This window comes from Cydia strobilella, chromosome 26 (genome assembly GCF_947568885.1).
Source record: "Cydia strobilella chromosome 26, ilCydStro3.1, whole genome shotgun sequence".
Taxonomy (NCBI): Eukaryota; Metazoa; Arthropoda; class Insecta; order Lepidoptera; family Tortricidae; genus Cydia; species Cydia strobilella.
Window position 1 is genome coordinate 3672477 of NC_086066.1, and position 72089 is coordinate 3744565.

Genomic DNA, 72089 nt, shown 5'->3' on the forward strand with positions numbered 1-72089 from the left:
TATTCCAATTTATAATGGAGCTATAGTAAAGTAATACTCATAATTAAAAAAACGATCCAACAATCTTCCAAAATCACCTTTGTATGAAAACCCATCTCATCCCAATTACGAGGGACTCCGGGGTACGGGGTGAGGTGGGATTTCCTGTTTATCGTCAAAGTTATGAAATGGAACTACCCAAAATAAAATAAAAACTAAAATACAAACGTCCGGAACACTTATTATATTCACCATGCAGTTTGCATATGTAATAGTTTAAAAAAAAAAAAACCGACTTCAATGGGGGATGCCGTTGAAAGGTTACTTATTGTTGATGGTGCACTCCAGACAATGAAATGAAAAAGACAGCATCTTTTGCCTAACTAAAATGAGGTAAAACCACCCACGTTTCTAGTAGCATTTCGTTTCTGTAAGGGTCATAGTTCTAACCTAACCTAACCCAATGTTCTAATAGCATTTCGTTTCTGTAAGGGTCACAGTTCTAACCTAACCTAACCCACTTTTCTGATAGCAGTTCGGTTCTGTGAGGATCGCAGTTCAAAAAAAAGTCCAGGTCCAAGTTTGGGTCTGGGTCCATAACGAAGAGAAGAAATCGCCAAACGTGAACTATGTGTCGTTGAAGAGTTCCATTCTGATCATCATCAGCAGTTCCACTTCATCAAATGTCACTTTTTTATGTAAAAGCTGGATTTGTTGATGAAAATACAAAAATCACTATATGTATGCCTTTCTCATTTGAGGAGTTCCCTCGATTCCTCATGAATCCCATCATCAGAACTCGAGCTTGACAAAAATGTGTCTTGAAAACCTAACTTGCTTACCAATCATAACGAAGAGGACAAATCGCCAAACGTGAACTATGCGTCGTTAAAGAGTTCCATTCTGATATTTCTGATCATCATCATCAGCAGCTGCACTTTATCAAATGTCACTTTTTTAAATGGAAATGCTGGATTTGTTGATAAAAAAAAATCCCTATATGTATGCCCTTCACATTTGAGGAGTTCCCTCAATTCCTCATGGATCCCATGATCAGAACTCGAGCTTGAAAAAAATGTGTCTTGAAAACCTAACTTGCTTACCAATCATAACGAAGAGGACAAATCGCCAAACGTGAACTATGCGTCGTTAAAGAGTTCCATTCTGATATTTCTGATCATCATCAGCAGCTGCACTTCATCAAATGTCACTTTTTTAGATGGAAATGCTGGATTTGTTGATGAAAATACAAAAATCACTATATGCCCTTCTACTTACCTAATATGCGCAATAGAATAGAATAAATAAAATAGAATCGGTATGAATATCGCGTGCTTTACAAGGCCGCAACATTTCCCCTCTTTGGATTTACTTAAGTCTAGTAAAAGAAGTTGTTTTTGTTAAAACCCCGCCATTACTCAGAAACCGTTGTGGTAAACATACAAAGTATGTTATGTTTACAATATGAGGTTCAGACGTGGTTCAAACACATCAAATCAGTTGCGAATGACCCCTATGGGAGCGCGTACGTGTTTGAACTATTATTTATAATTATTACGTGATTATATTGTTATAAAAATAAACACAATTTTTACTAATAAACCTATTAAAACATCATTATAAAATCATAAGTGACTCGATCATTGTATTTTAAGTGAATTCAACTGGAAAACGTAAGTATCTTCGTTTGTTTGTCTTCTATTTGGTAAAGTGTGTACGGGTAAGTTCAGTCAGCAAAATAATGCTTGCGTCGTTACAGAGGGAGGGGCTACCGCGAAAACCGAATTACGCAAATTGCGGGGATCATTCTCTTTTACTCCAATGAAGGTGTAATTAGTGACAGGGAAAAATGCCCGCAATTTGCGAACTTCGATTTTCGCGGTTATAGCCCGGCGTTAAGGTCTGTAGATAAATGATTTGTTTTATAAAATTTTTAAGACTTTTGGTAATGTATAATGACCTTTTTAACTGAAAGTACTTATCTTTTTTTGAATTCACGGATATTGATAAAATTATACTAAGTGTAACATTTACAAGCTAGATACATGAACATCCCTGGCTATACTGTATCAATGCAAAATTATAATTTCTTATTCTAAAAATTTATAAATTTTAAAAGCTTTTTTGCAATGCTTTCATGTTTATCTAAATATAGAAAACAGTTCCTTTAATAAATACATATCTACCCCCATACTGGAAAAAAATATTCCTTCACTTAGACAATAAATTCTAGGGGGATAGCCATATTTAATACAGGCTACTACCCGCAACTTCATTTGCGTGAAATGTGGTGATGATTGATAAAAACCGGCCAAGTGCGAGTCGGACTCGCGCACCGAGGGTTCCGTACTTTTTAGTATTTGTTGTTATAGCGGCAACAGAAATACAACGTCTGTGAACATTTTAACTGTCTAGCTATCACGGTTCATGAGATACAGCCTGGTGACAGACAGACAGACGGACAGCGGAGTCTTAGTAATAGGGTCCCGTTTTTACCCTTTGGGTACGGAACCCTAAAAAGTATCCTCTTTTCTTCACCGGGCCTCAAACTATCTCCGTACTAAATTTCATCTAAATCGGTTCAGTCGAGTAAACGTGAAGAGGTAACAGACAGACAGGGTTACTTTCGCATTTATAATTTACTAGCTTTTGCCCGCGACTTCGTCTGAGTGGAGTTAGTAATTTGGGTAGCTTAGTTTTTATCCAATCTGCTTTTTATTGATTTCTCACACAAAGTTCTACCCCCCTTTTCACCCCTTTAAAGGATGATTTTTGGGATAAAAACTACCCTATGTCTTCCCGGGCCTCAAACTATCTCTGTTCCAAATTACAACTAAATCTGTTCAGCGGTTTTAGCGTGAAGAGGTAACATACAGACAGACACACTTGCATTTATAATATTAGTATGGACTAGCTTTTGCCCGCGACTTTGTCTGCGTGGACTTAGTAACGGCACTTAAAGTAAGTATAGCGCCTGGAAAAATTCTCATAGCAATTATTCAATTTGAGCATATTATATATAAGATAAGGTAAGGTAAGATAAGATAAGGTAAGGTAAAATAACATAAGATAAGGAGAGGAGAAGAGAAGAGAAGAGAAGAGAGGAGAAGAGAAGAGAAGAGAAGAGAAGAGAAGAGAAGAGAAGATAAGAGAAGAGAAGAGAAGAGAAGAGAAGAGAAGAGAAGAGAAGAGAAGAGAAGAGAAGAGAAGAGAAGAGAAGAGAAGAGAAGAGAAGAGAAGAGAAGATAAGAGAAGAGAAGAGAAGAGAAGAGAAGAGAAGAGAAGATAATAGAAGAGAAGATAATAGAAGAGAAGAGAATAGAAGAGAAATTTTTGGGATCTCCGGGACTCAAACTACCTCCATACCCAATTTCATGTAAATCGGTTTAGTGCTTATTGATTCCCCATACATATTCCCACCCCCCTTTTCAACCCCCTAAAGGGCGATTTCTGGAATAATCACTACCCTATGTCCTTCCCCGGGACTCGAACTATCTCTACGTCAAATTTCAACTCAATCGGTTCAGCGGTTTAAGCGTGAAGAGGTAACAGACAGACAGGCAGACACACTTTCGCATTTATAATATTAGTATGGATAGTACGGATGGTTTATTGTGTTTTGCATACTCGATAAGCGGCTTTATTGACATGTTATGTAATATTAAATCATGTCTATTTTAAGAATGCATCCTGGTAGATTAAAGGTTACGTTCGAATTCAGACTGCACCAGCATTAGGTACTGCAGTATTGTAGCGCGTCCTTACTGCCGACTGCATAACTGCCGCAAATGTCAAATGCTTTCAGCATTAACGCAGTTGACAGTAGCAGTATTACGGCGCGCTAATACTGCCCACTGCATAAATGTCGCAAATGTCAAAATCGATGTTTCAGCCTGGATTTTTGACATTTGCGGCAGTAACACTGCAGCAGTAATACTGCAGCAGTAATGTTGGTGCAGTCTGAATCCGAACCGTCTTTAGAGGTAAGGTTAACGTCATAGTGTATAAAGCATAACTCCAATAGTTTACAGCCCGTTCGTCTCCTCTATTGCTAGGAATTGTCAATAAGGCTGCCTTTCCACTGAGGCGGAGATGATTGTAGATGAGAATCCACATTTCTTCCCCGCTTTGCTGGATTACAACCAATGCAGTAGAAATTCAGCCTAATTCCAGCTATACCTATAGACAGATGTGATCAGTGATTGACACTTAGGAATTGTTTCGTGTATTAGAAAAACGTGTAAAAACCTTTTCCAGATTCAGCCATAAACCATGCATGCGGCAATCTTGCTTGCGTGCGCGGCGCTCGCGGCGTACGGTGCGCACGCGCAGGTTGAACGCCGGCTCGGCAACTTCAGAGAAGTGTTCGCTTGGAAACAGATGACATTTAACATTAACGGACAGACACGTGAGTTTTTTCATATATATCATATAACTAAAAAAAGTTTTATAATAGTAATTTGGGTAACTTTTTTTTTATCCAATCTGCTTTTTATCGATTTCCCTTACAAACTTCCACTCCCCTTTTCACCCCCTTAAAGGATGATTTCTGGGATAAAAACTACCTTTGTTCTTCCCCGGGACTCAAACTATCTCTATACCAAATTTCAACTAAATCGGTTAAGCGTGAAGAGGTAACAGACAGACAGACACACTTCGCATTTATAATATTAGTATGGATATGGATGATAATAATAACTATAGTTTTCGTCCGCGATTCTTTTGCGTAGAATTAATACTACCGTAGACTTTTCCTACTTCCATAGTAAAGTGCACCCTATTCACCCTCTTTTGGGATGATTTCCATAATAGAAACTTTCTTTTGTCCTTCTCCAGGATTCAAACTATCTCCATACCAAATATCATCTAAATCGGTTCAGCGGTTTAGATGAAATTTAGGTATGGATATACCTAGTTCGAGACCGAGCAACAGACAGAGTTTTTATATACTTGATTTGGTATTAAAGAAACTGGCCTTTACAAAACGCTAGCGGCTTCAAATACGTTGGCCTCTTATCAAACGGTAAAACCAGATGGGTCCTTTTGAATGTATTTACAATGCATTTGCTCGAAAAGTGCGTTTCCTACGGAGCCATATCATTCGGAAAGTACTACTTTTCCGCACTAGTGCTTTTTGTTTTCAATTTTTTTACAGTACTACTACTTTCTCGCACTAGTGCGCAAAAGAGCACTTTTCGTGCATATGTCGAAAGTTTAAAGGGCCATATGTACTGTAAAACGTTGTACGATACACGTGCGAATAGGTAATTCGCAACTCGTGTCGATTTAAAACACTCCTTTTAATAATTAAACTTATTTGCCATGATATGTTTTTTTATTTACTCGCACAATGCATAGTAAAAACATTGTATGATACACGTGCGTAAAGATGATTTCCGCACTTGTTGCATAAATTGCTATACTGGGGGAACTGGGGCTTTGACCTTTGTTCAAACTTGATTATTTGAAGATTGCCGTGAATTCGTGTTTTACTGTTTTGCTTACTTAGCAACAAAGGGTTGGATCAACTATTTTTTTTTGTTATTCTGTCCTGTCAGCCAGGGGATACTTAGTAGTACAGTTTGTTAGAAGAAATTGTATATAACCTTCTACTAACTAACACGCTTCGTAGCCTTCGTAGCTACTTGAGTTCGTGACCCTTTATGGCAGTTTATTTAAATTGTTTACCTACATATAGGGTGGGCAATGATAATTTTTTTTTAAAAAAAAAAAAAATGATAAATGCATTTTAACGAAAGACGTCAATACGAAAAAAAGAGAATTTATCACTGGCCCACTCTATGTAACTATCCTCGTTTTGTTTGGCGTTAGAAAAATGGTCCCAAACAATTTTGATGTGTATTTTTATTGAAAAATAAGTCACAGCAAGTAATGTAACGGTTATATAGTAAGGATATATATTTACATTATTTTAGTCTCATAAGTTATAGGTAGTTACTATTTTTTTAAAGCGTTTTTTGATAAAAAAGACTCGTCAAGATTGTTTAGGTACCCCTTTTTCCAATGCTAAAAAAACGAGGTAAAAAAGCTTGTTTGTTGAATTCAAATTGCCTTAAAATCAGGTTTTAAAGAGTGACCCAGGATAACATACCTACCCATGCCAACGAGTGTCAAGAAAAAGTTAAAACCTAAATGATAAAAGAGCGAAGTTATTATCGGAACGAATTAACTTTATCTAAGATTTAACACTTAGGTATCATATGGTCATCGTTTGGTATAAAACGATCGCCTAATAGTAGTTTATGTGACTGCTTCATAATGACAGGCATTAAAATACGAGTGTGGGTTTATGAAATGAACGAAATGAGTTTCATAATAGGATCACACAAGTGTTTAATGCCTGATTATGCACACTTATTTACTCAGTTTTGTTGCAACTTGGATGTATATTTATGTATTAAGTATTGTTTCCATGACATTTGACACCTAGTACTTATCAGTAAAATAAATAAGTAGGTTATCCGTTTGCAATGCTCGCGTTATATCCCGGCATTTTGCCACGGCTCATGGGAGCCTGGGATCAGCTTGACAACTAATCCTAAGAATTGACGTAGGCACTAGTTTTTACGAAAGCGACGGCCATCTGAACTTCCAACCCGCAGGGGAAACTAGGCCTTATCGGGATTAGTCCGGTTTCCTCGCCGGGATGTTTTTCTTCACCGAAATGCAACTGGTAAATATCAATTAATATTTCTTACATAAGTTCCGAAAAACTCATTGGTACGAGCCGGGGTTTGAACCCGCGACCTCCGGATTGAAAGTCGCACGCTCTTACCGCTAGGCCTTTTGCAATGATTTCAATAACTTATCTATAGATTATAATTCGTATTTTTGATGTTTTTAATAGGTAACGCCAACAAAATATAATTTGCTAATTCACTATACAAGTTGTTTGAGCGATAATTCCACATTGTATTCAGGTCAGGTGCACAAGCGGTTTTGTATTAAATAGGTTCGTGGTAACCTTACAGTTGTGACCAAGGTTACGGTCAGTCATGACTAGTGCATCTCGGTAATGTTTACGATATTTTCAATGTTTTCCTCATTATAGATAAGTATGTATGTATTGCACACGCACAGTGGCGTAGACAAATAAGTAATCTCAGATTGCCCACTCCATACATCAGTTTCCTTTTGAATTGTTTAATTCTTTATTTACATACAAGATATATACAGTGGTATTACGTAAACAAATTTAAAAAAACCGGCCAAGTGCGAGTCGGACTCGCGCCCGAGGGTTCCGTACTTTTTAGTATTTGTTGTTATAGAGGCAACAGAAATACATCATCTGTGAAAATTTCAACTGTCTAGCTATCACGGTTCATGAGATACAGCCTGGTGACAGACAAACGGACAGACCGACAGCTGTCTTTGTAATAGGGTCCCGTTTTTACTTTTACTTTGGGTACGGAACCCTTAGCTTAAATCTAAAATAGGTCCTTGAGGCATTGTACTTGGATGCTGGCGGCATTTCCTCGCTGTATCGCAATGCTGATAGTGATACGTCAGTTTCCTTACTATATAAGTTGTAGGTGAGGTATTGATGCTCGTGGGTCGCTAGTACCTATACAAGCTGATGACGAAATTGTAGGTATAATGTAAAGCATAACTTTGTATTGCAGTTCTCCGCGACCGTTTCGGCAGCGATGGTTTAGAAGAGGATAGCAGACAGAAGAGACAGACCGATGAGGTCATCTTCAACAACCACGAGGAAGAACCCGAGAGGCACTGGAACCAGAGTAAGTATAGGTCTGGGAAACCAGTTGTGTAGGTAACTTTTAAAATAATAAAAAAATGTTAGACCGCGAGCCAGGCGCAAATTTCGTCAGTCATCGCCTCCCGGGCGAAAACTCGTATAGCGGTTAACGGCTATGTATAATGAACCCTCGTGAACGTCAGCTGCCACTCCGTTGGTGGGTTGAGGAATGGCAGCCGCCGAAAGACGATTTCAAAACTATCTTACGTTCTTATCTTTTATCTTATATTATCTATCTAACCTATCTCGCTATCCCTAATTTAGCTTTTTATTTTATTTCTTATTCTTCCTCTGTTTCATATTCTCTAGATACAGGTTCATCTTGGAATCGGCCACAAAGACCAAACAACTTAAACCCATTCACTTCAAGTAAGTAATACTTAGTTAACACATTTATGCCAGTAATTTTTTTATTTAATTTAATACTTATTGTCTTCGGTTACCGCGATAGTTACTCATGAAATAAAACCATGAACCCCCGTCACCCGTTGGCCACGAACGCTGTAAAGGGTTCGAAACGTCGGGATGTATTATAAATTCAATATACACGACATAATCCGTTTTCATAGTTTTATTTTATTTTATTTTATTTACAAAACGGAACAAATATTTGTGTGCTTACAAATATTTGTTCCGATTTGTTAATAACGCAAATAAATGCCCTTACCATTATTCGTTCCTTCGTATTATGTTTATTTATTGTGTGCTCACATTTGCAGCAAACGCCCAAACCATTTTTCACAGCAAATGTTTAGTTATTAAGTTACAGACATTAGGTTGAGATTATAGATTATAGGTATAATGTTTATAGGTTAAGTAACTTTTTTGATATTGTGTTTTCTGTATTCGCTGTTGTGGCAATAAATACATATTCTTTCTTTATTCTTTCTTTCATTTGGCTCACATAGAAACTAATTACGTTTGCTAATTGTTTCACCTCTTAGTAACATAACTAAGCCAATAATAAGCTAACTGTATAAAAAGGGACCTTAGGGCAATTAGCACTTACGTCATTATTGATAAATAAATAAATATTATATGACATTCTTACATAGATTGACTAAGTCCCACGGTAAGCCCAAGGAGGTTTGTGTTATGGGTACTCAGGCAACGATATATATAATATATAAATTCTTAAATACATAGAAAACACCCATGACTCAGGAACAAATATCTGTGCTCATCACACAAATAAATGCCCTTACCGGGATTCGAACCCAGGACCATCGGCTTCACAGGCAGGGTCACTACCCACTATAAGACCGGTCGTCAAATATTTATGCTAATAAAATTGATATAGATGTGTGAATGAGGTGTTTTATTATAACTACATTTACAAATGTGTCATTTTCAAGTAAAAGGTACCACATTGTAGTTTGCCATAAGGACGCTCTGACAGGTTTTTCGTCTAAAGATACAAGCAATTTTCGTCTTATGGTAGGTAAGCGACAATGTGGTACCTTTTGTTTGAAAACGTCACAAATACTTAGTTTATTTTTTCAGGGCCGAATACAAACACTAGACCAACATCTACAACTAGCAGACCGACTTCACCAAATGGTACGTTATAGTGTGCTAATGTTAAGGATCACGTTAGACCGGGCCGTGTCCGAGCCGGAGCTTCCGGCGCTTACTTTACTATGACATGACAGGTGATCACGTGATGCTTTCCATAGAAAACGAAGCGCCGGAAGCTCCGGCCCGGACACGGCCCGGTCTAACGTGAGTCATCCTTTATCATCATCATATCATATCGTTTATTTTCATAATAGGATTTTACAATCTCTTTATGACGTCAAACAATTGTATTTACTTAAAAATTAAATATTAAATAACATTATCTATGTTACACTATGCACATACTTATTAACTCCAAGGGTTAACGTCTTCTAAATAGTCTGATATTTTATAATATCCATTTTTGCACAACTTTCGTTTAATGACCGATTTAAATTCATTTAATGGCAACTTTAAGGTGCAGGTTAAGAAAACTGAGCTTTTTTTGATCCCAATACGGCTGCTATAAATTTAATTAGCAATCTTGAGACCTTTCTCGAGGGACTGTATCGATTCGAATCCTGAGTTTTTGACTTTCGCTCCATAGAGAAAAAATCACGAACATAGGCCAGGTAGCAGTGACGTCAGCGACGTCATAGTGACGGAATATTGACGTAATTATGGCGTCGTAATGACGTCACTGACCCTTAACGTCCCACACTTTACTATGAAATTTGGCAAGTAATATCATCATACACTACAAGTACAGGAAAAAATCTCGATTTTTTTTTTTGTAAAATAAGTTTTTTTTTTTTTTCAGATGAAGCCGGTCAGTTCTTTATTCAGTACAACAACGTGCCAATGGGGATGGAGAAGGTTGGCAACAGACTCTTCATTGCCTTGCCTAGAAGGAGACATGGTAAGTACCTAGTGTTTGGCCGTTCCGACACTGTCACTGCAAAATCAGGGTGCCTAGCCAAGGCGACAATCGCTTTCGCTACGGCTTTGTGAACTCTTTCATATTAGTGCGACGGTGACAGGTGCGTTTCGTTCGCCACGGAGCGTAAACGAATGGCATGTTGGCTACGCACCCTGTACAGAGTTAAAATGAAAATGGACGTCGGCACTTGATCGTTTCTTCACACAAACGTAGTTTCCATTTTCCTCTCCGGATATCAACATTATAAAAAATATTTTGACACCATTAGATGTACCCATATGAACTACAGTTTTGCCACTTCGTTTGTTTTAGTTTTCGACAAAAAATATATTAAATAATTATAGTCTATCAATCCATTTTCGCCAGTACAAAAAAGCGGCAAATTTTAAAAAATGTAGGCGCGAAGGGTTATCATCCACAAAGTTGTTTGACAGACTATATGTCCAAAAAAACAATTATTATACAAGTTTGCAGCGTTCTAAAACATTGTATAATTTTCGCTCCTAACTTTTATAACAGCATTTTACTTTTACTTGGGTTCATAATATATAATATATATATATATACTAATATATATAATATAATATATATATTTACTTATTTATAATTAGTGCAGGAAATTTGTAATTACTGCAGGATTGGACCCATGCATGGGTTAATGTACGCATGTTTGTATATATGTAGGTATATATTGCTATTATACTTATACCTGTAAGTGTATAAATAGAATATTGTTTTGAATAACTTGATTTGAGTTTTATATTTCCTCTCGCTGTCTACAATCCTGCACTAACTACACGTTTCTGTTTTACCCAATGGTTGACTTGTAGATAATGCCGTAAAGCATTAAGTCCGCCATTTGTACAATTTTATATCGTACAATAAAGTTTAAATAAATAAAATAACAATAAAAAAAATCGGAAAAAGTCAAACTAAGGCTAATATACTCATCCATCCAATTGTGTAAAAATAATTTCCATAATGTCAAAATTGAGAGAGTAAAATAGAGACTACGTTTGCACCGAAAACCGGTCGTCTACTATGAGAGTACCTACTTCGACAGACTCTGGTTTTACTGACCTTAAATTATAATTTGGTACTTTTTCAGGAATCCCAACGACACTGAACTACATAAACCTGGACCGGGAATCGAACACGCGCTCCCCCGCGCTGTCCCCCTATCCTGACCTAAGGCAAGGCCGGCGCCTGACCTCTGTTTATCGGACGCGCGCTGACCAGTGCGGGAGGCTATGGATGGTGGATACAGGACTCATGGAGATACCTGGTTAGTATCACATATGTGGTATTTTCTATAAAAAGGGACCTTATTGTCGATGGCGCTTACGCCATTATAAACGATGCTCCGATATAAATACAATGCCGCGCGACGCTGTGCGGCGTAAGCGCCATCGACAATAAGGTCCCTTTTCATAGAAAATGCCCCATATTTTCACAGAGAAGTTGTACACTATACTTTTTTTCAGATTTGGGAATATTCATGTTATTTCTATTCGATACGAGTATCACGTGATTTTTCGATACCAATAGAAGAAAAAAGAAGTCCCAGAATTTCCATCCTTTTTGCGTTCCTTCCATTCCATTATTATACAAAGTCTTTGAAAACTGTTAACGGAATGGAAATATAAATCTATTAGGATCGAAATCGCTCATGATTCTGAGTAAAAAAAACATAAAAATTAGGAGTAGTTACTCGTAGTGTGCAACTTTAAAAAATATAACTATTAAATTTAAAATTTAAAAAACCCTTTAAGGATGACTCACGTTAGACCGGGCCGGAGCTTCCGGCGCTTTCGTTTTCTATGGAAAGCATCACGTGATCACTTATTGTCATGTCATAGAAAAGTAAGCGCCGGAAGCTCCGGCCCGGTCACGGCCCGGTCTAACGTGAGTCATCCTTTAGGCATTATGCCAAAAAAGCAATTTTATGCCAAAAATGCCTTCCCAGGTAGCAAAGTGACGTCAGCGACGTCATAATGACGTAATTATGGCTTCATAATGATGTCGCTGACGTCATAATGACGTATAAATGCTGTTAGGGTTACATCATTTTGGAAAAGAGCTGATACTCTTCAAACTGCTGGATCGATTTTTATCAAACATAGCTATTAAGTACCACCGCAAGAAAACCGCATCGAAATCGGTCCATCCGTTTGAGAGCTACAATGCCACAGAAGATATTGGCGTCAAACATTGCGCTGGAGATTAAAGTCCCTTTTAAAATACGCGAACTAAGTAGGTACCTTCTGTAGTACGTTTTCTTAATGGTTACATCCCCGTAGTAATTGTTTATTCTCTCTTACTTTCAGATAATCCTCAGCAAGTTCAGCCTCCAGCGATCGTCGTATTCGATCTGGCCACAGACACCCAGATCCTCAGATACCCGTTCAAGAGTTCAGATCTGCCGGCAGCCAACACTCCTACTGGTAACCACTTTAAAATTTATAATAATTAAAAGTCACATGAACCTAACCGACCCCTATTCGAACTTGATTCGAACATACAAGTTTGACATTTGACATGAACATTCAAGTAACATATGTATATCTATGTCTTTTATTCATTTTCGTTGTCCTACTACGAGTAGGTACCAGACATACTTAGATAAATGTTACGTAAATGTTCAGGCCACATTTCACGTAACTTCAGAATGTCATTTTAAAATGAGAGCGTATTTTTACGGCCCGGCCATGAAATCGCGCGGCGGCGGTAGCGGCGAGCGGCTGCCATAGGTGGGAACGAAAGGTCCGATCGCTGTGTCTCGCTCCAACCTATGGCCGCCGCTCGCCGCTGCCGCCGCCGCGCCTCACGCCGCGCGATGTCGTGGCCGGGCCGTTAGGGTTACGTACCCAAAGGGTAAAAACGGGACCCTATTACTGAGACTCCACTGTCCGTCTGTTCGTCTGTCCGTCACCAGGCTGTATCTCATGAACCGTGATAGCTAGATAACTGAAATTTTCAAAGATGATGTATTTCTGTTGCCGCTATAACAACAAATACTAAAAACAGAATAATATATTCATATTCATATTTTTATTTGTATTAATCATAAATAAATATTAAAATAAATAAATAAATAAATATTTATTTATATAAATATTTAAATGGGGCTCCCATACAACAAACGTGATTTTTTTGCTGTTTTTTTTCCGTAATGGTACGGAACCATTCGTGCGCGAGTCCGACTCACACTTGGCCGGTTTTTTATTTATTTTATAACTTTCCAGGTCTTGCTTCAATCACAGTGGACGTTATAAACGGAGATTGTTCCAACACCTTCGCCTATGTGCCGGATCTGACCACGTTCGGCATTATCGTGTTCTCATTGCGAGAAAGAGACAGCTGGAGGCTACAGCACAACTATTTCAGCTTTAATCCTACTGCTGGGAATTTGAATATTGCTGGTAATTATGAAGCGAGACAACGGTACTCTTTCTCTCCTCTCACTCACGAGTATTAAATTTGTACCACGTTGTATATTCAGAACATATTAATTGATAAGTAACGATTCTTTCTCCACTTGTCTAGGAATCTTTTGCCGATGTTCCATAGCGCTGACCCTACTTAGGTAACTTCCTAGATAACGAAACTGATATATGAAGTGAGCACTGTCTTCTTAATTCTCTTTGAAGTTAAGGACTGCCAACCATCTAAGTGATATGAAGCCAATACCCAATTCATTCTTGTTAATTATTTTTTATCCTGAAGAAAGGCCAGGTCAAGAGCACCCTAAACTGGCGAGCGTGTATGAGGAATGTTATGAAAGTGAAGGAAGCGAAAGAGGTATGTCAGGATCGTAGCAAGTGGAAATCTGTGGTCTCTGCCTACCCCTCCGGGAAATAGGCGTGATTATATGTATGTATGTATGTATGTTATTATTTTTTGTATGCAGGCCACCGGTTCCAATGGAGCGACGGCATCTTCAGCATCACCCTGAACGACCCTGACTCCGCCGGCTGCAGGACAGCTTACTTCCATCCCCTCATCAGCACCGAGGTAAATTCGATTTTGCGTAAATTGCACTTGCGCCAAGCACGGATGGGATAGATGTTTATCATTCCCATTTGTCCCTGACCGATGTATGGCGGCGGTCACGTGGGGCGGGGACAAATGGGAAGACTGCCGATCTTCACATGGGATGAAGGTCTGCACGCCGTTTCGGTGTGTGAGCGGGATTAGGGACAGCTTCCACAAGTAACCACATGTGCCAACTACCTTTGTCTCCTTGCTGAACTTAACTTGAAGCAAACAGTGACCAAGCCAACTCGTGGTGATTCCTGTCTAGATCACGTCCATGTGTCTTCCAGATTACAGGCTACGTCAGTTGTATGCAAATCCGACGTCACAGACCATGACCTGGTTGTGACAGGAATAATCACAAAGGCCCCTAAATCTCAATACAAGCGTTTTGTTAGGAAAATTGATATTGAGTCGGCAGAAGATGAGCTTAGCAAGGTTGATTGGAGCAGTGTTACTTCCTCAAATACAGTATCAACAGCCGCTAGGGCCTTCAACCGATTGTTCTTGGACACCATCAGCAAGCACACAACCCATGCTCCGGTTAGTCGGTCTAGGTTTATGATAAAGCCTTGGATGACCCCTGGACTCTTACGATGCTCAAAACATAGAGATTATTTGCACCTAAAATGTCGCAAAAATCCAAACGACCAAACCTTAAAGCAGATATACATCCGTTACAAAAATTTTCACAACAACCTACTACGTAAACTTAAAAACAATTACGAGTCAACTGAACTAGAGGAAAATAAAAACAATCCTAAAAGGCTTTGGAATGCTATTAAAAATATAACGTACACAAAGAAAAACGCACAAATACCGATTGACCTAACACAAATAAAGAGTTCTGTGGCTGAATCACTGGATTGCTGTAATAGTTTCTTCACAGGTGTTGGTGGAAAACTAGCCAATGATATATTAAAAACTATAGATAAGTCACAGGAAGATCTGGCACAGGCAATGACTTCAAAATTGTCCCCCTCACCTTCACTTTTCTTTAATGCAACTAGCGAGTCCGAGGTTGAATCTTTAATAAACTGCTTAAAACTAGACAGTTCCCCTGGGCTTGATGGAGTTACAAATCGCCTATTAAAGGCCGTCAAAAACCTCATTATTTCGCCTCTAACCCACATATACAACCTTAGTCTTTCCGAGGGAGTTTTTCCGGATGAATGGAAGGAGGCAGCAGTCATTCCAATACATAAGCTAGGTGACAAGCTAAATCCTAGTAATTATAGGCCGATTTCTCTGCTTGGGGTACTTTCAAAAATACTGGAAAAACTGGTTTGTAAACGTCTAGTCAGCTTCCTGGAAAAAAACTCGATAGTCTCCGACCGACAGTATGGTTTTCGTGAAAAGAGATCAACAGAGGACGCAGTGGTGTTGCTGACAAAACTAATTTCGGGATTTTTAGACAATAACGAGGCCTGCATTGGCGTTTTTCTAGACCTAACCAAAGCATTTAACACCGTCTCCATACCCATTCTTCTGAGAAAGCTTGAGCTCATAGGAATTAGAGGAGTAGCTTTAGACTGGTTTAATAGCTATCTATCAGGTCGAACACAAAGCGTAAAGATCGATCAAGATGTAAGCAACCCCAGAGATGTCACTTTTGGTGTCCCACAAGGCAGCGTCCTAGGCCCAGTATTGTTCAATGTCTACATTAACGACATTGCCTCTAACAAATTACCCAATGCTGATGTTATTTGTTATGCCGACGACACGGTCATCCTCTTTCATGGAGAAAACTGGGCCAAAGTCGCTAGCTCCGCAGAAGCTGGTATGGCGGTGATAGCAGACTGGTTAACGAGTAATCTACTTACGCTTAATGTTTTAAAAACCAATTTCCTCTGTTTTCATAAAACAAAGGCTTCCGCTCCACCTGCTTTGTCTCGGTTAAAAATTCATACCTGTTGTCAAAATGGATCGCCAATTGTTCCTTGTTCATGCCGTTTTATTGATAGGGCCCGTACTACTAAATATCTTGGTGTAGTAGTTGATGAAAAGCTAGACTTCAGGGAACACTTACTTACTACAGCTAATCGAGTACGTAAATTAATATATGTGTTTAAAAATCTCCAAAACTCAGCCTCCAAGACACTGCTAAGAATAGTTTACATCAGTATTTGCCAATCAGTATTAGCATATTGCATAACTGCATGGGGCGGAGCATGTAAAACCCACATGGTGCTGTTAGAGAGGGCACAACGTGCTGTTCTCAAGGTTATTCTTCGGAAACCCATTCGATACCCAACCCAGCTTGTATACAGTGACATGAATGTCCTCACCGTTCGTGGATTGTTTGTTCTGCGCGTGATGTCTAATGTACACGGAGCGGTTATAAAATCTCCCAATTACAACTCCATGTTGCAAAAGCGTACCTTCAAAGTACCCATACCTTCGACTTCGTCAGTTTTTGCTCACCGTCTGCTTAACTTTCTGCATCCATTTGTTTATAATAAAGTTAATTCTAAAATCTCCATTAAAACATTGTCCGTTAGAGAAGCCCAGAAAATAGTATCAGCCTGGCTCAGCTCCCTTACGTATGAGGATATAGAGGATCTCATGAAAGTAGTCAAGTAATTATATTCACTCTCAACAACACACGCGCACACACACACACACACACACACACACACACACACACACACACACACACACACACACACACACACACACACACACACACACACACACACACACACACACACACACACACACACACACACACACACACACACACACACACACACACACCTAAACAGTACCTATACACCCAAAATTGCACATGCATCACCTGTAAACCTAAGTTTAGTTATGTATGTAGTTTTAGTTTCACCCTGTCTTAAATTTAGCTTTGTAACTAGTATTATTGTTATTACCTACTGATTAGTAACTTCTTTAAATTTAAGTATAGTGTCTTATTGGCATTTCGCACAAATCATGTCACAGATATTTCGTGTCTGGATTGGTTACCTACGTGACAGGCCACGCCTAGTGTAGGAACCGGTGCAACCGTCATTGTAAATGCATAAATGTACATAAATTGTCCCTTAGTTTTAAGACCAGTTAATTTTTGTTTCTGCCTAATTCTTGGTGTACAATAAATGATTTTAACTTTTAACTAGCTTATGCATTGTCAGCATTCCGCACACCTAGAGAAGGTCCAACCTTAGTTTTCTTCCGGTCGTGAGTGTAGCAATACACATTCTTAATTAAGTTCGGGTGGTCTAGTGGTCAGGACGTTAGCCGCGTAAGCTGAAGACGCAGGTTCGATTCCCGCCTCGGCCACCGCTGCATTTTTTCTTTAGTGTATGATATCTATTTCAGTTTATAATTGGGGCATTTTCTATGAAAAGGGACCTTATTGTCGATGGCGCTTACGCCGCACAGCGTCGCGCGGCATTCTATTTATATCGGAGCATCGTTAATAATGGCGTAAGCTCCATCGACAATAAGGTCCCTTTTTATAGAAAGTACCACAATTTATATATAGTAGTGTGAACTTAAAAACAGATCAATAAATATTTCATAAAATAATTTGATTTGTTCCCTAGTTGTGTACGAGTAACTACGTTCATCTGCTTTAAAATCATTGCTATAAAATCTGATGTCTACTTATGCTTTTAATCCATACTAATATTATAAATGCGAAAGTCTGTCTGTCTGTCTGTGTGTTCCCTCTTCACGCTTAAACCGCTGAACCGATTTAGATGAAATTTGGCATAGAGATAGGTTGAGTCCCTGAGAAGGACATAGGATAGTTTTGATCCCGAAAATCATCCCTTAAGAAAGTAAAAAGCGGGGTGGAATTGAGATAATTAATGAAGTGTCTGCTAATTTGTGTGCAAAATATGCTCAAATTGAATAATTGCTATGAATTTTTTTCCAGGCGCTATGCTTGCTTTAGCTGCTGTTAGTAAGTCCGCGCAGACGAAGTCGCGGGCAAAAGCTAGTCTTTAATAAACAACCCAGACATTACATAGAGCTTTTATGTCTGGGTAACCATATTAAAACCTCATTATTATCTCATAGAGTTCAATCAAAAATATCAGAAATTAAAAAAACTGCTTAGTCTTAATTTCTGTATTTATACCTTGGTTTATAGAGTCAGCTATAGCTACAGGATGATTTTATTGTGTACAAAAAATATGTAATTACCTGTTTGATTTAATTTTCAGGAGTTTTCAGTAAACACCTGTGTCTTGAGGAACAGAACAGCCAGCAGTGACAGCGACTATTACCAGAGGTATTCGGTGAGTATCAACTAATCTTACATTTATGACGTCGCGTTGTAATTATAATTACCTATCTTTCGGTAGGGCATAGAGTAATCACAAGTACCTACTCATGAAACTAGCTGTTACGTAAAGTAGTTCTTTAACTACTTATAAAAAAAACTCCGCAGAAGGAAATGCAAAATGTGATTGACGAACATCCAAGTTCGTATTTTGGACCTCATAAAGAAATTTTCATTTTCTTTGATATTAAAATACTTAAATAATGTAATTGCACACAAACTATTGACCGCAGCAGTGACAACTAGGTACATATGGTATTTATTTTAGAATATATATATTATTTAATTATATAGCTCAGCTAAGCAGAATTTACCTCCATATATAAGTGCAAAACTGTTGTTTGTTTCTATTTAGGTTTTGTTTATATTTCAAGATTTGAGACGTCCAGTGAAAATTATTGGTATTATTATATTCGAATTTAAACTGTTGTGAGAAATACTAACATTAAACAAAACAACAAATAAGTGAGTCTAAACCGTAAAATGATTTAATATTATTATATTGTTATTAAATTAATTAATGTATGTATCAGGTGGTAGGCAACCGCGGCGAGAACTCCCAATGCACTATGCATGGCTACCACTCCGCCTCCAACGTGATCTTCTTTGCTGATATCGGTCGAAATGCTGTATCTTGCTGGAAGACCTCCAACATCCTGAACCCTGGGAACGTGGCTGTGCTGGCTCAGGACAGCACTAGGATGAGCTACCCTTCTGGTAAAATGATTACGTCTTAAACTGGTTTGATGGGTATGAACACAGTGCTCTGTACGCATGAGAAAGAGAAATTTATACGATTTAATTAAGGGCAAATCCCATGAAAAATAACTAGTATGCTTAAACTAAGTAAGACTTACCTAGGTAGCATTTATACGTCATTATGACGTCCGCAACGTCATTATGACTTCACAATGACGTCATTATTACGTCATTAGGACGTCGCTGATGTATGTCACTTTGCTACCTGGGAACCTAACCAAAACCTTAAAATATGTTAAATTTGCAACTTCCAATGAAGCTGAAAATTTGCATACATAATTATACATATGTAAGTCGGGTGACAGTGCAATATTATGGTACCATCAAGCTGATCTGATGATGGAGACACGAGGTATATATATATATACATAGAAACTCTGTGATAAAACAACGCAACCTTTGTGTTTGGGGTTTTTTAAATTGTCTCGATGAGTATTTGTTGCCTGTGGAAAGAAAAGTACAGTCAGCGATAAAAACTTGTACCAAACATGAAATTTATGCCAAAATTTTTTTTTAAATGCTTTCAGATCTTCACGTGACAGAGGACGAAGTGTGGGTGATGGCGAACACTCTGCCCCGCTTCGGGTACTCGCGTCTCGACACCAACCAATACAACTTCTACATCTATAGGTACAGGTTTATAAAGCGCTTATTCAACGCGCGTTGAAAAAGCACTTGAATCTGCCCGCACGCTAAATTCGATTTAAATACCATGGCTTAAAGTTGAAAATCCAACAACGCTTGATAAAAAGCTACCGCAATCGTGTGAATAAATACACATGTTTCCATTTGTGTCATTCAAACGCTATTTTAACGCGCGTTGAAAAAGCGCTCGTGACAATGAGGCCTAAGAGTTTCGAGATTTGAGTCAAAACCCCTGCTCGTTTGCCTCATATCATAAAAAAACCGGCCAAGTGAGAGTCGGACTCGCGCACCTAGGGTTCCGTACTTTTTAGTATTTGTTATAGCGGCAACAGAAATACATCATTTGTGAAAATTTCAACTGTCTAACTATCACGGTTCATGAGATACAGCCTGGTGACAGACAGACAGACGGATAGACAGACAGCGGAGTCTTAGTAATAGGGTCCCGTTTTTACCCTTTGTGTACGGAACCCTAAAAACTAGCATATGCGCCGCACGCGCACACACGCACGCATGTTTGTTGCAGATTGTTGGCGCAGCTCATGCCAGATTCGCATAAAATGCGCAATCCACACTGAAACTGAACTAGCGTGCGCATGCGCACACACGGAGCAATAGCTAGATCTGGACAAACCTTAATAACCTCTTTTTAGGGTTCCGTACCCAAAGGGTAAAAACGAGACCCTATTACTAAGACTCCGCTGTCCGTCTGTCCGTCTGTCCATCTGTCTGTCTGTCACTAGGCTGTATCTCATTAACCGTGATAGCTAGACAGTTGAAATTTTCACAGATGAGGTATTTCTGTTGCCGCTATAACAACAAATACTAAAAAAGTACGGAACCCTCGGTGCGCGAGTCCGACTCGCACTTGGCCGGTTTTTATTTTCATTGCACTGCTATACTGAAACACACCCAACTTGTCAGTAGAAAAAGGCGCGAAGTTATTTTTTTCTATGGGAAAACCCTTCACGCCTACATTTAATTTAATTTGCCGCCTTTTTCTACTGAGAAAGCCGCTGTGCCAGAGTATATATTTCTACAAACTTGGGCCAATTTTTATTTATATTTTTAAAAATTATTTGTTACATTAGGATTAAAAGATAATGTTTTAACTAAAATTCCTGTTTCAGGGGAAATGTGAATGACCTGATTACGGGAACAGTATGTGATGGACGCACCCCCTTCGCTGGTTGAAGATAAGATAAGATTAAGATAGTTTAAGATTTTAATTGCAATACAAAAAATTTGATTCAACAATTGTTTTATTTTAATTGTGTATCACCAATACATACAACTCCTAACCAACTCTCAGTGGAGATCGGTCCCCAGGCACAACACCCGCCTGGAGAGAGTCTCTATTGCCCTTTCTCTCTACATTCCACAAACATAAAACTAAGATCACTAAGGACTCCTGAAACAACATACAGCTGGATCCAAATACAACATAATATCCTCTTTACTATATACTTTCCTAGCATTACTATTATAATTTAAAGCTTCACAGATTCTACACAAAGCTAAAGATCTAGTTTCCAGAAAACCGTGCTCTTCCACAGTCTCAAAATTAATTCTCCACGCGTGATAAGACAATAATTTAGTTATATTATCACTTACAGCGTAGATTTCTTTAGCTAAATGCTTAACAGAAGCAAAGTTATCCATATGCATAAAAGAGTTAGGGGGTAAAAGCTTAATACAGTCTATTAAAGGTGCTCCCATAATGATAGGTATGGCGCCTTTGGAGTATGCGTGGTGGAAAACCTTTTCGGATATGTATTGGCGGCATTTTGTGTTTTCTATTACGATGTAGAATAGATATTCGGATATTATTGGGCAGTCGCGTGTGTAGCGGCCGGGGCATCTGCGAAGAAGAATATAAATGGGGCATTTTCTATGAAAAGGGACCTTATTGTCGATGGCGCTTACGCCGCACAGCGTCGCGTGGCATTGTATTTATATCGGAGCATCGTTTATAGTGGCGTAAGCGCCATCGACAATAAGGTCCCTTTTTATAGAAAATACCACAAATAATAGGAGAATGGAGGCACTTGCTGGCTCAAGTAATCATTTTAAATGGATGAATTTGGGAGTCCATTTAAGTGATTTAATTTACCACGATTTTCTTTTTTGCCACTAATATTGGTTTACGAGAGCATACTTCTTTATTTACACTTTATTGCACTATTTAGTCAAAAAGAGTACAAATGACGGACTTAACGCTTTGAGTCATTCTCTACCAGTCAGCCATTGGGTAAAACGTAAAACAGAGGTGGTGCAGGGTTTGGATTAGGACTTATGGGCTGTGTCATGGAAGGAAACAGTTTCTCCGCTCCGACTTCCTTATGAATATTATCAGTCCTTGTCCTTTCAGTCCTTAAAAATATAAATTAAGTATATGAAATAACCGGCCAAGTGCGAGTCGGACTCGCGCAAGAAGGGTTCCGTACCATTACAAAAAAACAGCAAAAAAATCACGTTTGTTGTATGGGAGCTCCATTTAAATATTTATATTATTCTGTTTTTAGTATTTGTTGTTATAGCGGCAACAGAAATACATCATCTGTGAAAATTTCAACTGTCTAGCTATCACGGTTCATGAGATACAGCCTGGTGACAGACGGACAGCGGAGTCTTAGTAATAGGGTCCCGTTTTTACCCTTTGGGTACGGAACCCTAAAAATAAACAATACGTAACCCAATAGGTGTAAAAACGTTACACAGTACGTACACACATATAAGGTATAAGCGTACATAGGCCCGAACATAAAAACTGCTTGAATAAGTAAAAAGTTGAAAGCTTAAAAGGAGTTGAAAGTTTATAAGCTTAGAACGCCACGCTTATCGCGTAACATCAGCCGTAAAAGTGCATGGCGAATATATCAATGAATTCATTCATAATTTATCCATGCAATTTCGCAGCTCACTGTACATCTCGTGATCGTGAATCTGATCGCATTGCACTAAGGCTGATATTTGGCTGTAGCCGCGGGCGTCTTTGGCCGTCAAAAATGTTCACTCACTTATTCGTATGATTCTTAACAAGCGCGCATTTTCCAAACATGTCCACATTAATAAACCTCTGCAGCTGCATCACGAATCTCATCCGAAACTCGACACAGTGCGACATGACGATTGCGGCTAAAACGTCCTTTTGTTTTTGTTCCCAATATGGGACAAGTTCTTTTAACTCTTCGTCAGTTATGTCGTTTAGTTTCGGGTACAGAAGAGGGATCGTTCGGCCGTATGGGACTGGAATGTCGGAGTCGGATCTGAAAACATATACAATACAATTAAACTCGCCCAGAAAATGACCTCGGGATCCCTCTAACTTAACCTCCGGGTCGATACTTCTTATAATTGTATTTATATGAACTAAGCTACGTTTCTATCAAATTTAAGGAAGTGAAGATTACTCAAAATATCGTCTAACAACAATGGAATTACAAACAAAAAGTGCACCCCTAGTTAATCCTGAGACCTCACTAGTTCCGGTCGAATAAGTACGTAAGGAAATTTATAAATCCCTCAAAAGAAACTATCAAACGTGCGAGTTAGCAAGATCCATCATAGGTTCATATTGTTATGCCAGCACCACACTTCGCTGTATTTGGCAAATATTCGTGTTGCATCCCTTTTGTTTTGTATGTCAAAGGAAAGAAATGCAACACGAATATTTGCCGAATAAGGCGAAGTGTGGTGGCAGCATTAGGGGGTTTTTCCACTGGATGACGACTGATGCAACACTGAACAGTGGTGATGTTGCGGCGATACTGGTCCATCTTTGACGCAGGCGATGTCAATGTAATAAATTGTAAACAGGCCGTAATACCTGTATGACATAGACCAGTTAAAGGCATTAGCCAGACGCGAAAAACTGGGTGTAACTAGTCCTTTAATACCAGCAGAGAATGTGTTGATCGGAGATTCGTCCGTCCAGAATATCCAGCGTTGGTAAGGCTTGCGTTTCGTAAAATCTGGTAGGAGGCCTGCAAAAATAATATTGATATTCATTAATTCTTATTCTAGTCTATGTTTTAGTTTTCTTAATTCTTATTCTAGTATATTTTATTTTAAATTTGACATATTAATTATTATTATTATATTCATTATTTAAATTCATTGGATCGTGATTTCATTGTTGAAAGTCGATAGTATTAATTATAAATTATTTTATTATGTTTTGAATTTATTGTATTTACTAACACATAGCTATAACGATGGTACTAACAATATTGTATGGAATTTTGAACGTTCCGAAATAAAGATATTTTTAGGGTTCCGTACCGCTCCGCTCCGCTGTCCGTCTGTCCGTCTGTCTGTCACCAGGCTCTATCTTATGAACCGTGATAGCTAGACAGTTGAAATTTTCACAGATGATTTATTTCTGTTGCCGCTATTACAACAAATACTAAAAAGTACGGAACCCTCGGTGCGCGAGTCCGACTCGCACTTGGCCGGATTTTTTATTTATTAAGTACGTGGTTGCTACTATCTTAGCGGACCCTAATAAAACGTAGTAGGGTATGGGCCAGTCCAGACGGGAAATTTTTTCACCAATCTGATTTAATTGTCTGATCAAATCAGGTGGTATGGACGCAAACGCCAATTTGGCTCGCCGATTATGACCGATATTACCCATAAAATGGAGGTGCGAACGCAAGAATACGAATTTGTGACGCCAGTATTCGGTATTAGGGGCATATTTAGGGTTCTGTACCTCAAAAGGAAAAAACGGAACCCTTATACTCCTTATAGGATCACTCATGCGTCTGTCTGTCACAGCCCATTTTCTCCAAAGCTACTGGACCAATTAAGTTGAAATTTGGTATACATATGTAAGTTTGTAACCCAAAGACGGACACAAACGTAAACAAATTAAATTTAAACATGAGGGCCATTTTTTGGGGGTAAATGAGAAAATTAAAAATAAAGTTTTTCAAACTATATCGTGTTACATATTCAATGAGAAGGCTAATTTTGAGAATCTCAAATATATATTTTTTGTATTTTTTTAATAAATAGTTTAGAAGTTATTTAAGAAAATAGCCAAAAAATGACCATTCCCTCCCTTTATCTCCGAAATTACTGGGTCTAAAATTTTGAAAAAAATAGACTAAATAGTTCTTTACTATAGATGACAGGAAAACCTAAAAACTAAAAAAATTTACAGTCAAGCGTAAGTCGGACTTAGTTACTTATATAGTTTTTGATCCACGGGTTTTAAAGACTCGTGTTTCACATCAAAAATATATTGTTAAAAATTGTGTAATGTACGGAACCCTTGGAACGCAAGTCCGACTCGCACTTGGCCGGTTTTGTTTATAATTTAGAGCGCTCAAATATCACCTTAAATCTGAAATCGGTGATTAAATTGGAGATTGACGCCAATTTCTTTTCTGATCGATCGAATCGGTCGATTTAACCATCCCATACTTAAGTGTGGTTTACATATGTCCGAATGCTTATTTCATGCACTGCTGGTAGAATACTAGTCACTGTTAAGTTTAAGGAATTACGCCCCCGCCTTTGGCCAGTCCCGCCAAATTTGTATGGTGAGAATCTTAGAAAAATATATCCAAATTGCTAACTTCTGTGATGTCCACAGAAAAGACGCCGGTTTTCTCGAACGTTTTTGACCCATTTTTTAATGTTCTACAGACCTTTATGTAGGTTCACAACAACAGCGTCCATGGAAGAATGCACAGTGCCATTGTCTTCAAAAAACTTGCAATTTGTGACGCTGCAGCCTAATAACGGGTCGCTAACACTGAAATGAAACCGGTAGAGATGGGTAAAAACTTCATATAAATTGAATAAATTAAAAACTATCACCGCAATGAAACGACCTAGGTAACAAAGTGACGTCAGCGACTTCATAATGACGTAATTATGGCGTCATAATGACGTCGCTGAAGTCATAATGACGTATAAATGCTGTTAGGGGAATGAACCGATTATGGTAAAAAATGTCTAAGATCCAACGCTAAAAAACCCGCGTTCAAATAAAACACTTTACAGATCTTGCAAGTCAAAATTGACCCACTTCCCAGTTTCTAATAAAGCTGTAAATTTTCATGCATATATAAGTCGGATAACAATCGAGCTGAACTGATGATGGCGACAGGAGGTGGCCATAGGAACTCTTTGATAAAACAACGCAACCTAATTGTGTTCGGGGTTGTAAGAATTGTCTCGATGAGTATTATTTGCCTGTGGAAAGAAAAGTACATTCAGCGATAAAAGCTTGTACCAAAAACTATTTTTTTGTCGAAAACTTATTTACCATACCTCCCATACAATTTTAACATTATTAATTAGTACCTAAAAAAACAGCCGACCTAGCCAAGGTGACAAACGCTATCACTATGACAACGAAACGCTTTGTGTCTCTCTATCACTCTTCCATATGACAGTTGCGTTTCGATCCCTACGTAGCGTAAGCGATTGGCATGTTGGCTACGCGGCCAGATGAATGGAATGAGCAGCTCTAAACTTACTTATTTACCTATGCCAACGGTATTAAACTTACCTGTGATTACCAAAACCCCCGAGATGTCTATGTTTGAGCCACGGCCAGTGTCTCCATATCAAAATGTTAAAATGGCCGCGTTCCGGGTAGTTTATCACTTCACAAAATGACGGCTTGGTGTTATAATATTTAAACATGTATCTTCCTAGATTTGATGTCGTCCATTCCTGTAGGTAGAAAGAATATTATTTTTTACTGCTCCAGCTCGTAAAGGCTCTATTCTTTAAAAACTGCGGCGTCAGCATGGTTGCATTTTTAACACCTGTCACTATGCCTGTCACTTTCGCACTTACCTGTCGGTTGTTCAGAACTGTCAAATTTTTGTTCTAACTGACAGGCCGATATCGTCTGGCGGACTGATAGTCAGTGGGCCCCCTAAGTATCTATCTAAAACTATTCTATTCCTTGTTAAAACTAATTTGCACTTACCTTTCGCTTCCCGTAGTACATATAAACAGTTTTGTGGTGTTCCCTCATACTTTCAGGCGTTATTAGCATCCCTACATCCGCAAACAATCGATTCAAATACGAAAGGGCGGAACATAACATAAAAACTAAGAAATATTTAATAATACTTGATAAATACTTGGGAACCTTCATTTTAAAATTAAGATTAGGCCTAAACCCTTTATAGGGCGCACTTATATTTTATATGCCAAAAATGGCCACCCTACATCATCTTTCTGTAGTTTTTGCTTACGCGCAATTTTTTGGAATTTTTTTGGACGAGGCGTGGCGAATCGGTGATTTTTCTTATCTGGCCCGTTAATGTTAAAAAGTTTTTTGTATTTTTATAATTTGAATGATTTTTCTAGTTATGTGCTATTGTAGCAAATTCTATCTTAAATCTGAATATTGGAATCAATGTCTAAACTGTAAAACACGAAATCCTAGCGCTCTATAAAGATGAACGTACAGTGGAACAATTTTGTCGGTTGCATCTAGTACATATGTACTGTGATATTATTTTTTTTCCTCAAGTTCGACTCACGCTTGGCCAGCTGTGTATATTTTTCTTTTTTAACTATCCCGAGTTTGAGGTTTGTATCTATACAAAAAAAAAAAAAAAAAAAACATTTTCAATTATTTTCAGAATTTTGACATTCCATATGACTTGGCATATAGCCATCCAATCTTGTTACAAGTATATATTAGCTTGGTTAGTAACAAATTTAAAATGAAGGCCCATAATGTAGTGGAAGTATTTATACATTTCTTGTATGGATACCACTCTTAATTATATTTTGTTTTTTAGGGTTCCGTAGTCCGTACCCAAAGCGTAAAAACGGGACCCTATTACTAAGACTCCGCTGTCCGTCTGTCCGTCCGTCTGTCCGTCCGTCTGTCCGTCTGTCTGTCTGTCACCAGGCTGTATCTCAATTTTCACAGATGATGTATTTCTGTTGCCGCTATAACAACAAATACTAAAGACAGAATAATATAAATATTTAAATGGGGCTCCCATACAACAAACGTGATTTTCTTGCTGTTGTTTTCCGTAATGGTACGGAACCCTTCGTGCGCGAGTCCGACTCGCACTTCGCCGGTTTTTTATGATACAGCCCTGTGTCAGAATGACGGACAGCGGAGGCTTAGTAACGGAGTTCCATTGGTCACTCTTCACGTCACGCCTCCCAAAGGTCCGGAACACCATTGAGGAGAGTCAAGACACTCCTCCATTTTTCCGTGATGTGAAGATTGTATGATAATAATAAAATGTAAATTAATTATATATTTCTTAATTATGCCTTTGCCTGTGGACGTTTAGCTTTATCCGCGTGTTTTGAGAATAAGAATCCACGTTTACATATTGCTGATATCAAAGATAGATATAACTCCGTAATAGATGGATACAGTCTAAGCAAAAAACGTGCCTCGAAAATCAAGAAAATTTGATTCTCGTTCAGAGGGCGCTACTAGTTTTGGCCTACAGTCGTATAGATGGGGTTGACGGTTTCGTTTGTTATTTAACAATTTTAACGCATATCAGTGAAAGAACATGTGTCAAAATCATCAAAATAATTAATGCAAATAAAAAAAATCATTTATCTATATTTAAATACATTTTATCGTATTTTTACAAATCTTAAATTTTAGTTTTAAAGTGTGTCGACAGATGGCAGTGAATTTACTGGGGTTACAAAATTTACTATGACAGTACCGCTCTAGTATAAGTTACTCTATGCTGATATACTTAACATTTCAGCCAATCTAAGTTTCTAGAAACGTGAATGTAAGCTATGTTTTCGACCGATGTTAGGAAAACCGAGCAACCGGCAACAGAAATACGTCATCTGTGAAAATTTCAACTGTCTAGCTATCACGGTTTATAAGGTACAGCCTGGTGACAGACAGACGGACAGACGGACAGTGGAGTCTTAGTAATAGGGTCCTGTTTTTACCCTTTGGGTACGGAACCTTAAAAACTAGTAATAGAAATTTTTACCAAACTAGTCTGGGTGTCTGGCGACCTACGAGCTGGCATTTTTTGCGCAGAAGCTCATCCTCACTGTCAAAGATTCACTGTGCAGAGGGGGAGGAACGCGGCCAGTGCCCTGGGAACAATGCCTCAGGCTAATTTAGGTTTAGATTTTGTTTAATCTTTGTTTTGTGATAATAAATAACTCCAAAAACTCATCATCATCTTCCTCGCGTTATCCCGGCATTTTGCCACGGCTCATAGGAGCCTCGGGTCCGCTTGACAACTAATCCTAAGAATTGGCGTAGGCACTAGTTTTTACGAAAGCGATTGCCATCTGACCTTCCAACCCAGAGGGGGAAAACTAGGCCTTGTTAGGATTAGTCCGGTTTCCTGACGATGTTTTCCTTCACCGAAAAGCGACTGGTATAAATATCAAATGATATTCCGTACATAAGTTCCGAAAAACTCATTGGTACGAGCCGGAGGTTTGAACCCGCGACCTCCGGATTGAAAGTCGCACGCTCTTACCGCTAGGCCACCAGCGCTTCTCCAAATAACTCAAAACTAATCAATGTTAACCCAAGAATTATTACCAATTGTTTTTCGTTCCAAACCATAAAAATGTTTAACTATCTTTTTAATTTAATGGTTATGGCACGGACTACGTTCCTTTTACTAAGTAAGTTATAATATTTTCACCTCAGCAGCTCGAACAAGCCTACTTTCGTCACTCCCTGGAGTGAGGAAAGTGCGACTTTCCTCACTCCAGGGAGTGAAACAATGTAGCTTTTTAATTTAGTGAAGGCCATGAACTTCATACTTTTATTACATTTTTTTTATGGTATGGTATGGTATGGTATGGTATGGTGTGGTATGGTATGGTATGGTATGGTGTGGTATCGTATCGTATCGTATCGCATCGTATCGCATCGCATCGCATCGTATCGTATCGTATCATTTCGCATCGTATCGCATCGTATCGCATCGCATCGCATCGCAAAGCATCGCATGAGTCATAAAAGCTTTGAAGCATAAAAAAATATTAAATCAAAATACAAACTTAAGTAAAATCAAAATATGTATTACTAAAATATTAACACAGGAAACGTGTTAAAAAATAAAAGAATAAAAAAATCGACCAAGTGCGAATCGGACTCGCGCATGAAGGAAAAATCACGTTTGTTGTATGGGACACCCACTTAAATATTTATTTTATTTTGTTTATAGTATTTGTTGTTATAGCGGCAACAGAAATACATCATCTGTGAAAATTTCAACGGTCTAGCTATCACGGTTCATGAGATACAGCCTAGTGACAGACGGACAGACAGACGGATGGACAGCGGAGTCTTAGTAATAGTGGTCCCGTTTTGGGTACGGAACCCTAAAGCCCGCTCCAGACTAAGCGGCGCGAAGCCGTGAACGCGAATGTGGAATCGATTTCGCTGATTAGCGAACTAGACTCCACACTCGCGTTCGCGGCTTCGCGCCGCACTTCGCGCACGAGTGTGGAGGGCCCTTATAAACATCATTATCATTCGCCTTAACTTTTTTCAGTGGTCGGCGGTTTAATATGTTGGTCTATGGTCACCTCGCTGAAGCAGAGGCATAGAAATCTAAAGAAAACTAATCCAAATCCATACCACCCAGAAGATGCCAAACTTACGAAGCTCATGGGTGAATACAGGGAATCCATACTATCCATACTGATATTATAAATGCGAAAGTCTGTCCGTCCGTCGGTGTGTTACCTCTTCACGCTTAAACCGCTATACTGATTTAGTTGAAATTTGGCATAGAGATAGTTTGAGTCGCCGGGGAAGGACATGGGATAGTTTTTATGTCGGAAATCATCCCTCTTAAGAGAGTGAAAAGAGGGGTGAAATTAAGAGATTTAATGAGTTTCCTGATAATTGATGTCAAGCAATTAAGCTTATGCTTAAATTGAATTATTGCTATTACACTTTATCCAGGCGCTAAACTTACTCTAGCTGATGTTACTGATTACGTAGTCGCGGGACTCGCGGGCAAAAGCTAGTAGTTAAATAAACTTAAGTTACTAGCATTTGCCAGCGATTTCGCCTGCGTAGACATCCACATCCCAGTTCCGTTGTAAATTCCCCCTCTTTGCACCCTCTTATAACGAGAGCAAGTCAATAGAAATTTGATGCGGTGCATAGAGGATTTTTATGACTTTTTTTAATATCACTTCGGTGGCAAACAAGCATACGGCCCGCCTGATGGTAAGCAGTCACCGTAGCCTATGGACGCCTGCAACACTAGATGTATTACATGCGCGTTGCCGACCCTTTAAAAACCTGTCGTATGACTAGTTTAGGTACAATAGGCATTTTCGTGGTAAACTTTAGCTCCTACCTATTTTATAAATGCTTATAGTTTTAGTTATACTTCTGTATGCAATTTTAGTTAAAGCAATTATTTTCGTAGTCGACATTTAGCGTCAAGTAGCGGAATTATTAGTAGGTACTGCTACTCGACACTCCTTTTAGAGGTATGGTATGGTATGGAGCAGAGACATATATATATGGTGCCTCTACAAAACAGACATAAAGAAACTGGACACTTACCACCTGAGGTGTCTGCGGTCTTTACTCAGGATCAAGTGGCAGGACCATGTTCCTAACTCTGAGGTCTTGCGTCGTTCCGAAATGTATGGCATGGAGGCCATACTAATGCAGCGGCAGCTCGGATGGTGTGGGCACGTCCTTCGAATGGATGACCACCGTTTGCATAAAGCTGTTCTCTATTCCGAGTTGGCGGTGGGTAAGCAGAAGCACGGTGGTCAGCACGTGCGCTACAAGGACGTGCTTAAACGGCATCTGAACGCTACCCTGAGCGTTGGGAGTAGCTTGCTGGAAGAAGGTCATCTTGGCGTTCTACCATCCATAACGGTGATAAAACATTTGAAGATAACCGCCTCACCAGCCTAGACATAAAACGCCAGTTGCGGAAAGAAAGACCTAAGCCCTCCTACATGTACACGTTCAACGCAGCTGGCCAACTTTATTATCACACGTGCAATAGAGCATTTAAGAACAAGTTCGGCCTTCGGCCTGGCCCGCCACATTAGGGCTCACGCTGGACAACGTCCGTAATGTTTATTTAGGGTCGCCGTCATCGAAAACAATGAGGAGGACTACCTATATATATACTCGACACTAGAGGTCACTTGTGTCGCGACTGACGAAAAGTGTATTGTGTGTCTTTAGTACATATAGGTACCACCCGGTATTCTTGTAGGGACCTTAATTGTCGAAGGCAATATTGTCATGAATGTGAGTCTAGAAGCCAACTCACAAAATAAATCCGACCGACCGATTTGACGACCGGTCTGGCCTAGTGCGTAGTGAGGCGTCGGTGTACGGTCGGAATTGTATGCATACGCTTATACCTTGTTTACACCAATGGTGACTTACCACTGCGCAATTCGCCACACGACTGAGCGCGCTGGTGTAACTAAATGCGATTTTGACTCCAATGTATCGGCTCCATTCATAGTGCTCGTAAGTCTATGTGTATAATATTAGCACGCAGAGTCAAACAACAACTTTGACCCCTTATAAAACAAATTATTATTGAACACTGTTACAGATTTCTCCTCAGAAGACAGCGACTATTTTGTCGAAAGGTTCGGTCAACTTAGCGAGGAAGGGACGACAATAACTGACAAGAAACTGAAAATAAACGGACGACATTTCAATTTGCATGATGTTGAGAAAAAAGTAAAACGACGGAAACATCGTTGAATAAGTTTTTTATTATTTACCCTTATATATGTTGTTATCATCACCGGGCCGCAAATTTAGTGCGTCCATGTAAAATCCGTATAATTTCCCCGTCATCCGCCGTCGTTCAATCCTCATTAAAGATGTCGAAGGATTCACAAAAAAATATTTCTAGCAGTATATGCCCTTAAGACGTTAGCCTTTACTTAGAATCTTAGAATAAATTGTAAAAAAACAATGAATCCACAAACTCATAGACAAAAAATTATATACAATCAGTTTATTAAAAAAAAGAAGTGTCGTATAATGGTCGTATAGAATAGGAATAGGACCTTTGAATAAGACCCCTTTAAAGTTTAACAGACTACCGCAACGCACCGCGTCCATGGTACGATGCGGCGCTCGGATCGCGTATCGATAGTGTGTAAGGTGGTCGCCGTACGTGCGTTAAGGATGCAGCTATGAGAAGAGATCTCTTTCTCGCTCTCACTACAGCCTAGTTCAGCTACGTTAGTAATATGATTTAGTCGAGTGGCGAGTATTTGTGACTTTGCATGCCTAAAGCGTCTATGCTGCACATGGAGCATAAGGGCCCTTTATGCATGCAAAGTCACAAATAATACTCGCCACTCGACTAAATTACTAACGTAGGCTGAACTAGCCTTAAGAGATATTTAGACCGGACCAATGACGCGGTACGGTACGCCCGTCCGCTGCATCATTTGCTCTGCTGACGTTGACACCTGTCAATGTCAAACTCAGCTGTAAGCTTGTATACTGAGCTGGGTTCACGTTTTTAATTTTAATACACAATTTCGGTTCCTTTTTAATATAAAATAAAACTGATTGTAGTTTTTATTAGTGGACCATCAAGATGGAAGAATACCTATCCACGACTGTTTCAAATCTGGTAAATATCTAATTATTATTATTATACGAAATATTGTATAAATCGTCGACTATCATTTTTATTCAAGTTTGTTATAAACTACGAAGACAAGTTTGTTATAAATTTTCTGCAAAATAAAGGCGTTTTACTTTACACTAAAACGCTTATTAAATACTTACCTTATTCGAAGCCTACGAACATAATGAGAGAAGCATTTCCGTTTCCCAATAGTATCAGACATAATTTGACTACATTTCCCGGTATCCCTACCACCCCCTACACTAACAGCCTGGTGAGTCAGCCATCTTGGATGGAGCTGCTCGCCCCTTGCCTCATTGCGGCTCAGTATGCGCCAGGCAGGCAGGACTTATTTTATAGGCTTCGAATAAGGTAAGTATTTAATAAGCGTTTTATTGTAAGGTAAAACGCCTTTATTAAATCCTGTACCTGTATTCGAAGCCTACAAACATAATGAGACGTGTTTGTTGTCGCCTGGCAGTGAAGGTAAAACGCTAATGTGATGACACGAAAAGTACGGAACCCTCGGTGCGCGAGTCCGACTTGCACTTGGCCGGTTTTTTTTTCTATTAGTAAGTTCTTTATTAATGACACTTGGAGGACTAACTTTTTATGGGGGGAAAGAGATAATTTACAAATCGAGAAATATTATGAATACTGTAATTTAGAACTTAAGAAAATTGTTTTTCCGATAGAATTAAATACTTGCGCCCATACCTTGTGTAATTGTGAAGATCATAAGTTGCTTCTGAAAAAGATGTATAATGATATTGTAAACGTATTGAGCACTGGTGCCAGGATTAGCTATGTTGAACCCAAACGTAGGAAATGCAATTATGTAACGGGTTGGAACAGGCATGTGGGGGAGGCTCACAGGAAGGCTAGGGATTGTTTTTTGTACTGGATCGCTTGCGGGAAACCTACTGGGGGACCTATTTATAACAGTATGTGTTCATCTCGCCGACTCTTTAAATCCAAATTAAAATTCTGTCAAGATAATGCACAACAAATTAAATTAGACATAATTGCGGAACATCATACAAAAAAAGATTTTAGTAAATTTTGGAAAGCAACAAATAATTTAAATCCGAAATCCGGCCAACCTGTCAGTGTCGGGGGCCTACATGACCCGTGTGACATAGCCAACGCCTTCAAACGTAATTTTAGAGTGGAGTCGCCTCTTGGGCCTACAACGCCCGTGTTCTTAGCTGGGAGTCAAAACGAGGGGAGTTCCATAAATTTCTCTGCCAATGAAGTGTCCTCTGTGATTAGAAATATGGTAAGAGGCAAGTCCCCTGGTTGTGACGGCTTAAGTGTAGAGCACCTTAAGCACGCGGGAAGTCATCTGCCGAGGGTGTTGGCTATGTTCTATAGTCTGTGTATTAGCCATAGTTACCTGCCGGATGAGTTAATGTACACAATAGTTGTCCCGATAGTCAAAAACAAAACCGGAGATCCATCTGACATTAATAATTACAGACCCATCTCCCTGGCTAACATTATTGCTAAAATACTGGACGCTCTGCTTGATCAGCAGTTGGGAAAGCACTTAAGTATACATGATGCACAATTCGGCTTCAGGCCTGGCCTCTCAACTGAGAGTGCTATCCTCTGTCTCAAACGGACCGTCCAGTATTATACGTCTAGAAAAACGCCAGTCTTTGCATGTTTCCTAGACTTATCTAAAGCCTTCGACCTCGTCTCGTATAAGGTCCTATGGCGCAAGGTTGAGGAAGTAGCAGGGCTACCGACAGAGGTAACTTCTCTTCTTAAATATTGGTACCATAACCAGAGAAACTGTGTGAGATGGGTGTTCTTTCGGGGGAGTATAGGTTGGAATGCGGGGTGAGACAGGGGGGGCTTACGTCTCCCCGGCTTTTCAACCTGTACATCAATGGTCTGATAGAGGAGTTGGGCGGCACCAATGTCGGCTGTTCGGTTGATGGAGTTTGTTTTAACAACATCAGCTATGCAGACGACATGGTGCTGCTCACGCCATCTCTCGGCGCATTGCAAAACTTGCTCGGTGTCTGTGAGAGGTATGCAGTGGACCATGGGCTCAGATACAATGCTAAGAAGAGTGAATTCCTAATCTTTAAGGCAGGTGCTAAGACGTACGAGGTTGTGCCACCAATTGCTCTATGTGGCACTCATTTGAACCGAGTGAAGCATTTTAAGTATCTGGGCCACTGGGTCACTGAGGACCTCTCGGACAATATGGACATAGAGAGGGAGAGGAGGGCGTTGTCCGTTCGCTGCAACATGTTGGCTCGGAGATTTGCAAAGTGTACTAGAGAAGTAAAGCTAACGCTATTTAGGGCATACTGCCAGTGCTTTTACACCTGCAATCTCTGGGTCAATTATGCCCAGAGGACGTACAGCGCACTCCGTGTGCAATATAATAACGCATTTAGAGCGTTGCTGGGGCTGCATCCGAGGTGCAGTGCTTCGGGCATGTTTACGGAGGCGGGAATTGATGGCTTTCATGCGATCATGAGGAAGCGCTGCGCCTCATTGTTAGAAAGGATGCGCGGGAGCCCTAGCAGCCTTCTAAAGGTGTTTGCCGATAGGTGGGATTCACCCATGCAAAAACGATGGATCGGACTTCACTCGACGTTTGTAAATTTTAATTGGTAAATTTAAATTTTAATTGGTAAACTTTAAATTTAATTTGGGATTGACATGTTTTATTATTATTGTTTTTTACTTCTATTTTTATTATTTTAATCCATGATTCTATTAACTGATTTTATTTTTACCTATGTCTGACGTACCTAATTTTGCAATGCTAATTTTAATTTTGAATTTTAGAATTGTCCAAATTAAAATATTATTAAGTAATACTAACTCATTTTAGTTGTAGTATCTTAGTTTTTTAGTATTTAGTATTAATAATTTTAGTTTTAATTTTTAGTTAAGAACTTACTAACAATGCTATGGACCTATGAGTTGTCTGAAAATAAACGAATTTTATTATTTATTTATTTATTTATTTAACAATATGCTCCCTTTTGTAAATTCAATTTTAAATAGTATACTTACAAGCCTACATTTGTCTGATATATGTATATCATGCTGGTGGCAGAATTGTTTTTGAGGCATCATCGGTTTTAGAAACAACTTAAGGTCAACCGAGGTAAGTGCGACTGGGATTATCGACTTTTTGTTATTTCTTTAATATGATTGGTCGGAACACCCTCTGTTTTATGTTCTATTTCCAAGTAGCTAAGGCTTTTATCCTAGATGAAGGGAACTTATTTAATTCACATTGTTAAAAAAACTATTTTAGGAAGTATATCACAATAATCCCATACTTCCATTTACTCTGGTCGACCCTTTTAAGAAAGAAAGTTGTTATTGTGTAAGAAGTTTTAAACGAATGATTGATCCCTTATAAATTGGACCAAAATACATTAAAATTATTTTAAACTGGTCACTCGCATATTACACAGTAGAATAGCTAGACATGTTCAGTGTTAATATGTTTGAGTCTCAGGGGAGTTTTATAGTTAAAAATGGACCAAAATATTCTTATGAAATCACTATAAAAAGATTAATTTGGTAGTTACACTTTCAGAGATCCTACTATTATTCCACTTTAAACCTAACCATAGGCAATGAAACCTGCAACTTAGACTCCACAGTCTCCTCTTTAGTCTATTCCAAGTTTTTGCACTGGCAACTCGGTCAATTGAAGTGTGGTATATGTAAAAAAGCTGATAAAATTGGACATAAGGAGCATATTTTTGTGCCGGTACTGAATGTGCATAGGGAAGAGTTTGAATTGAAAACTGAAGTGGAATCCTGTTTAAATGAAAGTGGAATTAGTAAAGAAATGTTAATATTTCGGTGAGTGTCATACAATATTTTAGTGCAGGCTACTAAGGCGGTTATCACACTGGATGAGATTCGCACGTCGCTCCGATGTTTGAGCGAGACAACGCTATACGCGTATTATAGCGCCTTCCCGCTCGCTCATCGGAGCGACGCATAGTGTGATAACCGCCTATGCCCGTGTTTTATATTTTTTTCCTTATTATACCTATATGTATATTGACATGTAAAAATTTTACTAAAATATACAAATTTTTCACAACCCCTAAATAGACCATCAGCTAGCATTGAATTCAACATATAAAAAAAGCCCACCTTACCCCTTTTTGATACATATTTCTAGTTATGAAACTTTGCTAACTTCATTGAAATAGGCGTTTTTTATTCTTTATCAAAATTGCTGGTTGCCAGTGCAAAAAACCCTAGGCTAGAGGCACCAAGTTTCAAACCCTTCATATTTTTTTTTTAATTATTTCAGAAATCAGAAAACTATGCCGCCCTAAACCTAGTCATAGGCAACGAGAGTTGCGACCTAGACTCAGCGGTGTCCGCTCTTGTCTATGGCAGTTTTTTGAGCTGGCGACACAGCCAGATCAAATGTACCATGTGTACGCGGCCTACTCCGGGGGCTAAAGACTTGTTGTGTGTGTCGGTCCTTAATGTGGATAGGGAGGATTATGAGCTTAAAACGGAGGTGGATTTTTGTTTGAGGGAGAGTGGGGTTAGTAAGGAAATGTTGGTATTTAGGTAAGTAGTCTAAATTATTGGTTTATTATAACATAATCGGACCACGCTAAGTTTTCATGCCAAGTGCTACGTCAAGTATGGAGCTTACAGGTATAGGTATGTATTGTATTGTAGGCCTTTTTACTGCCGAGTTTGTGCAAAGTTACCGTGTCCAGAGTCTAATAGTAGTTTTAAATTAAATGGTGTCATCATTACCTTTCTATCATTGTCCCGGCTATTTGCAATGCCTTTGTTTGGTAATCTAATCTCTACTTGGTTCCGAGAAATGTTGGTTCGAGCCGGGGTTTGAACCCACATCCTTTAGTTTGAAATCCGCACGCCTTACCTCCTAGCTAAAGTAAGGACGCTAAGCACGTAGAATTTCGTACACTGACACACCTGTTCATATCTTTATCGCACGCGTATAATTATATAGCTGTCCAGCTCGCGCAGCGGCATTGACCGCCGGCATCATGGGATAGAGATAGGTACAGGCGGGTCTATGTACGAAATTCATCGTGATTAGCGTCCCTACTTTACCATCACATCAAAAGTGTTTCCACATTTTCAAGTCATAACTGTCATAAGTATTAGACGCGACACAAAATAATTTAATTTCACATTTTTTTTCAGAAATGACTATGATCTCCAAGAACTTGTAACAAAAACGAAAGCTAATGTAGTATTAGTAGATCATCATACTCTAGCCAATAAAGACAAGTTCCTAGCTCCTTATGTTACTGAGATCATAGACCATAGACCAATAGACAAGACGGAGTGGAACTACAGAGATGATACAAGGTATTTGTTAAATAGATAAAGTCAAAAAATACCAAGGTCTCCATTGCCCAAGGCCAGATTCGAACCGGAGTCTTCAGCTTTCGCAGCAACCACTTTACGGCCTCTTAGGATCTGGTCAGAGGCGCCTAATACATTTCAAGGATTAGGACATATACTCGAAAAAAAACCGGACAAGTGCGAGTCGGACTTGCCCACCGAGGGTTCTTGTACTTTTAAGTATTTGTTGTTATAGCGGCAAAATCTCTGTAAAAATTTCAACTGTATAGGTATCACGGTTCATAAGATACAGCCTGGTGACAGACAGACGGACAGTGGAGTCTTAGTAATAGGGTCCCGTTTTTACCCTTTGGGTACGGAACCCTAAAAAATGGGAAGGGTATCGCCGTGACCGGATGGCCTAGCCCCTAAGGCAAATTATACAAGAAAATTTAGCGGTTGAAATTGAAGTCAAGGGTGTAGCAAATGTGAAATCGAACTAAACAGCAAAAATGTACTTAACTCTGTTCCAATTGACAATAAAAAAAACCGACCAAGTGCTAGTCGGACTCACGCACGAAGGGTTCCGTACCATTACGCAAAAAACTGCAAAAAAAATCACGTTTCTTGTATGGTAGCCAGGGCTCGGAACCGGTATTTTTTAAAAACCCCGAAATAGCCCAATATTTTGAGTTTTTTTATGCTCATTACGTAGGACTGAATCATGTATTTAGGAAACAATTTTGCATTATTAAAACGTCCCATTAAAAATGAAATTATAAACAAAAGAACGAAAAAGACCGTAATAATACCGGTATTTTTGTATGGAGCAAATACCGGTTTCCGACCCCTGAATTTGGTAGCCCCACTTGAATATTTATTTTATTCTGTCTTTAGTATTTGTTGTTATAGCGGCAACAGAAATACATCGTCTGTGAAAATTTCTACTGTCTAGCTATCACGGTTCATGAGATACAGCCTGGTCACAGACAGACAGCGTAGTCTTAGTAATAGGGTCCCGTTTTTACCCTTTGGGTACGGAACCCTAAAAAATGATGTTTATTGTCTAATTCTGTTGCTCTATAGTGACAAATATTGCGCAACTCCAATAATATGTAGTGCAGTGCAGTGCAGTGGTGTTGCAGGCGTCCATAGGCTACGGTAACTGCTTACCATCAGGCGGGCCGTATGCTTGATTGTCACCGACGTGGTATAAAAAAAACTCCAATAATATAAGTGTTGTATAGAACGTATACCCTTTAGCCTGCGCTGCTTGAAACTTATACCCCTTTTAAAACGTATTGTGTCATGACGCCGATAGGTTCGAGTTTTCCCACTTATTTGTTTGCAGGTCTACTATAGAAACAGTTGGGTCGTGCTGTACGTTGGTAGCTCAAAGAATTATGGACATGTCAGCGGTCATGGCAAAAAAGGTCGAATTCTTCCAAACACATCCTCTTTGCACACAGCTACTGCACTGTAAGCCTATTTTAATCATTAACATTGACACCATATAAAAGAAAATGGCTTTATGATATTCAGGTGCAATGAAACAAAAGCATTTGCAGCAAGAATTGTATTGTAATTTCTGTTTCAGCAACAATTATTCTCGACACGGTGAATTTCTCCAAAGAAGTGAAAAAAGGCACGCCACATGATTTGGAAATAGTGACGTTCCTAGAAGGGGTTCTGAAAATAGAAAATCCAGAGGCTGAGAGGTACGTTAAGGTATATTTAGTACAATTCTAACCAATTGAACATGAGCATCGAAAACAAGACGCTAAGCAAAAAGTTTTTATATTATTAATTATGTTTGAATGTTAATTTATTTGTGTGGGTGTTGGCGTACGTGTCGCCATTAACTCTAGATTAAGGGTCGGTTGCACCAAACTGTTTGTCATCGTTAAAGAGTTCGCTAAATTTTATTGGGGCTACAGTATGGGGTTCTTCAAAAAAGGAGTGTACAGGTTTTTAAAGGGTCGGCAACGCGCGTGTAATATCTTCGGTGTTGCAGGCGTCCATAGGCTACGGTAACGGCTTACCATCAGGCGGGCCGTATGCTTGATTGCCACCGACGTGGTATTTAAAAAAAAAAAAAAAGTAACTCACTAAGTCAGGTCCCCACAGAAAACCGGCGCCACGGATTGCCGCGGCATTATGCGGAGTGAGGATCCTATTTCAGCGTCCAAATGTTTTTTGTCTGCATGTCTTTCTTTTTTATGTACTATGGTGTGGCGTTAAATAAATGTATTCTCTTTCTTATCTTTCTTTCAAAAAGCGTAAGTAAGGACGTTAAGGCCGTTCCATCGGTTTGCCGCTGTCACTGTCACATTTTGCAAGAAAGAACGGGAAAGATCATGCGCGCCAAGTGTCAATTTTGATCGAATTTTGTCGATTTTTATTTATTTTAAAAACGTTACCTTACAATATCGGAATTCGAAAGCTATGAAATTATTATTTAAGTTAAGATTGTTTTTTCTTCTTTTTTTGTTTATAGTATCACATAGTAAATAACCGAGTAAAGTTGGATTAAAAGTCCGAGTTAGAGGTTACTTTGGGAATTAATTGTATCGAGCGAAGTGTCATAATTCGTGTATCGGAAGCTATGATATTAAAGATAATATAGTCAAGAATTACATATATTTTTTCCACGTCTACGAATATCAACGCCTCTTAGAAAAACATGATCATATAAGGAGATTTTTCGCCTTCTGGCTCAGGGTACCGCCTTAAGCACGAAGTATTGGCACTGTGTGAGCGCAGAATAATTCGAATCTTGCGCGATGCGATGATTTTTCATTTCTCCTTTAATTAAAAGATCCTATCCTGTCTAATCTAAATAGGGTCGCAAATTTTGTACTTAAGAGCCCATCAACGTGCTCGCTGGCGCCACTGCTAAATAATTTGATTTGTTCCCAAACTTGTTCATAGATGGCAGCACCAGTCTCTCTCGCTACAACGTAAATCCGTAAGGAGTTCGTTTAGGAGGTGCAAGCGCGCACTGCTTGCCCTTAGAGCTGGTCAAAGACGCCTAGTCTTACTAAGATGGCATATAGTCGAGAAATTCGGACGGGCACCGCCGTGGCGGGGTGGCCTAGGGGTTCATGGCGTTAGCCGCGATAGCTAAAGACGCCGGTTCGAATCCGGCCTTCACCACTGGAGGGCTTCGTCACTTTTTCTTTAATATATGACATCTATTACAGTTTTTAATTGTGATTATTTAAATTTAACGATAGATATTTAAAACAGGGGGCTACGTATTGTATTTTGCATTTAAGTACCTTTTGAATACATCAAACTAGGTTTTATGTTGCTGGATTCGTAGCACTGGACGCATGAATTGACGAATCCAGCAATGTAAAAACTATTATAATGTATTCAAAAGGTACTTAAATACAAAATACAGTAATAGCGGCCCCCTTTTTAGGGTTCCGTACCCAAAGGGTAAAAACGGGACCCTATTACTAAGACTCCGCTGTCCGTCTGTCCGTCCGTCTGTCTGTCTGTCACCAGGCTGTATCTCATGAACCGTGATAGCTAGACAGTTGAAATTTTCACAGATGATGTATTTCTGTTGCCGCTATAACAACAAATACTAAAAACAGAATAATATAAATATGTAAATGGGGCTCCCATACAACAAACGTGATTTTTTTGCTGTTTCTTTCCGTAATGGTACGGAACCCTTCGTGCGCGATTCCGACTCGCACTTGCCCGGTTTTTTAAATATCTATCGTTAAATTTAAATAATCACCATTATTTAGCAGTGGCGCCAGTGAGCACGTCGATGGACTCTTAATACCAGATTAATTTATCTCCTATCAATGTTTTTCGCCAGAGAAAGCAAACTGGCACGTTTGCTAGAGGCCCGAACCAACGTCACCCGTCTTACAGCACGTCAGCTTCTCAAGAAAGACGTCAAGATTGTCAAAGATGTGTACGTGCCTAGTTTTCCAATATTAGTGGAGGTAATTTTGGATTCTATGTGTAAAACCGTGGGTTTTAGGAGGATAAGGTAGGCTAAGCTATAGCCTAATAAGCCCCCGACCCCACGTATCCTTAAACGTTGCCGTTATTCAGCCCACCAACGGAGCGGCAGCTGACGTTCACTAGGGTTCATTGTGATGCTCTCCTGACCGATTTAGGCCACAGCGACTGTGTGCTCTGGAGTAGGCAATTTTTTATTCGCGTTATTAGAGTGTAGCTGATCCGCTCTCTGGTGCGCCCATAGGTGGCTCACGCAGGGACCGGACAACCCTTTCCGCGCAAAAACCCTTTGGGCGACACTTAAACACGGCTAACACATTGAAAGACTTTCCCTTTTGAGCTGCAAGCCCATTCATACCCTTACCTTAGACTAACCCTTACCGAAAAGCTAACCAAAAATAAGGCTAGCTCTTAATAAGGGTTACCCTTATCTTTAAGCGCTTTTTATAAAGGTTTCCCTTTGCGTGAAAGAGACAGGATTAGTATATATCTACGGTAGTGTATGAAAAGGAAACAAAATACTTGCCTAGTGTCACCACCCCAACTATTACTATTATGCTACTCTTATGCTAACCACCTCTTAAGAATTTACCCCTAAAATTTGGCCATGTGATCGTCTAGATAGTAGTTAGAACCCCTCGAAGTGTACCGCGGAACCCTAGATTCTTTAATGAGTATCGACTAAATTTTGGACTCCGGTATTATTCTATTATTACCTATATTTTAAGGAATATTTATATTTATGGTACTGAAGATATATTAATATGAAACTAAAGGAATATTTTAATAGTTACAGTAGTAGAAATAGTAGATTGTGTAGCTAGGAGGGAAATTGACATATTTACGGTGAGGCCGCACATCGAATCCTGAACGAAGCGAATGATTCCATAATTGAAAACTGAGCGTAGCGAAGCATTCTAAAATAGTATTCCGAGCATAGTGATGAAATTAATATTACAATTTTGTTAAATCTATTCGTGTAATGTAAATGCTGTTAAAGGCTTACTACATATGACGTTATTTAGGTAATTGCAGCATATATGGTTAGTATGAGGTTAAAATTGTTATTGGAAAAATGAGTTTAAAAATGTTTTTGGTGAAGTCCCGCTACGCCTATTAAGCCTTCGGGATAACATACGAAGCAGCACTCCCAGGATAAGCCCATTTACACCCTAGCTTTTTAGGAAAAGTTATAATTATACTATCGCCTTCTAAACGATGTGTGAGTTCACACGTACTGCTTCGCATGCTCGATGCGGGTCAGAAGGCCTTATCCCGTTTTAAAACATCATTCGGGTCACCTATCCTAACATTGTAGCCAGACGGGCTAAGACCAACGCTTCGCAACCTAAGCATTCCTAGATGATCTGATGAAAGAAGCGCTAAGTATCATCAGTCAATCAAAATTACTTCTTTTTTATGTTCAAAAGCTAGGGATACTAATCCCTTTTCCCAATTCCCAGAACTAAAAATATAGACTAAATTTCTAGTCTTTTAGATGTATAAACGAAGCACTAATGTCATTTGCTATATTTTATGAGACTGAAATATCAAGTTGAGCATTATTCCACTCAAATTCCCATTGGACTGCTCTTGCCTGCCAAGGGGTCCCTAAAACAAACCATTCTTCTATCCCAGAACGATCTGTATGCCTAAACCCAGCTTGATATTTTAAGAATTTATTTTGCAAATACCTTAGAAACCTGATTGCAAAACTCAGTACCTCGTCTTTACTCCAAAAACCAGAAATTTAATAGATAAAAAAATAAAGATTTCATAGGAATTTAATTTATTTTCCCCAGATAAATTAAAAGTTTGAAAGATTTAGGCAAAAGAATCCTTTACCTTTTAAATACACATATTTTAGGTTAATGAAGCCATATTTTTAAGTCTTTAAAAGAAGAATTTATATCAACCATATCAGAGTCTTAGACCAAGCATAAAAGAGACCCTACACACAAATACCTACAGACAAATAGTGTATGACTCTACCCTATTTATAGTCCTACCCTCTGGCCCTACTCTATGTACACCCAAAGCACAGATCGCACTTACCATTGACCTAGTGCCTTGGAATATACACAAGTGTATCCCTACTAGAAGCTGGAAAGTTCGGTAGACCAAACCGAGATTAGCAAAACTAATGGTCCGTGTATTTGACTCCCCCTCCTACGCCCGCGGGCTAAAAGAAGTAGGAAGTAAGTCGCCCTATTCCGTGTCTATCAGTGGATCGGCACCCTTTGCACACACCAGCACCAACCACATGAGAAGTCCTGCCGCAACTAAGATTAAGTATATAATAACAGTCACGACAGAATCCTTCCCCGCAATCAGCACTAGCATGCGCCAGAGCACCGAAATATATAAATATATTTAATAGGGGACCAGATCCCAATTACTGCCGACTTTAGTGAGCTCAGATTACTCCGAATGGCACGCACGTGATGCCCTCACTTCCATCTAACAGCTGGGCTTTGAGACCTGGGAGATAGTTCATCTCTTATGTTGGTAAAGAAGAGATGCCAGGCCCTCTCAAGCCTGGAACTAAAAGACTCCTAACCACCCATCACCTTTAACACCGCCAGGCGTGATGAATGTTTAGTTGGACAAACTGTCAGTCCAAGCAATGATCTGGCTTCAAAAATAGCAAAAGACCCCATAGAAAAAACACTAAAATAACTAAGAGTAATTTTACTAGTATAAATTCCTCACAAAACAAACAAACTAAATAAAGAAGTGAAATTCCCTTAGGCACCATTATCCAAGCTTAACATTACGAAAATTACTTCTCGCAAAATTAAACCTAGACACAATTTCAAGTACCTGCTATGCAACGATATTGTCCCTGCATAACGTGGCGGCACTTAGAACAATACAGTGTAGAAAATTTCACTTCACGGCACTCAACACTACACACAACACATCAGTAAAGAATCTCCACTATGGTCCTAGTTTAGCGTTACGACGATATTGTCCCCGTAAAACCAAACACAGTCCAATTCCAAGTCCTTGCTATGCAACGATATTGTCCCTGCATAACGTGGCGGCACTCGGAATAATTCAGTATCGAAAACTTTACAATAAAATAAAACCCATACATAGCAGCAAAGAATCTCCACAATAGTCTAGGTTCAGCGTTACGACGATATTGTCCCCGTAAAACCAAACGCAGACACAAATTCTAAGTTTAAATTTACCAAGATAATTCCAAGTAAAAACAAACACAGAAAAAGTAGCAGAGAAACTTCGCTTACCAGTACGAAAATTACGCCCAAAAGCCAGAGTCACGACTAGTCCGATGGTTGAAGAATGAATGAATTCCCCCGTGCCCGCTCCGGCCTTTTATACCTTTTAGTAGCGACAGGCGACTTGCGACAGGCGACAAGCGACAGGCGACCGGCGACTGACGACAAGCGACCGACGACTGGCGACATAACAATAGGATATTGACGACAAGCGACCAGCGACCGGCGACAGGAGACCAGCGACCAGCGACAAGCGACCGGCGACAAGCGACCGGCGACATAACAATAGGATACTGACGACAAGCGACCAGCGACCGGCGACAAGCGACAAGCGACCGGCGACTGGCGACAAACGACCGGCGACATAACAATAGGATACTGACGACAAGCGACAGGCGACCGGCGACAGGCGACAGGCGACAGGCGACCAGCGACAGGCGACCGACGACAGGCGACCGACGACAAGCGACAGGCGACAGGCGACCAGCGCAAGGCGACAGGCGACCAGCGACAGGCGACAGGCGACCAGCGACAGGCGACCGGCGACAAGAGACAAGCGACAGGCGACAGGCGACAAGAGACAGGCGACAGGCGACAAGAGACAGGCGACCAGCGACAGGCGACCGACGACAAGCGACAGGCGACCGGCGACAGGCGACCGGCGACAAGCGACAGGCGACTTATTAAGACAAACATTATCCAAAAAGTACCAGGATACCAGAATTGAGAAGGAGGACGTTCGCCCCATGGCACATAACAGCGCTCGACTCAAGAAGAAGGTCATATGTCCAATTGTGATTACTAATCCTTACGGCCTATATCTTAACGTTTACAATCACTAAATGTCGATTTCCCCGATATCTATCCCTTTCACGCACGCGATGTTTTAGAAGGACAGAGACATTTACAACGACATCCACATTTCACGCACACATAGATAGCAGTTCAGTTTGAGGAGCCCAAACAAATTATAAAAGAAGGTGCGTTCTGAAATCCATTACGTATGAATCTGATATATTATTTTACTTTATGATATTTTTAGTTTATTTCCGAATTCTTCACTCACTTCAACGTGTTTTACGTTTATTAATAACAAATATGTTTAAAACAACTTCCGGAAATTAAGATTTAACTATCTTTTACACGTAAATTTTACGATCAGAATGTAGTATCAAAAACGTTATTGCATGTCATATTGTACCAGGAGCACCTAAACGTCAGTTCGACATCCTGTCAAGCTGTCAGTCTCCGTGTCATTGTCAGCGCGCTGCAATTTGTTATTGAACCTTTTTGTTTATTTCTAAGTTAAAATACGGATCAATTTAACGAGAACACTAGTGTTAAATAATAAAACATGGAATTAAGTGCTTCAAGTTTCATCTGTCAGAATACTTAGTGGAATTATGAACGAAATGTGCGACTGAAGAGGATTTCAGTTTTACAAAGGTATATTTTCCCATCTTCTATGTTTTTTGTAATGAAAAATGAGCTTAATACTGAGCTATTTGGATACGACCAGTCACACTAGTCAAAGAACGCCGCCGTCGCCGCCGACGATCGCTCGGATTCGAAGTAATGTATGCTTTATGAACAAGGTAGACGACTTAAATTAGCACGCTTATATGCTAAAAGGGAAGCCCTTTATAAGGCTAACCCTTATAAGCAATATGCAAGGTGTTGGTGAGCGGATGATAAGGGTTTTGTAAGGGTATTTGGGCTACCGATTACTCAAATGTGGTAGCTTTATATAAGGGTTTTTAAAACCAAAACAAAGAGTTTCGTCTGGCAAAGGGTATGGTGAGTTAAGCCTTATGCAATACCCTTATAAAACCCCGATAAGGGATAGCGGGCCGGTCCCTGGGCTCACGTACCCTATCTAAGTACTCGAGCGCATTTTGGGAACGTCAGCGCACCACCTACCTATATGTATAGTTGTAGGGAATCGAGGTTGGCGGCCGAGCCTTGAGCTCATCTCGTTTTCTGTCGAGCTCACTGCGGCGACCCTAATGAACGTTAGCTGCCGCTCCGTTGGCGGGTTGAAAAACGGCCATGTTTACGGATACGTGGGGTCGCTACTCCCCAACAGCTCGTCACAAGTCGTTATTATTACTACTATAAGGGGCTTCAATGAAGTTTTTTTACATGTAACAATGATTCCCGCAGGAATTCCTATCGAAGCCAGAAGCCCTCACAGCAGTCTCCGAAACCCTAAAATCAAGCGGGTGTTCCCTCGCACTCCTGTTGGGAATGAGCCTGCAGAACGGATTGAAACGAGACGCCGCTATATGCGGGAGCGAGCCCGATAAAACTGCCAAAGTGAGTATTTTAAAATAAGAGTGACCTATACCTCGTTTTTTTAGCGTTAGAAAAAAGGTCTTGACGTCTTTTTATTTAAAAACACTTGAAAAATAAGTCACAGCAAATATGTAACAATTACATAGCAAGGATATATATTTCAATTCTTTTGGTTTCATAAGTAATAGTTTTTTTTTTTTTAATTAACTAATATTATTTAAAATTTTAAAATATTCCTAAAAGCGTTTTAAAATAAAAAGACATGTCACGATTGTTTACCATTTTTGTAATGCTAAAAAAAAACGAGGTAGCCTATAGCTATAGCTATCTCACTCTGCACAAATTTTTCAGTGACAGATCGTGAAAACTAATTCCTATCCGCCCTCAATACGTCCTAATCCGTTTTCATAGTTTTATTTCATGAGTATATAACTATCGCGGTAACCGAAGACAATATTAAATACTGATACTTGGAGTTACTCCAGGCAGCAGATCCTGCAGCAAGGACTAGGAAGGGGAGACTACAGGGGGGAGGCGATGTTGATACAAAATAGCACTGTAAGCTCGCATGGCTCTGCTGATTCAACCTAAGTGGCAGCGAGTCGGTGGAGTAGTACAGAATGGAAACTTCCTACATAACCGACGTTTGACAGCGGTTCAGGGTCGAATCATGCTATCCCTTTCTAATATATGGCACTATCCCTTTCGGCTATTTAGGGTTATCAAAATTCAAGTAATTATCTTATCTGTGGTCGTGCACGCAAACGGACGTCATGTTGTGGCAACCCTAATAATTGCTCGGAGCAATGCTGAGCCGAACTGAGCCGAATTTGCCCGAAGCGAGGAGATTCGCACCCCTGCCCATATAAAAAAGTGTGTTAAATAAAATGTTCGTTTCAGCTAGCCAAATTTCTTCAAGACTGGAGCGCACCATCTCTACAGCTGACTCCAACAGACCTTCAGCACCCGAATACGTATTACTTCAACCAACAGTACCTAGGTGCGTCTAGAAAACAGTACATACCTGCTGTCAACGCGTTCTTACAAAACCCATGAAAATTAATTTGAATTTTAGTAATTGTATTGTCCGCTAGATGTATTCAGTATTCATTTATTTCTTGCTTCCATGGTACATTTTTGGGTAGTATTTACATATTTCTTATGGTATCACATGGACCCTGAATAGGGTGTAGCAAATACGCTGAAATGTCGCTGTAACGTGCGCTAAGATCCTCTGAATCGAGCTATTAATTTTTTTCTCTAAAAAAAGTACTTTAAACAGACTGAATTGAGAATATTTTTACACTCAGATACTGTGGTTGCAAATTATTTAGTTTTTTTTTGTTTTAGAAATAAACATTGAAATACATATGTATTAATTTATTAAATTTTATATATGTGGCTTTCCATTAGATAAGGGTCCTTATGCTTCATGTGTAATAAGGACCTTTTTATCAGAATTTATAGGGATAAGCTCGCCTTTGTACCTAAATTTATATGAATTTCATGTTAACAATTTTTGTTTTGTACAATAAAGTGATTTACTACTACTACTATGTTGGAATCTCAGAGGGAAAGGACCTTATTGTACTTGAAGCATAAGGACCCGTCTGTGATGGAAAGCCACATATATGGAATAATGAACCTAGGTAATTAACGTAACGGCTGGCAGGCCACCTGATTTTTTATTACTTTATTTTATCTACACATAGCATAAACCCTCTATGATGCGCTCAAAACCCGCAAATTATATACGGCCAGCATATAGATACTTAAACTGTTTTGTCAAGAAATTTCTTATCTGTGAAAATGTTACTATTGCGTAATAATAACATCGATATCGATCTAATAATGACATTCAAACTTCGAACAACTTTAAAAAACGAAGGAATTTGATTTGACCTCATTTCTAGTATTATACCAGGCGACGTTTTATTCGAAATGAAATGTCAAACGGTGTGATCAAATCATAGACATAGTATATACAAGTAGTTATAGACGCGCCACCGAGCGACCGGGGCACGGGGGTAAGAGAAAGAATATATAGGAATTTTTTTCTTTAACTCTTATAAATTTCGGTATTTCGCCATCGCCTCCTACCTATTATGCCACCCGGTCGATGATAAGGACAAAGCATGACACTATTCTCTCTTTACTCTTATAGGAATCGCAATAAGACTATCTTTCTCTATCAAAGAGTGTCAGGCCCTTGGATACAATTGGATCAAATGCCGCAGAGGCGGTCGTAACGTGCGCGTTCTGAACACATCATAAGAGCTTATTGTACTTATAGATAAAGCAGTGTACTGTACAGACGCCATCAGATATATCGGAGCGGCCGAGGTGCTTAAAAATATCTGAACACGCACTCTAACGCCCTGACAATAGAGGTGTGTTCAGATATTTGTGAGCACCTTGGCCGCTCCGATATATCTGATGGCGACTGTACATATATAATTAGCTATTATGTAGCAGACACGTAAACTACTTTCAAGATTCCATATGGGATAGAATCTAAGAGCGTATAGAAAACAGTTAATACCGATTGCCAATCACTACATAGTATGTCTGTCCCTATGTATGCTTAGATCTTTAAAACTACGCAACGGATTTTGATGCGGTTTTTTAATAGATAGTGATTCAAGAGGAAGCTTTATATGTATAATTTGTAAAGGTTTCGTGTAAATTAGTTGAACTACCCGTGCGAAGCCGGGGCGGGTCGCTAGTGTTGAATAAAACAAATTTATTTTTTAAAAGATTTAATCAAAATATCTTAACAAGATTGTTAAAACTACATTCATCAAAGCACCGCTTACATTCTACTGAGCGTTCAGCGCTGTAAGCACGCAAGAGCGAGACGCAACTATCTTATAGAAAGAGATAGTACCAATACAAAATACCTATAGCTACATCTTGCTTTTGCAATATTAGTGGAAGCTAGAAAATTGTGGCTTTTCATGAGAGAATGTAATAAGGACCATATCAGAATTTCTGTTTCCAACAGATGAATTTCAGATGAAAATTTCTGTGATAGAAAGCCACAATTAGCCACTTACGGTCGTGTACACTCCAGAGCAATTAAAACGACTCACTTTCAACAGAAAGTGACATTACATGTTTTGTTCCTTAAATTTGAACACTACGTATAAATACATAAATTAGTTTATGTAATATACATATTTGATCGCTTAAATTATGGAGTTAATCTCTTAACACAATTATAAATCTACTTTTTGCGAAAAATTATAGTTACAGTCGATTACGAAGAGATGTATCCGCTTTTTCACTTTATAGGCCCCTCCAGACTATGCGCGTGAATCGCGGCGCGACTTCGCGGAGAGAACATGTCGCGACGTTGACGTATGACTACACTCGCAAACTTCACGGCGATTTCGCAGTTTGGTTCTCGCCAAGATGGCGGAAAAGCTTCAGCCGATCGAGTTTAACTGCTAGTTATCTATGGCATCATACGTGATTTAGCTATTTTTCCACTTTGTTTTGTTGTAAAACCGTAAAATATAGCCACTTTATATGGTATAATTATTATTTGTCTTGCCACATATGAGTCAAAATATTGTGTAATGTGGAGTCTTGCCAGTTCGCGCTTCGCGCCTCCTTTGACGCGGGCTAATAAACCGACAAAAAACGTGGAACTAGGCGCGAAGGCGTGAGCAATCTACGAAATCGATGCCACACGTTTGCGGCTTTGCGCATGAGTGTGGAAGGCCCTTATTACAATGCAGTAAGGTGAAAAAGTGTATAGGTACATCTCATGGTAGTCGACTGTCTCTATCATGTACTCTGTGCATTCATATCTGCCATTCAAATCAGTCATTCATTCAATTCAATTGTTCATTCAATCAATGTCATAAAGTCATATCTAGTAAATAAAATCATATCTAGGTGCATTCAACGTGAATGTTCCTTACGAAACGCCGTTCTTCTAATAGTTCTGAAAAGGCTGAGAAAATGATATTGGGTCTGGTAATTTCATGACTTTGCTAACAAATTGGCAGTATATATTGAATTAGCTGCCAGCTGCCATACAAGGGAAAAGCATTTCGTAAGGGACATTCTTGTGGAATGCCCCTCTACTGCAATTAAAAAACTAAACGGAAAACAGTAAAAATGAGATTTTATCTAACATTCTGCCAACTGAGCTGCCAGACTTCACTCGATCGCAGCGAATATTTCCACCATATGCGCCTTAGGGAGGCGCCTAGTCATAGGGCGGACACGCTATACATCAAAAATCACTTGCGTTTCTCTGTGTGAACGGCACGTCTGTACACGCGGCATGCGTCTTAGTGTAAGTTGCTTAAAAATAGTACTGAGCGGCCGGCAGACGGCCGTCAATCTGCTGTCGCGGGGCGAGGTCATTCGAGTCAGGGCGGGGCGGTGCGTGGCCGTTCTGTATGCTAATACTATTACTTATTCTGTGGCCTAGCGACAAGTATAGTGCGGAGTGGCCCTAAAGTGTAAAAATGTCCACATCATAGTTGCTGCCTGAACATGGCCGTGACCTCTTCCACCGTCTTGTTCTTCGTTTCCGGCACCTTCATGCTGATAAAGATGATGAACAACAGCTGGAATACCGCGAAGATCACGAACACGTACGCTTTTATCACCAGCTGAAAAAAAAAAAAAACATTGTGGCAGTGATCATTGTGGTGGTGGCTCCGGATTGAGAGCGTGCGACTTTCAATCCGGAGGTCGTGGGTTCGAACCCGGAACCAATGAGTTTTTCGGAACTTATGTACGAATATATCATTTTATCATATCAAAGATGTAAAGATAATTCCGTAAGGAAAAAACGTGAATCTAAAATCAAGAAAATTTGATTCTCGAACAGATGGCGCCACTACTTTTGACCTACTCTCGAATAGATGGCGTTGGCGGTTTCGTTTGTTATTTAACAATTTTCACGCACGTCAGTGAAAGAACATGGGTCAAAATCATATAAAAATTATTAAAGCAAATAATAAAAAAAATCATTTATCCATATATAAATACATTTTATGGTATTATTATACATCTTCATCCCCTTGGCGGCGGCGATGTTTTCCCTTAAGGGCTTATTACGCTAAATCATTTAGCTTTTTAGAAACAATCCTTGCTTCTAATTAGAATATCCTTACTCGCTAAACGCGATTACACTTTGCCTTTGTACATCTTATTATTTGTACCATGTAATTTTTAATATGTATATTTGTACAATAAAGAGTTTACTACTGCTACTACTACATTTTGCTAAATTCTAATTCTAAATCATTTATCGATGCAATAACGATAGAATTGCTAAATTTAGGATTCTAAATCATTTAGAAATCTAAATTTAGCAAAGTGTAATCGCGTTTAGCAAGTAAGGATATTCTAATTAGAAGCAAGGATGGTTTCTGACAAGCTAAATGATTTAGCATCCTAGTTAGGATAGGTGTAATAATATTTAGTTCAGTCACTGCAGTCAGTCGCCTACGGCGGGCGGACGTGTCTAAATTTAGAACTGTCGTGACTAAATTTAGAACAGTGTAATCAGGAGCGTCCTTCCTATCCTAAGCAGTCTAATTAGTAATGACTAAATTTAGCAAAGTGTAATAAGCCCTTTACGTAACGATAGAACGCTCCTAAATCGGTATAATCATATCATATCATAATCATATACTCACTTGTAACGGCAGGAAAGTGAGTCCAACAAGGAAATTAGCCGCCCAGTTGATTGTGACCGCTACTGACGCCGCCGCGGGCCTCGAAGACTGGTTAAATAGTTCTAGAAACAACGACATTATTATGAACAATTTACACGAGTAAAATAACAAACAGATCTCTATAGACTCCTTCGCATTAACTTATATAGTCTCCATGGCATTAACCTTTTCGACGCCGTGTCAAACACAAAGGCAGTCATCCAGACGCCACGTCACCGAAGTGTCAAAACTGAAATTGAACTTTATGCATGTGGATGTAGGTCATGTTGCTCTGTGGTTTATGACCCATTAATCGGTCTTTGTGGCGTTGAACCTACGGTGCGTATATATCGGTCAGTGGCGTCCAAGTGCGTGAACGAAAAACGAAGCGCGAATAATGTGTGGATAAAATATACACTTGTACGCAGCTTTTGCGCGTTTCAGACTATATTGAATAACGCAATGCCGATAGAACCCTCTTTTAAACGATACCATTCACAGTGAATACCAGTACCTTTCACTGTCTTATCGTATTGCAAAGATAAAATTAAACCTAATGATGAATGTGAAGTTTTATATCTATACATGTCTATTTTGTGTGTGATCTCATCGCGTTGCAATACAATAACCCTTCTGGTCTGGCTGCTACAAGATAAAATATACAACTCACCAGTAACGAGGAACCAGGGGATGGATCCAGGTCCCACGGCGAACATCACGACGAATAAAATCACTAGACCGATGCATGCGTACGGCATCCAAGCGATTGAGGTCTGGAACAAAGATATGGATGGTACAGTCAGCTGCAGAGATAACTGCCCCCCAGTGGCGTAACTAGGAGGGGCAGAGGGGGCAAGTGCCCCGGGCGCCATCTAAGGGGGGCGCCAAAATGGGCAAAAGGCAGCAGCAGGGAAACTTTTGTCATTCGTCAGGGGGCGTAAATTTGGTAACTGCCCCGGGCGCCATATCCTCTAGCTACGCCCCTGCTGCCCCCCCCCCCCCTTACATAAAAAATTGTATGCAGGGGGTGGTTCAACTATCTCTGCGGCTGAATGTACATACATTAAATCAAATTTAAGTACATTAAACAACGCGACAACAAATATTTCCCACAATACTTACCACATGCAATATTCCCGCTATAGTAACAAGATGGAGCTGATGAACATGCCGCTAAAGCCGACCAGGAGTAACGTCTTTCGGCCTGCTATCTCCACCAGCACCATACTCACTAAGGTCATCGGCACGTTTAGTAATATTATCAGCAATATTTTCCACAAGACTTACATTGTAACTTCGCACCAGTCACTCTCCATCAGTACCGAGCACATAAGAGTCATCTTCAGTAATATTGTCAGCCATATTCCCCACAATACTTACCACATGCAACATTGCCGCTAGTAACAAGATGGAGCTGATGAACATGCCGCTAAAGCCGACCAGGAGCAACGTCTTTCGGCCGGCTTTCTCCACCAGCACCAAGCTCACTAAGGTCATCAGAACATTCATGGCTCCAGTTCCTGTAAAAAGAAAACATTATACAGTGAATTTTTATAATTTAACTCAACAGAACCATCTGCTAAACTTCAAATGTTGAAATCGATGAAAAATGCAGCACTTCAAGATTCAAACGCACGGTCTTATCCAACTATGGCGGATATCCGTAATATTCTTTATTGTTAATACACTTTTTTTTTTTTACCTGACTTGGGCTCTATTGCACTAGGGCAATTAGAGCGGTAGGAATGTGTGGGGGGATGGTAGCCTGGGGAAAATCCAGGACCCTTCCGCATCACACGAGACGGTTTGGCTACGCTGGAATACTCCTAAAGAGTTTTCGCTCCAGCGCAGATCGGTTGAGCGGCTTGAACCTGATCTGAGGGTGTAAAGGGAATGGCCCCAGCATATTTTAGGACGGCCCTGTCGGGACGTCAGTACTGTTAATATAGTGTATTATCCTCGATTCCCAGGATAATACACTATATTAACAGTACTGACTGTACTGACGTCCCGACAGGGCCGTCCTAAAATATGCTGGGGCCCTTGGGCACTTGGGACCCATTTGGAAAGTAAAGAAAGCGAATTAAACTAACACCCTACCCGACCGAGTGGTCACTATTACTGTCTGTCCTTCGGGGCCCCCTGGGCACGAGCCCTATGTGCCCTTATGGTAAAGATGGTACTGCGTCCCGAATTGTCCTGAGAATCGTCAGTAGTGTTGTATTGTAGGGTTCCCTTTCTACTTCCATATTTGTCCCGGTTTTATGCTATATCTGGCTGTCAGCACCGGCAGGGTCTGCTGAACCCCAGTTTGAATGATTGGTAATCACTAAATTGGTAATCATTGCAATCTTAAATAGCAACCTACCTAAAGTAGCATATTGCGAATACGGTGGCTTAAGGCTGGCCTGCGAGAAGATATCGGTAGAGTAGAACATGACGGCGTTTATTCCAGACAGCTGCTGGGCAACCATCACTGTCATGGCGATGAGCAGGGGTTGACGGAGCTGGCGGTTGCCGAAGAGTTCGCGGAGTGTGACTTTCTTGCTCACTTTGTTCTTTTCTGCCTCCTAGAAATGGCAATAGACTGGTTAATGCGGGAAACATAACCGACAATATTTATTTTCAGTTTATGACTAGATTATATGGAAATTTGCCCAATTATGTTATGGGGATTTGTGATTTTTTCCCACTTAAAGTACATAAGAATACACGGAAATATTTTTGATGATAATGATGCAATTATACCTACTCGAGATTAGGTAAATAATCTATAGTTAAATCCGAAAAACTGACCTGGTGCATTTCTTCCATTTCACCGTGGACAGCTACGTCACCCCTTAACCAATTCAGAGCTGAAAATTGAAATAAAAATTTATAACCTGAACAGATTCAAAGGATCCTTACTAAATATCGTTAGATTTTTGTTAGGACAATAAAAAGTTGTCGTCGAAAAACAGAAAATTGCCTTGGAAGAGGAAGATGGAGATGGTGGTGACTTGCTGGTAGACTGTAGACTGCCTGTGTCTGATCGAGTGAGTATCAAGATCCGACGCCACTCCAAGGTGCAAGACGTGGGTTGTGGGTTACATCATTACCAAACTAAAATGGAATTGGGCGGGAAATGTTGCTAGGCAGAGTAATGGCAGGTGGACCAAAATGTGGAAAGGTGGCGGCTTTCGGATGAAAAGAAGCATCTGGCGTCCGCCGCGTCCGTTGACTTGGCGTAGGTTGGACGACATTCGGAAGATTGCGGGTCATTTCTGGATGAGATTAGCTCAGGACCGGGACAAGTGGCGTAGTTAAGGCCTTTCTGCCTTTGCATAGGCAGAAAAGCCTATGCTCAACAGTGGGCGATAAAGGGCTGATATGATGGTAGACTGTGCCGATCTCTAGAATAGGTATTACCTTCTTGCGCGTGTAACTCTCTCCCTTTATTCAGCAGCAAATACTTCGGCGACTCGGGACACAGCGGCAGCGTAACGCTCTGTATGACGGCCGGTATAGCGCAGATGGCCAGCAGCCAGGGCCAGCCTTCCTCCGTGCCCAGGACTGAAGGTAAACCGAGCCCTTGCGAGAGGAGGATGGAGATGGTGATGACCAGCTGGTATACTGTGCCGATCTGAAAAGTGACAGTTAGGTTTTTAGACTTGAAATGGGTAGAAGAATACGCAAATTACATTAGGTGTTTCTAATCCTAAATAAAAAAAGTCATTTATTGTCGCAAAAAACAGAAAACTTCAAAAATCAGCAATGGTCAAAGAGTTGTTATATGTTTGACGCCAATGTCTGTCTATCTGTCTGTGGCGTCGTAGGTTTTTTTTACGTGAAAGCGAGTTTTCTTGCGGCGGTCCCTAGCTATAATTCATAGAAATCGATCCACCAGTTTGAAGAGTATCAGCTCGTTTCCAACAATGAGGTATGGCATAGGCATAAATTGGATTTTTTTGGCATTGTAAAGGGGCCCACTGACTATCAGTTCGCCGGACGATATCGGCCTGTCAGTTAGAACAAACATTTGACAGTTCCGAACAAGTGACAGGCCGATATCGTCCGGCGGACTGATAGTCAGTGGGCCCCTTAAGGGGTTCATAATTTTAAAACTAACACGGGCCTTAATCGCGTACAAACTTACGTTTATTTATGGCCTGACGTGACGTGACGTGGTGTGACGGTTTTCGCCAGTCTGCCTGTGACCACGAACGTAACGTCACGTTCGAAACGTCAGGCCATAAATAAACGTAAGTTTATACGCGATTAAGTCCCGTGTAAGTTTTAAAATTATGAGTGAAAATTGTGTTAGTTTAAATCAGTATATTGTAAGGGGTTGGATGCGAGATGGAGCGACGACCTGGTGAAGGTCGCGGGAATTCGGTGGATGCGAGCGGCACAGGATCGGTCGGAGTGGCGAGCCTTGGGGGAGGCCTATGTCCAGCAGTGGACGTCTATCGGCTGACATGATGATGATGATGATGATGATGATGAAGGGGTTTTTAAAATTTCGATTGTCATATTCAGCTAACGTCATCTTCATCACCCTTTATATCTCATTGGTGGTTTGCAACAATCGCGGGCGTTAGTTTACTATCCTCATGTTAGCTGATCCTCAAGTTAAACTCACCGATCCTCGAAGAGACACTGGTGATATCTCGGCCAAGTACATGGGAGCCAGGCCCGCGTTCAGACCGCTGTTGATGCCGATGACCAATCTGCAATTGAACAAAATACATCAAATATTATATGACACGATTAAGTATTAAGCCGGTTCCCTGAGCCAGAAGGTGAAAAGTCTCCTTATATGATCATGTTTTTCTAAGAGTCGTTGATATTTGTAGACGTGGAAAAAATATATGTAGTTGTTAACTATATTATCTTTAACAACATAGCTTCCGATACACGAATTATGACACTTCGCTCGATACAATTAATTCCCAAACTAACCTCTAACTCGGACTTTTAATCCTACTTTACTCGGTTATTTATTATGTGATCTATAAACAAAAAAAGAAGAAAAAACAATCTTAACATAAATAGTAATTTCATAGCTTTAGAATTTCGATATTGTAAGGTAACGTTTTTAAAATAAATAAAAAACCGACAAGATTCGATCAAAATTGACACTTGGCGCGTATGTTCTTTCCCGTTCTTTCTTGCGAAATGTGACAAAGACAGCGGCAAACCGATGGAACGGCCTTAATAATATTTTCTATCACAAAGGTTATGCTCATATACCTGACCTGAAAGAGATAGGAGTAGACAACAGGTAGCCCATAACCGGGAACAGTCGAAAAGGCAGACAAGGAGAGCCGACCCCAGATAATGGGATAAGGCTTAAGAAGAAGAAGAAAGGTTATGCTGTTTGCGTCTTTTCTGTAGACTTCGGAAAGTTAAAAGAATCAAATAGGGAAATCGTGATATATATACAAGTATGTACGCGGGTAGTTATTTTTTGATGTTTTGCCCACAGAAGTGACCTTTTCCTGAAATATCTCGTCTAAAGTATCTCGTGCGCTGCCGGTCTTGAAGCCGGGTAAAGAAAGAGATTACCAGGTAAAGTAAAGTTATGTAAATTATAGGCCAAGGCAAGGGCCAAGCCTGTTGAATGTGTGAAAGTTGAATGGAAACGTTGAAGTAAGGCCAAAGATCGTGTCCACTGGAAGAAGATTGTGGAGTTGGTAAACACCCAAAAAGCCTGTAGTGTCAACGTACGAGCAGGCGTGTCACTCCGCGATTTCGTCGCGTCGCTACAAGTACCTGCGGCCGCCTCAATTTTGAGGTTTTGCCATAGTAATTGCCGCGCACCGCTACGGAACAGACGCCTGCACGCGCTTACGCCGCCTTGCGCGTAGCATAGAGTAACTTATACTAGAGCGGTACTGTCATAGTAAATTTTGTAACCCCAGTAAATTCACTGCCATCTGTCGACACACTTTAAAACTAAAAATAAATATTTATAAAAATACGATAAAATGTATTTAAATATGGATAAATGATTTTTTTTATTTGCATTAATTATTTTTATGATTTTGACCCATGTTCTTTCACTGATATGCGTTAAAATTATAAATAACAAACGAAACCGTCAACGCCCTCTATACGAGTGTAGGCCAAAACTAGTGGCGCCCTCTGATCGAGAGTCAAATTTTCGTGATTTTCGAGGCACGTTTTTTCCTTAGACTGTATCCATCTATTACGGAGTTATATCTATCTTTGCGCGTAGTAGTCGCATTTTGTTAGGGATTGAATCTTCTGTACTATTATATGTGGTATTTTCTATAAAAAGGGACCTTATTGTCGATGGCGCTTACGCCATTATTAACGATGCTCCAATATAAATACAATACTGTGCGGTGTAAGCGCCATCAAAGTCAAAGTCATAATCTTTATTCAAATAGGCCTAGCAACAAGCATTTTTAAATTTTCAAGTTTTAAATATTACCTTAATCTAAATATCAGAGCAATTTATTGATGCAGTTAACTTAATAATCATAATAATAGTCAAACTTAATAATAAGAATTCACAAAAGGATCGTCAAACACCACCATCGACAATAAGGTCCCTTTTCCCTTTTCATAGAAAATCCCCCATATATTCTTTGGGACGAGTAAGTACCTAAAGTAGTTGTTGGCACGTGGGTGGAGATCGAAGAAGTCAGGCAGGAGTCGGAGAGAAAACAGCGTGTATATCGAATGGTGTCTATTCGTAAAGTGAGAGTACAATTTTATTATTACCATAGAGTAACTTATACTAGAGCGGTACTGTCATAGTAAATTTTGTAACCCCAGTAAATTCACTGCCATCTGTCGACACACTTTAAAACTAAAAATGAAGATTTATAAAAATACGAAAGAATGTATTTAAATATAGATAAATGTTTTTTTTTTGCATTAATTATTTTTATGATTTTGACCCATGTTCTTTCACTGATATGCGTTAAAATTGTTAAATAACAAACGAAACCGTCAACGCCATCTATACGACAGTAAGCCAAAGCTAGTAGCGCCCTCTGAACGAGAATCAAATTTTCTTGATTTTCGAGGCACGTTTTTTCCTTAGACTGTATCCATCTATTACGGAGTTATATCTATCTTTGATATAAGTCATCGAGGGTTCAATATAGTGTAGAGAGTGTCCCATAGATGGCGCTTGTTAACGCGAGTTGACAGTAGTCCATGCATGAATGGATGAATGGGTAAGCTTACCGTCCTAGTATAAGAAGTTCCGCAGAATTGGCTTTCTTGGCGGTGCCCTGGAACGCGGCCGCGACGAACACAAGCGCGTTGTTGAGCAGCAGCCCGCCTTTTCGACCAAATCTGTAAGCGAATTAATTGTATCATTGTATTTGTAACTTATACTAGAGCGGTACTGTCATAGTAAATTTTGTAACCCCAGTAAATTCACTGCCATCTGTCGAAACACTTTAAAACTAAAAATAAATATTTATAAAAATACGATAAAATGTATTTAAATATGGATAAATGATTTTTTTATTTGCATTAATTATTTTTATATGATTTTGACCCATGTTCTTTCACTGGTATGCGTTAAAATTATAAATAACAAACGAAACAGTCAACGCCCTCTATACGAGTGTAGGCCAAAACTAGTGGCGCCATCTGATCGAGAATCAAATTTTCGTGATTTTCGAGGCACGTTTTTTCCTTAGACTGTATCCATCTATTACGGAGTTATATCTATCTTTGATTGTATTAAGTAAAAAAAACTTATTGCAAGCTAAGTTAAAGTACACTACCGCTCAAAAGTATTTAGGCACCCGCAATTTTCACCATACAATGGGGTTGGCCGGACGAAGTGTTTAGCAGATGGCGCCAGCATAGCTTGCCCTGTCAATCCCTAGAATTGTGTCAATTTTTTGTTTTTTTTAATGCCCTGGACGCCAGCATTTAAACCCAAATCGCATAGAAAAAGGGGCAAGCTATGATGGCGCCATCTCTGCAAACCTTTGACAGTTGCCAACCCCATTGTATTCAATTTTTTTTTTAATCATACTGTTCGATCGCAGGCAAATGACTCTCTTACATGTTGGATAAAATTTTTATTTAGGTAAATATATTGTTGCCAAAGACATCCTTAAAATAATCGAGTTTACTTTATGCAACGATTTAAAAAACCCTTATATATGTACTAGTTCATACAAAATAAAATGATTTTGTACTGGAAAATGATTTATGGATTTTTTACGCTTGCCATTTATTTAGTAAATAGGCAATGTATACGAATATTTTGCACATCATTTTGAAACTCGATATGTCTGTTAAATTAAAAAAGTAAACTGCACAAAAAACTGTTACCCGACTGCGACTTAGCGGTATAATTCTGAAAGTCGATTTTGTATACAATTGTATGGAAAAAATTACTAGTGCCTAAATAGTTATGAGCGGGTAGTGTACTTACCTACACGGGAAACTGACTTTCATATTAAACTTATAATATTTTCTCCCTTATTTATTAACTATATAAAATCTGCATAATCAGGTAGGTACTTAAATATGTAATATATATGTTTTCTACAATCTTGCTAAAAACGGGCAAAAAGTTAACCAATATAGTAAGATTGATTTACATATTGCCAGCAATATTGACTCATTAAAAAATGCCAGCAATATTGCCCTAATTGAAAATATTGCCGTCCACATTGAATCACACAACAGACATGTTCATATTGTATCTTATTAAGCAGCGTTAAAATAATAGTCATTATGGAAATATTCCTCAACATTACCTGTCAGCAATGACACCAGTCAGCATGCCCCCAATCATGCCCCCCACGCAATAGACAGAGACGACAACAGACCAGATGGTGGCCACTTTCGGCTCCTCAGTGGCCTCCATGGTCAGATTGGTGCCAGATAACGCGTCGAATTGTAACCATCTTGACATCACCTGAAATAAAATAAAATGTTTGAGCCACTGAAAAACACGATCAAACATGGTTTAAAATCAATTAAAACTAATAGGGGGTATTACTGCAATGTTCTGCCACCAGAGTGCAGCAGTAGCTCGTTTAGTAAACCATAGAGTAACTTATACATACTGTGCCTTTAACAGGTTTTTGACAAGTTTTCAGAAGGCCAGGATTACACTTGTAAGTTTTACTTACGTAAGTAGGGACAAAGCTATTTGCTAGAATGAGATAACGATATTCATATCTCATTCTGTAGCATAGCTGTGTCCCTACTTACGTAAGTAAAACTTACAAGTGTAATCCTGGCCTAAATAATAAAATATGACATTGATGCATCAAGGCGGTTTGCTTACAGAGGACCTACCGGGAAATGCGAATTCGAAAATTCGCTATCTGCCTCTTTATCGCTCGAATATGCAAGAGTGACAGAGATGTTAGATAAAGAAATTTCGATTTTTTTTGTTTCGCGATAAACCCTCAGATTGTGGTGGTATTAGTGGCGGTGGCGCCCTGGCGTCCCCCTACGCAGTTTCGCGTAATATTCCCTATATGTGTATACATTCTGAACAGAATGCGTTGTAATAAAATCGTAATGACGTGTCATAAAGAGCAGCTAATTTGATTTGGCAATTACTACTAATCATATTTGTAGTTATATCATAGCTACGTAAAATAGGCGCCTTACCAAAGTCAATCCTACGCTTTGCAATCGACAACATTGCCTTAATAATATGTTCAGGCGTTTGTATTATTTACTCGCAACGACTAACAGATTTAGTTAGTTTTCTGATAATGATTCATTTCTGTTTTCTGTGTCCTTACGTTTCTAAGTTTTCTGATAAGATTACTAGATGGCGCAGTTGTTAGTTAAACGAGCGTTTTAAAAATCTACATTATAATATTTGATTTTCACTTGACTTACCAGCTGTGGCGCATTGAGGACACCAGTACTGTAGCCATGTTGGAAGGCCGACCAGCAGGCGGAGGACACCACGGCAAACGTCAGCCGTAGGTTCATTCCCTGTGACAAACATACATACAATTTAGAGTAGGTTTTATATTATAGGTAGGTACTTACATATGTGGTATTTTCTATAAAAAGGGACCTTATTGTCGATGGCGCTTACGTCATTATAAACGATGCTCCTATATAAATACAATGCCGCGCGACGCTGTGCGGCGTAAGCGCCATCGACAATAAGGTCGCTTTTCATAGAAAATGCCTCATATACTCTTGAGACCTACATCATTATTTTAGGTGGCGACAGCGTTTATAAAAATATGCAATATGCCTAAAATGCTTTTATTATGCTTTAACTTTAATTGTGCCATTTTCAATCAAAAGGGTACTTATTATAGGTTGTCAAAAAGGTGCTGTTTCCATATAGCTTCAATTCGAAATCAACTTGGCCCTGAGTATACTTTCATGCCCTTTGGGGTTGAGACCCTTGGCCCGTAGGGTCCTTATGCTCTACAGCTTTTTAAAGAGCTATCCAAAAGACTAGTCGACTTCACTGGCGTGGCGTGGCGACCGAGTTTAATTGTGCCATTTTCAATCAAAAGGGTACTTATTATAGGTTGTCAAAAAGGCGCTGTTTCCATATAGCTTCAATTCGAAATCAACTTGGCCCTGAGTATACTTTCATGCCCTTTGGGGTTGAGACCCTTGGCCCGTAGGGTCCTTATGCTCTACAGCTTTTTAAAGAGCTATCCAAAAGACTAGTCGACTTCACTGGCGTGGCGTGGCGACCGAGTTTGATTGTGCCATTTTCAATCAAAAGGGTACTTATTATAGGTTGTCAAAAAGGCGCTGTTTCCATATAGCTTCAATTCGAAATCAACTTGGCCCTGAGTATACTTTCATGCCCTTTGGGGTTGAGACCCTTGGCCCGTGGGGTCCTAACAACTTTTTAAAGAGCTATCCAAAAGACTAGTCGACTTCACTGGCGTGGCGTGGCGACCGAAGAGCTGGCAGCTTTCTCGCGCAACGTATTAACATCGCAATACAGCGGGGAAATGCTGCCAGCATCCTCGGCACCATGCCAAAGGGGCCACATTTTCTAAATGTATTTTAGTTTTTATTTAGTTTTAGTTTTTAGTTTTAATTTAGTTTTATTTTATAGATGTTCGTTTTTAACAAATATATAATTGTACCTATTTTTGCGCACATGACAGACTGGTAAGTGCAGTACAGAATGTACTAAGGGTTCCAAAACAAATAATAGTTGGAATCACAGACCTAAAATTTATGCTTACGCAGGAATAGGGAATATTACGCGAAACTGCGTAGGGGGCGCCAGGGCGCCACTACCACAATCTGATGGTCTATCACTGTCACTCTTGTATATAAATGCATATTCGAGTGATAAAGAGCGATAAATTTTCGGATTCGCGTTTCCCGGTAGGTCCTCTGTAAGCAAACCGCCTCGATGCATCAATGTCATATTTTATAATACCTGAAAATTTGTCAAAAACCTGTTAAAGGTACAGCATGTATAAGTTACTCTATGGTTTACTAAAAAGGCTAGTCCTGCGCTCTGGTGGCGGAACATTGCAGTAATATCCCCTATTGGAACCATATAATCTATGCAATCTTAACCTCATTGTATGAATATATGCGTGGGAAACTGTCAAATGACCGCATAATATGTCGCTACTGAAGTACTGACGCACACACCACACAAGCTAGATCCTCTTTCCAATTTTGGTCAAGCAGGTACGTAATTTTCAACTTGTAATAGATGGTTATAGCTGATTATAGCCCACGCTAGCATAGAGAAATAAGTAAGCATAGAGTGCTCCATACATGCAGTTTTATTACCAATACGACTATTATTTTCGTAGTCGACATCTAGCGTCAAGTAGCGGAATTATCAGTACTGCTACTCGACAATAGATGTCGCGACTAACGGTAAGTCTAATGCACAACAATTTTCAGGTATTATAACCGGATTAACCGGAACTCTATTTTCAACTCCTTCTGCTTGTAATTAGTTGTAAATTGTTGAGCAATACACTTTTCGTCAGTCGCGACACACGTGACATCTAGTGTCGAGTAGTAGTGATAATTCCGCTACTTGACGCTAGATGTCAGCTACGAAAATAATAGTAGTTTTGTTTAAATGACTGATGTATGGAGTGAGCACTCTATGCTTACTTATTTTTCTATGGCGGTAGACAGCCATTCGTACTTTAAATATCTGATAATGATTCCTTATTGATACGTTTGCTGCTCGCTGCACATATCTCTCGCTCCTGTATAAGTAGGAACAAGTACCCTTATCATGAGTTTTACGCGGCCTTAAACGCTAGCGACTGTGTCAACTCAAACACAGTGCATCTCGCTTGCACCAATGTTAGTACAAGGGAGGTGCATTGTGAGTTAGTTTACGCAGTCCCTAGCGAATATGTCATTGTCAAACTCGTGGTAAAGATAAAGGTGTCGCTCTCTGCACCGATGAACTCAAATTCGATGACCGAAACAATTAGTTTTCGCCGATTTTAAGGTCTATCACTGACATTCGTTTGATCCGTACTGAACGCGGCACCCTATACATGTTGTTCGTATACACCATGTATACACGAATGAGAAGTTTTAAAGGGGCTCTACTAGCGCTACCTGCACATTTGCGTAAAAAAATAGACAAAAACGTAATAGCTTCTTTTGTACTCTTGGTCACTACGGGTCTATTGTGACTTGTGAGTCAGAAATGACTCACGTCCTATGTAAATGAAATTCAAAAGTGGACTGGGCTATTAGGGTTCCTTAGTAATGTTTTAATACCACGAACATACGGCCTGAGCCCTGATGGCAAGTGTTTACCGTAGCCTATGGAGTATGGACGCCTACAACTAGGTGTTATATGCGCGTAACCCTTTATAACTCCTTTTTACAAGCTTTTTTTTAACTTGCAATGTACAGTCGCCATCAGATATATCGGAGCGGCCGAGGTGCTCACAAATATCTGAACACGCTTCTATTGTCAAGGCGTTAAGTGCGTGTTCAGATATTTTTGAGCACCTTGGCCGCTCCGATATATCTGATGGCGACTGTACAGTCAAGTGTTAAAATATGGGTGCATATATCTTGCTCAAAAATATGTGCCATTACGCTATGGGACATATTTTTGAGTATGATGTGTGCACCGTGTGTGCACCCATATTTTTACACTTGACTGTACCTATGTTTGTACGGGTCAAATCTTTCAAGTTAAATTTCACCCACTTCCCGGTTTCCGATATAGCTGAAAACTTGCATACATGTAAGTCGGGTGACAATTCAATATTATGATACCATCGAGCTGATCTAATGATGGAGACAGGACGTGGTCATAGGAAATATGTGATAAAATACTTGTGTTTGGGGTTTTTAGAATTGTCTCTATGAATATTAGTTGCCTGTGGAAATTAAAGTACAGTCAGCGATAAAAACTTGTAACAAAATGAGATTTTTGCCAAAAACTTATTTGAATAAACTTCTTTCGTTTTTATGACGCGGGTGACACAGGATCTCTGTACATATTGTATATATAGTTGTGTATAGGCAGAAGAGCGGTAAGCGAGATAAAAATCCACCAATAGAATTGAATAAACTCTCCGCTTCTCTTAGCGGTATTGATTGGTGGATTTTTATCTCGCCTACCGCTCCGCTGTCTCGCTCCGCTCCAGTGGACAGGAAACCTAATAGGTTAACTTGTAACAAAATTAGATTTTTGCCAAAAACTTATTTGAATAAACTTCTTTCGTTTTTATGACGCGGGTGACACAGGATCTCTGTACATATTGTATAGTTGTGTATAGGCAGAAGAGCGGTAAGCGAGATAAAAATCCACCAATAGAATTACATAAACTCTCCGCTCCTCTTAGCGGTATTGATTGGTGGATTTTTGTCTCGCCTACCGCTCCGCTGTCTCGCTCCGCTCCAGTGGACAGGAAACCTAATAGGTGGTATTTTCTATAAAAAGGGACGTTATTGTCGATGGCGCTTACGCCATTATAAACGATGCTCCGATATAAATACAATGCCGCGCGACGCTGTGCGGCGTAAGCGCCATCGACGATAAGGTCCCTTTTCATAGAAAATGCCCCATTAGAGCTTTTATTTATTAAGAAAACCGTAGTCTGTTTAAAAATATGAAAGTTTTCACTTGTTTCTACATAGGCCTTGAAGAATAACCTATATTATGTATCAGGCATGTACACCTAACGGCATACACCATTATTTCCGCTATTCTTATCACAAACCGCATAATTGAAATTATTCACACTGACATAAATACAATAGGTAAGGTATCACATAGTCATTACAGGTGGGGTATGTAATGTTGAATCATGAATGTAACACAGTTCGGTAATAAACGTGTAGAAAGAACTGGCCAAGTGCGAGTCGGACTCGCGCACTGATGGTTCCGTACTTTTTAGAATTTGTTGTTATAGCGGCAACAGAAATACATCATCTGTGAAAATTTCAACTGTCTAGCTATCACGGTTCATGAGATACAGCCTGGTGACAGACAGACAGACGGACAGAGGAGTCTTAGTAACAGGGTCCCGTTTTTACCCTTTGGGTACGGAACCCTAAAACCCAAAGATAGATATAACTCCGTAATAGATGGATACAGTCTAAGGAAAAAACGTGAAAAATCAAGAAAATTTCCACCTTCGATTTGATTCTCGATCAGATGGCGCCACTACCTTTGGCCTACTCTCGAATAGATTGCGTTGATGGTTTCGTTTGTTATTTAACAATTTTAATGCATATCAGTGAAAGAACATGGGTCAAAATTTCTTGGTTTGTACAGCCAGCAATATTTGCTGGACCAGGTAAGAGCCGGAACGGGGATCGCAGACCCTATCCCTATCACTTTATAAATAATGAAGACTCGCACTTGACCGCTTTTTGTCTAAACGTGGTCCCGTTGATGTAATCTTCACACGGTCGGTTAAACTGGTTTACGTTCCTTATTTGACTTTTTGCGCCGAAGGCGAAGGGCGTTGGCCTTTTAGCGGCCAACGGTTAAAATATCTACTACAATGTCTACAATACTATATGTTATAATATGTTAGGTAGGGTAAAGTGCCCTAATTCCAGCAACTCCCCTAACCAGCTATATTAATCGTTGAATAACTTTTAATATGTCCAAAAATACACGGTATTTTTGACACGAAAATAAATCTTATTGTGCACAATTGACTCGTCAGTCGCTCGCCGAACGCAGAGATGCGCCATTTTGCTGTAAATTTCACCTCCGACCAGCTGTGGGACCATCTTGGGATTTGGGAAAGCTATTTTGCCATGTTATTGTCACAAAATGTAGTGTTTTATTAATTATCGGTGATTAAGGAACTAAAGAATCGCCTGATAAACCGATTTAGTTTATGTTTATCGTTTTTAAAGCTATTTTGGCAGGCTGGAGATAGGGTAGGTATAGGTTTTGATTTGAAATCAAATATCAGCCGCCCTGGCTAAAATTACAGCATCATTTTTTTGTATGGAAATTCTAACATCAGCCAGGGTAGCGGAGGTGTCGGAGGTGACATTTACGAGGGTATTTTACTCACACGCTTACCTTAAGGCCGTTCCATCGGTTTGCCGCTGTCTCTGTCACATTTTGCAAGAAAGAACGGGAAAGAGCATGCGCGCCAAGTGTCCATTTTGATCAAATTTTGTCGATTTTTATTTATTTTAAACTACAATATCGAAATTCGAAAGCTATGAAATTACTATTTAAGTTAAGATTGTTTTTTCTTCTTCTTTTGTTTATAGTATCACATAATAAATAACCGAGTAAAGCTGGATTAAAAGTCCGAGTTAGAGGTTACTTTGGGAATTAATTGTATCGAGCGAAGTGCCATAATTCGTGTAGGAAGCTATGATATTAAAGATAATATAGTCAAGAACTACATATATTTTTTCCACGTCTACGAATATCAACGCCTCTTAGAAAAACATGATCATATAAGGAGATTTTTCGCCTTCTGGCTCAGGGAACCGCCTTAATCACAGGGCGGACACGCTATAAATCAAAATCACTTGTGCTTGAACGGCACGTCTGTACACGCGTCATGCTTTATTGTGTGAGTAAGATGCTTAAAAACAGTACTGAGCGGCCGGCAAACGGCCGTCAATCTGCTGTCGCGGGGCGAGGTAATTCGAGTAGGGGCGGGGCGGTGCGTGGCCGTTCTGTATGATAATGATAATACTATTACTTATTCTGTATTCATGCACAGTGGGCCGTAATGATACATTTGAGGACATGGTGTTTTTTTCACTTGCTAGTTCGTTTTCTTAGCATTAGAAAACAATCTTGGCTTGGCTTTTTATTGAAAATTACGGAAAAATGCTGTTTTATTCTACATGACAATAACCAACCTGTTTCCCTGTTTTTTGTCCATTACTGATTTTACTTCATAACCACTGTGGCTGGTAGTAGGGCATGTGGTGGCTGAATTTAAAAAAAAAGTGGCTGATATTAGAGCATTTCATTCTCACTTAAGAAAATAAATAATTAAAAATAAACGACTGCGTTTATTGTGATTTTAATTGAATTATACGACTGCTAGTTAAATTTGTGGTATTTTCCATAAAAAGGGACCTTATTGTCGATGGCGCTTACGCCATTATTAACGATGCTCCGATATAAATACAATGCCACGCGACGCTGTGCGGCGTAAGCGCCATCGACAATAAGGTCCCTTTTCATAGAAAATGCCCCATTTTACATTTCTGTTTTTCAAGCTGTAGGTATGCATAATTGTTGTGCCCGATACCCAGAAGTAAGCCGAGAGTCCGTCGGGTATCGGAGCCGCTATGTCCATTACACATGACAATTAACAGAGCGGGGCATGAACAACACACACAACACTAACATCATTAACATCATTGTCTATGTTACAACATAACTAAAGTAAAGAAGAATTTCCCCGTCATTTCCTATCTCTATCGCACGCGCATAATTATTTTGCTGCCTCGCTCGCAAAGGTTTAGGTTCTAAAGCCCACTCCACGCTCGCGTTCGCGGCTTCGCACCGTGATTCGCGCAATATTAGATTGAAAGTATTGAAACACTGTACATTGTAATGCACATTGGGCCTTACGAGGTTAACAATCATAATTTAAAAGTCAATTCCCAGCTAACATGAGGAAATGATTCAAAATTTGCATTAACTTACTTTGCCACCCTTGTGGATGAAATGCAACTTTCTCATCAGTTTTTGAAGAATAAAGAGAGCACTTACGAGCTGTTGTGGTGCAAAAAATTATACGTCGCCAAAATACTGATCATAATATTATGCTATCAGTAAGTAAACAGGGGAGATTAAAAAGTCACATTCAGGCCAATGTTTTCTGTTTACCCAATTTATATATCATCATCATCTTCCTCGCATTATCCCGGCATTTTGCCACGGCTCATGGGAGCCTGGGGTCCGCTTGACAACTAATCCTAAGAATTGACGTAGGCACTAGTTTTTACGAAAGCGATTGCCATCTGACCTTCCAACCCAGAGGGGGAAACTAGGCCTTGTTAGGATTAGTCCGGTTTCCTCACGATGTTTTCCTTCACCGAAAAGCGACTGGTATAAATATCAAATGATATTTCGTACATAAGTTCCGAAAAACTCATTGGTACGAGCCGGGGGTTTGAACCCGCGACCTCCGGATTGAAAGTCGCACGCTCTTACCGCTAGGCCACCAGCGCTTATACCCAATAGCGTTATATTATATTAGCGTTTACCCAATTTATATATAACCCTAACAAAATAAACTACAGTAGGCCGAGCACATGATTGGCGCGAGAGTATCTCGCCGCGAGATAGACTACCCTACTTTTACTAACTGTATGAATTAAAGGGGGACGGGTAGTCTATCTCGCGGCCAGATACTCTCGCGCCAATGCTAGCCCGGCTGGTGATCTCGGCAGCTAAGAATTGTTTGAGTGAAATAAGAAATAACACCTTATGGTAATGTGTAATGTCATATTGATTTTAGGGTCATTTTTTATCATATAGGAGGCAAACGAGCAGGCGGATCACCTGATGGTAAGCGATTACCGTAGACATACACCCGCAACACCAGAGG

General features: G+C 39.6%; 4 protein-coding genes across 8 annotated transcripts in view; 2 read left to right on the forward strand and 2 right to left on the reverse strand.

Moving 5' to 3' along the window:
* The first annotated feature begins 1477 nt into the window (after positions 1-1477).
* On the forward strand, positions 1478-21137 carry LOC134753327 (L-dopachrome tautomerase yellow-f2-like). 3 transcript variants are annotated; one of them, XM_063689185.1, is made up of 14 exons: positions 1478-1699; positions 4237-4387; positions 7623-7739; positions 8066-8125; positions 9260-9316; positions 10074-10172; positions 11302-11478; positions 12521-12637; positions 13439-13615; positions 14104-14207; positions 18410-18484; positions 19062-19245; positions 19815-19917; positions 21063-21137. In XM_063689185.1, the coding sequence occupies exons 2-14, from the start codon at positions 4252-4254 to the stop codon at positions 21124-21126; spliced, it is 1470 nt and encodes a 489-aa protein (XP_063545255.1). In that variant the 5' UTR covers positions 1478-1699; positions 4237-4251; the 3' UTR covers positions 21127-21137. The 3 variants fall into 3 exon arrangements, with proteins under 3 accessions (XP_063545255.1, XP_063545257.1, XP_063545256.1); XM_063689186.1 differs by having other exon boundaries at positions 1479-1652; XM_063689187.1 differs by lacking the exon at positions 8066-8125.
* Positions 21138-21333: 196 nt separating this feature from the next.
* Positions 21334-28115, reverse strand: LOC134753048 (alpha-(1,3)-fucosyltransferase 4-like). The gene is made up of 4 exons (XM_063688809.1): positions 28022-28115; positions 23762-23918; positions 22953-23201; positions 21334-21793 (listed from the first exon to the last, which is right to left on the reverse strand). The coding sequence occupies exons 1-4, from the start codon at positions 28113-28115 to the stop codon at positions 21334-21336; spliced, it is 960 nt and encodes a 319-aa protein (XP_063544879.1).
* Positions 28116-33398: 5283 nt separating this feature from the next.
* LOC134753412 (exopolyphosphatase PRUNE1) lies at positions 33399-49728 on the forward strand. 3 transcript variants are annotated; one of them, XM_063689302.1, is made up of 8 exons: positions 33399-33539; positions 37849-38117; positions 38730-38897; positions 40225-40352; positions 40471-40591; positions 42712-42841; positions 48269-48421; positions 49301-49712. In XM_063689302.1, exons 1-8 carry the CDS (start codon positions 33504-33506, stop codon positions 49454-49456), a joined length of 1161 nt encoding a protein of 386 aa, XP_063545372.1. In that variant the 5' UTR covers positions 33399-33503; the 3' UTR covers positions 49457-49712. The 3 variants fall into 3 exon arrangements, with proteins under 3 accessions (XP_063545372.1, XP_063545371.1, XP_063545373.1); XM_063689301.1 differs by lacking the exon at positions 37849-38117 and adding an exon at positions 37114-37385 and having other exon boundaries at positions 33421-33539; positions 49301-49728; XM_063689303.1 differs by lacking the exon at positions 33399-33539 and adding an exon at positions 37256-37385 and having other exon boundaries at positions 49301-49715.
* Positions 49729-52442: 2714 nt separating this feature from the next.
* The window catches only part of LOC134753388 (solute carrier family 2, facilitated glucose transporter member 3-like), a 26050-nt gene continuing 6403 nt past the window's right edge, over positions 52443-72089 (reverse strand). The window contains exons 2-12 of the mRNA XM_063689275.1: positions 63934-64032; positions 62829-62989; positions 61288-61398; positions 58706-58793; positions 57493-57706; positions 56881-56939; positions 56453-56654; positions 55465-55604; positions 54755-54857; positions 54067-54167; positions 52443-53031 (exon numbers count right to left, since the gene is read on the reverse strand). Coding sequence (XP_063545345.1) covers positions 52894-53031; positions 54067-54167; positions 54755-54857; positions 55465-55604; positions 56453-56654; positions 56881-56939; positions 57493-57706; positions 58706-58793; positions 61288-61398; positions 62829-62989; positions 63934-64032 — 1416 coding nt within the window. The 3' untranslated portion in view covers positions 52443-52893. The remainder of the gene's footprint in view (positions 53032-54066; positions 54168-54754; positions 54858-55464; positions 55605-56452; positions 56655-56880; positions 56940-57492; positions 57707-58705; positions 58794-61287; positions 61399-62828; positions 62990-63933; positions 64033-72089) is intronic.

Coding starts and splice junctions, on each gene's coding strand:
- LOC134753048 (XM_063688809.1), bottom strand. CDS start 28,115: ATGGTGTTCCGGACCTTTGGGAGGCGTGACGTGAAGAGTGACCAATGG. Junction 23,919..28,021: donor CGTCATTCTGACACAGGGCT/GTATCATAAAAA, acceptor TTATTTTTGCAG/GCCTCCTACCAGATTTTACG. Junction 23,202..23,761: donor AACTGGTCTATGTCATACAG/GTATTACGGCCT, acceptor ATATGTTTTCAG/ATCCGACTCCGACATTCCAG.
- LOC134753327 (XM_063689185.1), top strand. CDS start 4,252: ATGCATGCGGCAATCTTGCTTGCGTGCGCGGCGCTCGCGGCGTACGGT. Junction 8,126..9,259: donor CTTAAACCCATTCACTTCAA/GTAAGTAATACT, acceptor TTATTTTTTCAG/GGCCGAATACAAACACTAGA. Junction 12,638..13,438: donor GGCAGCCAACACTCCTACTG/GTAACCACTTTA, acceptor ATAACTTTCCAG/GTCTTGCTTCAATCACAGTG.
- LOC134753412 (XM_063689301.1), top strand. CDS start 33,504: ATGGAAGAATACCTATCCACGACTGTTTCAAATCTG. Junction 33,540..37,113: donor CCACGACTGTTTCAAATCTG/GTAAATATCTAA, acceptor TTACACTTTCAG/AGATCCTACTATTATTCCAC. Junction 40,353..40,470: donor TTGCACACAGCTACTGCACT/GTAAGCCTATTT, acceptor TTTCTGTTTCAG/CAACAATTATTCTCGACACG.